The following is a 71,841-nucleotide window of genomic DNA, read 5'->3' on the forward strand; positions in this document are numbered from 1 at the left end:
TACATGTGTAGAAGCACAGCGCTAGCAGAAACAACCGTTTCTCGACGTTTTCTAACTCAGGGAACAAGTTGCACACTTCTGAGATGCATTTGGGCAACTTTCTCAGAAATGAGTTTTTTGCCTAAAGAGACATGCCTATTTGCGCAGTAGTACAGATTCTGAGTATGTAACTGGGCTTGCTGAAATCAGCATTTCTCTTGCTTCCCTGTGCGTAGGGAAGCTCAGTTTTAGTCACAGTAGCTCCCACAAGTGTCTCCTCAGTGTGTTCCCAGTTCGTTAGAAACAGTGTATTTGCTGGGAGAAAAGTGCATTACTGTGCACTTTCACCGTTCAGCAAATACATGTGTAGAAGCACAGCGCTAGCTGAAACGACCGTTTCTTGACGTTCTCTAACTCAGGGAACAAGTGGCACACTTCTGAGATGCATTTGGGCAACTTTGTCAGAAATGAGTTTTTTGCCTACAGAGACATGCCTATTTGCGCAGTAGTACAGATTCTGAGTATGTAACTGGGCTTGATGAAATCAGCATTTCTCTTGCTTCCCTGTGCGTAGGGAAGCTCAGTTTTAGTCACAGTAGCTCCCACAAGTGTCTCCTCAGTGTGTTCCCATTTCCTTAGAAACAGTGCATTTGCTGGGAGAAAAGTGCATTACTGTGCGCTTTCACCGTTCAGCAAATACATGTGTAGAAGCACAGCGCTAGCTGAAACGACCGTTTCTCGACGTTTCCTAACTCAGGGAACAAGTGGCACACTTCTGAGATGCATTTGGGCAACTTTGTCAGAAATGAGTTTTTTGCCTACAGAGACATGCCTATTTGCGCAGTAGTATAGATTCTGAGTATGTAATTGGGCTTGATGAAATCAGCATTTCTCTTGCTTCCCTGTGCGTAGGGAAGCTCAGTTTTAGTCACAGTAGCTCCCACAAGTGTCTCCTCAGTGTGTTCCCATTTCCTTAGAAACAGTGTATTTGCTGGGAGAAAAGTGCATTACTGTGCGATTTCACCGTTCAGCAAATACATGTGTAGAAGCACAGCGCAAGCTGAAACGACCGTTTCTCGACGTTTTCTAACTCAGGGACCAAATTGCACACTTCTGAGATGCATTTGGGCAACTTTGTCAGAAATGAGTTTTTTGCCTACAGAGACATGCCTATTTGCGCAGTAGTACAGATTCTGAGTATGTAACTGGGCTTGATGAAATCAGCATTTCAGTTGCTTCCCTGTGCGTAGGGAAGCTCAATTTTAGTCACAGTAGCTCCCACAAGTGTCTCCTCAGTGTGTTCCCATTTCCTTAGAAACAGTGTATTTGCTGGGAGAAAAGTGCATTACAGTGCGCTTTCACCGTTCAGCAAATACATGTGTAGAAGCACAGCGCTAGCAGAAACGACCGTTTCTCGACGTTTTCTAACTCAGGGAACAAGTTGCACACTTCTGAGATGCATTTGGGCAACTTTCTCAGAAATGAGTTTTTTGCCTAAAGAGACATGCCTATTTGCGCAGTAGTACAGATTCTGAGTATGTAACTGGGCTTGCTGAAATCAGCATTTCTCTTGCTTCCCTGTGCGTAGGGAAGCTCAGTTTTAGTCACAGTAGCTCCCACAAGTGTCTCCTCAGTGTGTTCCCAGTTCGTTAGAAACAGTGTATTTGCTGGGAGAAAAGTGCATTACTGTGCGCTTTCACCGTTCAGCAAATACATGTGTAGAAGCACAGCGCTAGCAGTAACGAACGTTTCTCGACATTTTCTAACTCAGGGAACAAGTTGCACACTTCTGAGATGCATTTCGGTAACTTTCTCAAAAATGAGTTTTTTGCCTACAGAGACATGCCTATTTGCGCAGTAGTACAGATACTGAGTATGTAACTGGGCTTGATGAAATCAGCATTTCTCTTGCTTCCCTGTGCGTAGGGAAGCTCAGTTTTAGTCACAGTAGCTCCCACAAGTGTCTCCTCAGTGTGTTCCCATTTCCTTAGAAACATTGTATTTGCTGGGAGAAAAGTGCATTACTGTGCGCTTTCACCATTCAGCAAATACATGTGTAGAAGCACAGCGCTAACTGAAACGACCGTTTCTCGACGTTTTCTAACTCAGGGAACAAGTGGCACACTTCTGAGATGCATTTGGGCAACTTTGTCAGAAATGAGTTTTTTGCCTACAGAGACATGCCTATTTGCGCAGTAGTACAGATTCTGAGTATGTAACTGGGCTTGATGAAATCAGCATTTCTCTTGCTTCCCTGTGCGTAGGGAAGCTCAGTTTTAGTCACAGTAGCTCCCACAAGTGTCTCCTCAGTGTGTTCCCATTTCCTTAGAAAAAGTGCATTTGCTGGGAGAAAAGTGCATTACTGTGCGCTTTCACCGTTCAGCAAATACATGTGTAGAAGCACAGCGCTAGCTGAAACGACCGTTTCTCGACGTTTCCTAACTCAGGGAACAAGTGGCACACTTCTGAGATGCATTTGGGCAACTTTGTCAGAAATGAGTTTTTAGCCTACAGAGACATGCCTATTTGCGCAGTAGTATAGATTCTGAGTATGTAATTGGGCTTGATGAAATCAGCATTTCTCTTGCTTCCCTGTGCGTAGGGAAGCTCAGTTTTAGTCACAGTAGCTCCCACAAGTGTCTCCTCAGTGTGTTCCCATTTCCTTAGAAACATTGTATTTGCTGGGAGAAAAGTGCATTACTGTGCGCTTTCACCGTTCAGCAAATACATGTGTAGAAGCACAGCGCTAGCTGAAACGACCGTTTCTCGACGTTTTCTAACTCAGGGAACAAGTGGCACACTTCTGAGATGCATTTGGGCAACTTTGTCAGAAATGAGTTTTTTGCCTACAGAGACATGCCTATTTGCGCAGTAGTACAGATTCTGAGTATGTAACTGGGCTTGATGAAATCAGCATTTCTCTTGCTTCCCTGTGCGTAGGGAAGCTCAGTTTTAGTCACAGTAGCTCCTACAAGTGTCTCCTCAGTGTGTTCCCAGTTCCTTAGAAACAGTGTATTTGCTGGGAGAAAAGTGCATTACTGTGCACTTTCACCGTTCAGCAAATACATGTGTAGAAGCACAGCGCTAGCTGAAACGACCGTTTCTTGACGTTCTCTAACTCAGGGAACAAGTGGCACACTTCTGAGATGCATTTGGGCAACTTTGTCAGAAATGAGTTTTTTGCCTACAGAGATATGCCTATTTGCGCAGTAGTACAGATTCTGAGTATGTAACTGGGCTTGATGAAATCAGCATTTCTCTTGCTTCCCTGTGCGTAGGGAAGCTCAGTTTTAGTCACAGTAGCTCCCACAAGTGTCTCCTCAGTGTGTTCCCATTTCCTTAGAAACAGTGCATTTGCTGGGAGAAAAGTGCATTACTGTGCGCTTTCACCGTTCAGCAAATACATGTGTAGAAGCACAGCGCTAGCTGAAACGACCGTTTCTCGACGTTTCCTAACTCAGGGAACAAGTGGCACACTTCTGAGATGCATTTGGGCAACTTTGTCAGAAATGAGTTTTTTGCCTACAGAGACATGCCTATTTGCGCAGTAGTATAGATTACGAGTATGTAATTGGGCTTCATGAAATCAGCATTTCTCTTGCTTCCCTGTGCGTAGGGAAGCTCAGTTTTAGTCACAGTAGCTCCCACAAGTGTCTCCTCAGTGTGTTCCCATTTCCTTAGAAAAAGTGCATTTGCTGGGAGAAAAGTGCATTACTGTGCGCTTTCACCGTTCAGCAAATACATGTGTAGAAGCACAGCGCTAGCTGAAACGACCGTTTCTCGACGTTTCCTAACTCAGGGAACAAGTGGCACACTTCTGAGATGCATTTGGGCAACTTTGTCAGAAATGAGTTTTTAGCCTACAGAGACATGCCTATTTGCGCAGTAGTATAGATTCTGAGTATGTAATTGGGCTTGATGAAATCAGCATTTCTCTTGCTTCCCTGTGCGTAGGGAAGCTCAGTTTTAGTCACAGTAGCTCCCACAAGTGTCTCCTCAGTGTGTTCCCATTTCCTTAGAAACATTGTATTTGCTGGGAGAAAAGTGCATTACTGTGCGCTTTCACCGTTCAGCAAATACATGTGTAGAAGCACAGCGCTAGCTGAAACGACCGTTTCTCGACGTTTTCTAACTCAGGGAACAAGTGGCACACTTCTGAGATGCATTTGGGCAACTTTGTCAGAAATGAGTTTTTTGCCTACAGAGACATGCCTATTTGCGCAGTAGTACAGATTCTGAGTATGTAACTGGGCTTGATGAAATCAGCATTTCTCTTGCTTCCCTGTGCGTAGGTAAGCTCAGTTTTAGTCACAGTAGCTCCTACAAGTGTCTCCTCAGTGTGTTCCCAGTTCCTTAGAAACAGTGTATTTGCTGGGAGAAAAGTGCATTACTGTGCACTTTCACCGTTCAGCAAATACATGTGTAGAAGCACAGCGCTAGCTGAAACGACCGTTTCTTGACGTTCTCTAACTCAGGGAACAAGTGGCACACTTCTGAGATGCATTTGGGCAACTTTGTCAGAAATGAGTTTTTTGCCTACAGAGATATGCCTATTTGCGCAGTAGTACAGATTCTGAGTATGTAACTGGGCTTGATGAAATCAGCATTTCTCTTGCTTCCCTGTGCGTAGGGAAGCTCAGTTTTAGTCACAGTAGCTCCCACAAGTGTCTCCTCAGTGTGTTCCCATTTCCTTAGAAACAGTGCATTTGCTGGGAGAAAAGTGCATTACTGTGCGCTTTCACCGTTCAGCAAATACATGTGTAGAAGCACAGCGCTAGCTGAAACGACCATTTCTCGACGTTTCCTAACTCAGGGAACAAGTGGCACACTTCTGAGATGCATTTGGGCAACTTTGTCAGAAATGAGTTTTTTGCCTACAGAGACATGCCTATTTGCGCAGTAGTATAGATTCCGAGTATGTAATTGGGCTTCATGAAATCAGCATTTCTCTTGCTTCCCTGTGCGTAGGGAAGCTCAGTTTTAGTCACAGTAGTTCCCACAAGTGTCTCCTCAGTGTGTTCCCATTTCCTTAGAAACAGTGTATTTGCTGGGAGAAAAGTGCATTACTGTGCGCTTTCACCGTTCAGCAAATACATGTGTAGAAGCACAGCGCAAGCTGAAACGACCGTTTCTCGACGTTTTCTAACTCAGGGAACAAATTGCACACTTCTGAGATGCATTTGGGCAACTTTGTCAGAAATGAGTTTTTTGCCTACAGAGACATGCCTATTTGCGCAGTAGTACAGATTCTGAGTATGTAACTGGGCTTGATGAAATCAGCATTTCTCTTGCTTCCCTGTGCGTAGGGAAGCTCAATTTTAGTCACAGTAGCTCCCACAAGTGTCTCCTCAGTGTGTTCCCATTTCCTTAGAAACAGTGTATTTGCTGGGAGAAAAGTGCATTACAGTGCGCTTTCACCGTTCAGCAAATACATGTGTAGAAGCACAGCGCTAGCTGAAACGACCGTTTCTCGACGTTTTCTAACTCAGGGAACAAGTTGCACACTTCTGAGATGCATTTGGGCAACTTTCTCAGAAATGAGTTTTTAGCCTACAGAGACATGCCTATTTGCGCAGTAGTACAGATTCTGAGTATGTAACTGGGCTTGATGAAATCAGCATTTCTCTTGCTTCCCTGTGCGTAGGGAAGCTCAGTTTTAGTCACAGTAGCTCCCACAAGTGTCTCCTCAGTGTGTTCCCATTTCCTTAGAAACAGTGTATTTGCTGGGAGAAAAGTGCATTACTGTGCGCTTTCACCGTTCAGCAAATACATGTGTAGAAGCACAGCGCTAGCAGTAACGAACGTTTCTCGACATTTTCTAACTCAGGGAACAAGTTGCACACTTCTGAGATGCATTTCGGTAACTTTCTCAAAAATGAGTTTTTTGCCTACAGAGACATGCCTATTTGCGCAGTAGTACAGATACTGAGTATGTAACTGGGCTTGATGAAATCAGCATTTCTCTTGCTTCCCTGTGCGTAGGGAAGCTCAGTTTTAGTCACAGTAGCTCCCACAAGTGTCTCCTCAGTGTGTTCCCATTTCCTTAGAAACATTGTATTTGCTGGGAGAAAAGTGCATTACTGTGCGCTTTCACCGTTCAGCAAATACATGTGTAGAAGCACAGCGCTAGCAGAAACGACCGTTTCTCGACGTTTTCTAACTCAGGGAACAAGTTGCACACTTCTGAGATGCATTTCGGTAACTTTCTCAAAAATGAGTTTTTTGCCTACAGAGACATGCCTATTTGCGCAGTAGTACAGATACTGAGTATGTAACTGGGCTTGATGAAATCAGCATTTCTCTTGCTTGCCTGTGCGTAGGGAAGCTCAGTTTTAGTCACAGTAGCTCCCACAAGTGTCTCCTCAGTGTGTTCCCAGTTCCTTAGAAACAGTGTATTTGCTGGGAGAAATGGGCATTACTGTGCGCTTTCACCGTTCAGCAAATATATGTGTAGAAGCACAGCGCTAGCTGAAACGACCGTTTCTCGACGTTTTCTAACTCAGGGAACAAGTGGCACACTTCTGAGATGCATTTGGGCAACATAGTCAGAAATGAGTTTTTTGCCTAAAGAGACATGCCTATTTGCGCAGTAGTACAGATACTGAGTATGTAACTGGGCTTGATGAAATCAGCATTTCTCTTGCTTCCCTTTGCGTAGGTAAGCTTAGTTTTAGTCACAGTAGCTCCTACAAGTGTCTCCTCAGTGTGTTCCCAGTTCCTTAGAAACAGTGTATTTGCTGGGAGAAAAGTGCATGACTGTGCGCTTTCACCGTTCAGCAAATACATGTGTAGAAGCACAGCGCTAGCTGAAACGACCGTTTCTCGACGTTTTCTAACTCAGGGAAAAAGTGGCGCACTTCTGAGATGCATTTGGGCAACTTTGTCAGAAATGAGTTTTTTGCCTACAGAGACATGCCTATTTGCGCAGTAGTACAGATTCTGAGTATGTAACTGCGCTTGATGAAATCAGCATTCCTCTTGCTTCCCTGTGCGTAGGGAAGCTCAGTTTTAGTCCCAGTAGCTCCCACAAGTGTCTCCTCAGTGTGTTCCCATTTCCTTAGAAACAGTGTATTTGCTGGGAGAAAAGTGCATTACTGTGCGCTTTCACCGTTCAGCAAATACATGTGTAGAAGCACAGCGCTAGCAGAAACGAACGTTTCTCGACGTTTTCTAACTCAAGGAACAAGTTGCACACTTCTGAGATGCATTTGGGAAACTTTGTCAGAAATGAGTTTTTTGCCTACAGAGACATGCCTATTTGCGCAGTAGTACAGATTCTGAATATGTAACAGGGCTTGATGACATCAGCATTTCCCCTGCTTCCCTGTGCGTAGGGAATCTCAGTTTTAGTCACAGTAGCTCCCACAAGTGTCTCCTCAGTGTGTTCCCAGTTCCTTAGAAACAGTGTATTTGCTGGGAGAAAAGTGCATTACTGTGTGCTTTCACCGTTCAGCAAAGACATGTGTAGAAGCACAGCGCTAGCAGAAACGAACGTTTCTCGACGTTTTCTAACTCAGGGAACAAGTTGCACACTTCTGAGATGCATTTGGGCAACTTTGTCAGAAATGAGTTTTTTGCCTACAGAGACATGCCTATTTGCGCAGTAGTACAGATTATGAGTAGCTAACTGGGCTTGATGTAATCAGCATTCTCTTGCTTCCCTGTGCGTAGGGAAGCTCAGTTTTAGTCACAGTAGCTCCCACAAGTGTCTCCTCAGTGTGTTCCCAGTTCCTTAGAAACAGTGTATTTGCTGGGAGAAAAGTGCATTACTGTGCGCTTTCACCGTTCAGCAAATACATGTGTAGAAGCACAGCGCTAGCAGAAACGAACGTTTCTCGACGTTTTCTAACTCAGGGAACAAGTTGCACACTTCTGAGATGCATTTGGGTAACTTTCTCAAAAATGAGTTTTTTGCCTACAGAGACATGTCTATTTGCGCATTAGTACAGATTCTGAGTATGTAACTGGGCTTGATGAAATCAGCATTTCTCTTTCTTCCCTGTGCGTAGGGAAGCTCAGTTTTAGTCACAGTAGCTCCCACAAGTGTCTCCTCAGTGTGTTCCCAGTTCCTTAGAAACAGTGTATTTGGTGGGAGAAAAGTGCATCACTGTGCGCTTTCACCGTTCAGCAAATACATGTGTAGAAGCACAGCGCTAGCAGAAACGACCGTTTCTCGACGTTTTCTAACTCAGGGAACAAGTGGCACACTTCTTAGATGCATTTGGGCAACTTTGTCAGAAATGAGTTTTTTGCCTAAAGAGACATGCCTATTTGCGCAGTAGTACAGATTCTGAGTATGTAACTGGGCTTGATGAAATCAGCATTTCTCTTGCTTCCCTGTGCGTAGGAAAGCTCAGTTTTAGTCACAGTAGCTCCCACAAGTGTCTCCTCTGTGTGTTCCCATTTCCTTAGAAACAGTGTATTTGCTGGGAGAAAAGTGCATTACTGTGCGCTTTCACCGTTCAGCAAATACATGTGTAGAAGCACAGCGCTAGCAGAAACGACCGTTTCTCGACGTTTTCTAACTCAGGGAACAAGTTGCACACTTCTGAGATGCATTTGGGTAACTTTCTCAAAAATGAGTTTTTTGCCTACAGAGACATGCCTATTTGCGCAGTAGTACAGATTCTGAGTATGTACCTGGGCTTGATGAAATCAGCATTTCTCTTGCTTCCCTGTGCGTAGGGAAGCTCAGTTTTAGTCACAGTAGCTCCCACAAGTGTCTCCTCAGTGTGTTCCCAGTTCCTTAGAAACAGTGTATTTGCTGGGAGAAAAGTGCATTACTGTGCGCTTTCACCGTTCAGCAAATACATGTGTAGAAACACAGCGCTAGCTGAAACGACCGTTTCTCGACGTTTTCTATCTCAGGGAACAAGTGGCACACTTCTGAAATGCATTTGGGCAACTTTGTCAGAAATGAGTTTTTTGCCTACAGAGACATGCCTATTTGCGCAGTAGTACAGATTCTGAGTATGTAACTGGGCTTGATGAAATCAGCATTTCTCTTGCTTCCCTGTGCGTAGGGAAGCTCAGTTTTAGTCCCAGTAGCTCCCACAAGTGTCTCCTCAGTGTGTTCCCATTTCCTTAGAAACAGTGTATTTGCTGGGAGAAAAGTGCATTACTGTGCGCTTTCACCGTTCGGAAAATACATGTGTAGAAGCACAGCGCTAGCAGAAACGAACGTTTCTCGACGTTTTCTAACTCAGGGAACAAGTTGCACACTTCTGAGATGCATTTGGGCAACTTTGTCAGAAATGAGTTTTTTGCCTACAGAGACATGCCTATTTGCGCAGTAGTACAGATTCTGAATATGTAACAGGGCTTGATGACATCAGCATTTCCCCTGCTTCCCTGTGTGTAGTGAAGCTCAGTTTTAGTCACAGTAGCTCCCACAAGTGTCTCCTCAGTGTGTTCCCAGTTCCTTAGAAACAGTGTATTTGCTGGGAGAAAAGTGCATTACTGTGCGCTTTCACCGTTCAGCAAATACATGTGTAGAAGCACAGCGTTAGCAGATATGACCGTTTCTCGACGTTTTCTAACTCAGGGAACAAGTTGCACACTTCTGAGATGCATTTGGGCAGCTTTGTCAGAAATGAGTTTTTTGCCTACAGAGACATGCCTATTTGCGCAGTAGTACAGATTATGAGTAGCTAACTGGGCTTGATGTAATCAGCATTCTCTTTCTTCCCTGTGCGTAGGGAAGCTCAGTTTTAGTCACAGTAGCTCCCACAAGTGTCTCCTCAGTGTGTTCCCAGTTCCTTAGAAACAGTGTATTTGCTGGGAGAAAAGTGCATTACTGTGCGCTTTCACCGTTCAGCAAATACATGTGTAGAAACACAGCGCTAGCTGAAACGACCGTTTCTCGACGTTTTCTATCTCAGGGAACAAGTGGCACACTTCTGAAATGCATTTGGGCAACTTTGTCAGAAATGAGTTTTTTGCCTACAGAGACATGCCTATTTGCGCAGTAGTACAGATTCTGAGTATGTAACTGGGCTTGATGAAATCAGCATTTCTCTTGCTTCCCTGTGCGTAGGGAAGCTCAGTTTTAGTCCCAGTAGCTCCCACAAGTGTCTCCTCAGTGTGTTCCCATTTCCTAAGAAACAGTGTATTTGATGGGAGAAAAGTGCATTACTGTGCGCTTTCACCGTTCGGAAAATACATGTGTAGAAGCACAGCGCTAGCAGAAACGAACGTTTCTCGACGTTTTCTAACTCAGGGAACAAGTTGCACACTTCTGAGATGCATTTGGGCAACTTTGTCAGAAATGAGTTTTTTGCCTACAGAGACATGCCTATTTGCGCAGTAGTACAGATTCTGAATATGTAACAGGGCTTGATGACATCAGCATTTCCCCTGCTTCCCTGTGCGTAGGGAAGCTCAGTTTTAGTCACAGTAGCTCCCACAAGTGTCTCCTCAGTGTGTTCCCAGTTCCTTAGAAACAGTGTATTTGCTGGGAGAAAAGTGCATTACTGTGCGCTTTCACCGTTCAGCAAATACATGTGTAGAAGCACAGCGCTAGCAGAAAAGACCGTTTCTCGACGTTTTCTAACTCAGAGAACAAGTTGCACACTTCTGAGATGCATTTGGGCAACGTTGTCAGAAAGAGTTTTTTGCCTACAGAGACATGCCTATTCGCGCAGTAGTACAGATTCTGAGTATGTAACTGGGCTTGATGAAATCAGCATTTCTCTTGCTTCCCTGTGCGTAGGGAAGCTCAGTTTTAGTCACAGTAGCTCCCACAAGTGTCTCCTCAGTGTGTTCCCATTTCCTTAGAAACAGTGTATTTGCTGGGAGAAAAGTGCATTACTGTGCGCTTTCACAGTTCAGCAAATACATGTGTAGAAGCACAGCGCTAGCAGAAACGAACGTTTCTCGACGTTTTCTAACTCAGGGAACAAGTTGCACACTTCTGAGATGCATTTGGGCAACTTTGTCAGAAATGAGTTTTTTGCCTACAGAGACATGCCTATTTGCGCAGTAGTACAGATTCTGAGTATGTAACTGGGCTTGATGAAATCAGCATTTCTCTTGCTTCCCTGTGCGTAGGGAAGCTCAGTTTTAGTCACAGTAGCTCCCACAAGTGTCTCCTCAGTGTGTTCCCATTTCCTTATAAACAGTGTATTTGCTGGGAGAAAAGTGCATCACTGTGCGCTTTCACCGTTCAGCAAATACATGTGTAGAAGCACAGCGCTAGCTGAAATGACCATTTCTCGACGTTTTCTACCTCAGGGAACAAGTGGCACACTTCTGAGATGCATTTGGGCAACTTTGTCAGAAATGAGTTTTTTGCCTAAAGAGACATGCCTATTTGCGCAGTAGTACAGATTCTGAGTATGTAACTGGGCTTGATGAAATCAGCATTTCTCTTGCTTCCCTGTGCGTAGGGAAGCTAACTTTTAGTCACAGTAGCTCCCACAAGTGTCTCCTCTGTGTGTTCCCATTTCCTTAGAAACAGTGTATTAGCTGGGAGAAAAGTGCATTACTGTGCGCTTTCACCGTTCAGCAAATACATGTGTAGAAGCACAGCGCTAGCAGAAACGAACGTTTCTCGACGTTTTCTAACTCAGGGAAGAAGTTGTACACTTCTGAGATGCATTTGGGCAACTTTGTCAGAAATGAGTTTTTTGCCTACAGAGACATGCCTATTTGCGCAGTAGTACAGATTCTGAGTATGTAACTGGGCTTGATGAAATCAGCATTTCTCTTTCTTCCCTGTGCGTAGGGAAGCTCAGTTTTAGTCACAGTAGCTCCCACAAGTGTCTCCTCAGTGTGTTCCCATTTCCTTAGAAACAGTGTATTTGCTGGGAGAAAAGTGCATCACTGTGCGTTTTCACTGTTCAGCAAATACATGTGTAGAAGCACAGCGCTAGCAGAAACGAACGTTTCTCGACGTTTTCTAACTCAGGGAACAAGTTGCACACTTCTGAGATGCATTTGGGCAACTTTGTCAGAAATGAGTTTTTTGCCTAAAGAGACATGCCTATTTGCGAGGTAGTACAGATTCTGAGTATGTAATTGGGCTTGATGAAATCAGCATTTCTCTTGCTTCCCTGTGCGTAGGGAAGCTCAGTTTTAGTCACAGTAGCTCCCACAAGTGTCTCCTCAGTGTGTTCCCATTTCCTTAGAAATAGTGTATTTTCTGGGAGAAAAGTGCATTACTGTGCGCTTTCACCGTTCAGCAAATACATGTGTAGAAGCACAGCGCTAGCAGAAACGAACGTTTCTCGACGTTTTCTAACTCAGGGAACAAGTTGCACACTTCTGAGATGCATTTGGGCAACTTTGTCAGAAATGAGTTTTTTGCCTACAGAGACATGCCTATTTGCGCAGTAGTACAGATTCTGAGTATGTAACTGGGCTTGATGAAATCAGCATTTCTATTGCTTCCCTGTGCGTAGGGAAGCTCAGTTTTAGTCACAGTGGCTCCCACAAGTGTCTCCTCAGTGTGTTCCCATTTCCTTAGAAACAGTGTATTTGCTGGGAGAAAAGTGCATTACTGTGCGCTTTCACCGTTCTGCAAATACATGTGTAGAAGCACAGCGCTAGCAGAAACGAACGTTTCTCGACGTTTTCTAACTCAGGGAACAAGTTGCACACTTCTGAGATGCATTTGGGTAACTTTCTCAAAAATGAGTTTTTTGCCTACAGAGACATGCCTATTTGCACAGTAGTACAGATTCTGAGTATGTAACTGGGCTTGATGAAATCAGCATTTCTCTTGCTTCCCTGTGCGTAGGGAAGCTCAGTTTTAGTCACAGTAGCTCCCACAAGTGTCTCCTCAGTGTGTTCCCAGTTCCTTAGAAACAGTGTATTTGCTGGGAGAAAAGTGCATCACTGTTCGCTTTCACCGTTCAGCAAATACATGTGAAGAAGCACAGCGCTAGCTGAAACGACCGTTTCTCGACGTTTCCTAACTCTGGGAACAAGTGGCACACTTCTGAGATGCATTTGGGCAACTTTGTCAGAAATGAGTTTTTTGCCTACAGAGACATGCCTATTTGCGCAGTAGTACAGATTCTGAGTATGTAACTGGGCTTGATGAAATCAGCATTTCTCTTGCTTCCCTGTGCGTAGGGAAGCTCAGTTTTAGTCACAGTAGCTCCCACAAGTGTCTGCTCAGTGTGTTCTCATTTCCTTAGAAACAGTGTATTTGCTGGGAGAAAAGTGCATCACTGTGCGCTTTCACCGTTCAGCAAATAAATGTGTAGAAGCACAGCGATAGCTGAAATGACCGTTTCTCGACGTTTTCTAACACAGGGAACAAGTTGCACACTTCTGAGATGCATTTGGGCAACTTTGTCAGAAGTGAGTTTGTTTCCTACAGAGACATGCCTATTTGCGCAGTAGTACAGATTCTGAGTATGTAACTGGGCTTGATGAAATCAGCATTTCTCTTGCTTCCCTGTGCGTAGGGAAGCTCAGTTTTAGTCACAGTAGCTCCCACAAGTGTCTCCTCAGTGTGTTCCCATTTCCTTAGAAACAGTGTATTTGCTGGGAGAAAAGTGCATCACTGTGCGCTTTCACCGTTCAGCAAATACATGTGTAGAAGCACAGCGTTAGCTGAAACGACCGTTTCTCGACGTTTTCTAACTCAGGGAAAAAGTGGCACACTTCTGAGATGAATTTGGGCAACTTTGTCAGAAATGAGTTTTTTGCCTACAGAGACATGCCTATTTGCGCAGTAGTACAGATTCTGAGTATGTAACTGGGCTTGATGAAATCAGCATTTCTCTTGCTTCCCTGTGCATAGGGAAGCTCACTTTTAGTCACAGTAGCTCCCACAGGTGTCTCCTCAGTGTGTTCCCATTTCCTTAGAAACAGTGTATTTGCTGGGAGAAAAGTGCATTACTGTGCGCTTTCACCGTTCGGCAAATACATGTGTAGAAGCACAGCGCTAGCAGAAACGAATGTTTCTTGAAGTTTTCTAACTCAGGGAACAAGTTGCACACTTCTGAGATGCATTTGGGCAACTTTGTCAGAAATGAGTTTTTTGCCTAAAGAGACATGCCTATTTGCGAGGTAGTACAGATTCTGAGTATGTAACTGGGCTTGATGAAATCAGCATTTCTCTTGCTTCCCTGTGCGTAGGGAAGCTCAGTTTTAGTCACAGTAGCTCCCACAAGTGTCTCCTCAGTGTGTTCCCATTTCCTTAGAAATAGTGTATTTTCTGGGAGAAAAGTGCATTACTGTGCGCTTTCACCGTTCAGCAAATACATGTGTAGAAGCACAGCGCTAGCAGAAACGAACGTTTCTCGACGTTTTCTAACTCAGGGAACAAGTTGCACACTTCTGAGATGCATTTGGGCAACTTTGTCAGAAATGAGTTTTTTGCCTACAGAGACATGCCTATTTGCGCAGTAGTACAGATTCTGAGTATGTAACTGGGCTTGATGAAATCAGCATTTCTCTTGCTTCCCTGTGCGTAGGGAAGCTCAGTTTTAGTCACAGTGGCTCCCACAAGTGTCTCCTCAGTGTGTTCCCATTTCCTTAGAAACAGTGTATTTGCTGGGAGAAAAGTGCATTACTGTGCGCTTTCACCGTTCTGCAAATACATGTGTAGAAGCACAGCGCTAGCAGAAACGAACGTTTCTCGACGTTTTCTAACTCAGGGAACAAGTTGCACACTTCTGAGATGCATTTGGGTAACTTTCTCAAAAATGAGTTTTTTGCCTACAGAGACATGCCTATTTGCACAGTAGTACAGATTCTGAGTATGTAACTGGGCTTGATGAAATCAGCATTTCTCTTGCTTCCCTGTGCGTAGGGAAGCTCAGTTTTAGTCACAGTAGCTCCCACAAGTGTCTCCTCAGTGTGTTCCCAGTTCCTTAGAAACAGTGTATTTGCTGGGAGAAAAGTGCATCACTGTTCGCTTTCACCGTTCAGCAAATACATGTGAAGAAGCACAGCGCTAGCTGAAACGACCGTTTCTCGACGTTTCCTAACTCTGGGAACAAGTGGCACACTTCTGAGATGCATTTGGGCAACTTTGTCAGAAATGAGTTTTTTGCCTACAGAGACATGCCTATTTGCGCAGTAGTACAGATTCTGAGTATGTAACTGGGCTTGATGAAATCAGCATTTCTCTTGCTTCCCTGTGCGTAGGGAAGCTCAGTTTTAGTCACAGTAGCTCCCACAAGTGTCTGCTCAGTGTGTTCTCATTTCCTTAGAAACAGTGTATTTGCTGGGAGAAAAGTGCATCACTGTGCGCTTTCACCGTTCAGCAAATAAATGTGTAGAAGCACAGCGATAGCTGAAATGACCGTTTCTCGACGTTTTCTAACACAGGGAACAAGTTGCACACTTCTGAGATGCATTTGGGCAACTTTGTCAGAAGTGAGTTTGTTTCCTACAGAGACATGCCTATTTGCGCAGTAGTACAGATTCTGAGTATGTAACTGGGCTTGATGAAATCAGCATTTCTCTTGCTTCCCTGTGCGTAGGGAAGCTCAGTTTTAGTCACAGTAGCTCCCACAAGTGTCTCCTCAGTGTGTTCCCATTTCCTTAGAAACAGTGTATTTGCTGGGAGAAAAGTGCATCACTGTGCGCTTTCACCGTTCAGCAAATACATGTGTAGAAGCACAGCGTTAGCTGAAACGACCGTTTCTCGACGTTTTCTAACTCAGGGAAAAAGTGGCACACTTCTGAGATGAATTTGGGCAACTTTGTCAGAAATGAGTTTTTTGCCTACAGAGACATGCCTATTTGCGCAGTAGTACAGATTCTGAGTATGTAACTGGGCTTGATGAAATCAGCATTTCTCTTGCTTCCCTGTGCGTAGGGAAGCTCAGTTTTAGTCACAGTAGCTCCCACAAGTGTCTCCTCAGTGTGTTACCATTTCCTTAGAAACAGTGTATTTGCTGGGAGAAAAGTGCATCACTGTGCGCCTTCACCGTTCAGCAAATACATGTGTAGAAGCACAGCGCTAGCTGAAACGACCGTTTCTCGATGTTTTCTAACTCAGGGAACAAGTGGCACACTTCTGAGATGCATTTGGGCAACTTTGTCAGAAATGAGTTTTTTGCCTACAAAGACATGCCTATTTGCGCAGTAGTACAGATTCTGAGTATGTTACTGGGCTTTAAGAAATCAGCATTTCTCTTGCTTCCCTGTGCGTAGGGAAGCTCACTTTTAGTCACAGTAGCTCCCACAGGTGTCTCCTCAGTGTGTTCCCATTTCCTTAGAAACAGTGTATTTGCTGGGAGAAAAGTGCATTACTGTGCGCTTTCACCGTTCGGCAAATACATGTGTAGAAGCACAGCGCTAGCAGAAACGAATGTTTCTTGAAGTTTTCTAACTCAGGGAACAAGTTGCACACTTCTGAGATGCATTTGGGTAACTTTGTCAGAAATGAGTTTTTTGCCTACAGATTCATGCCTATTTGCGCAGTAGTACAGATTCTGAGTATGTAACTGGGCTTGATGAAATCAGCATTTCTCTTGCTTCCCTGTGCGTAGGGAAGCTCAGTTTTAGTCCCAGTAGTTCCCACAAGTGTCTCCTCAGTGTGTTCCCATTTCCTTAGAAACAGTGTATTTGCTGGGAGAAAAGTGCATTACTGTGCGCTTTCACCGTTCAGCAAATACATGTGTAGAAGCACAGCGCTAGCAGAAACGACCGTTTCTCGACGTTTTCTAACTCAGGGAAAATGTTGCACACTTCTGAGATGCATTTGGGCAACTTTGTCAGAAATGAGTTTTTTGCCTACAGAGACATGCCTATTTGCGCAGTAGTACAGATTCTGAGTATGTAACTGGGCTTGATGAAATAAGCATTTCTCTTGCTTCCCTGTGCGTAGGGAAGCTCAGTTTTAGTCACAGTAGCTCCCACAAGTGTCTCCTCAGTGTGTTCCCATTTCCTTAGAAACAGTGTATTTGCTGGGAGAAAAGTGCATTACTGTGCGCTTTCACCGTTCAGCAAATACATGTGTAGAAGCACAGCGCTAGCAGAAACGAACGTTTCTCCACGTTTTCTAACTCACGGAACAAGTTGCACACTTCTGAGATGCATTTGGGTAACTTTCTCAAAAATGAGTTTTTTGCCTACAGAGACATGCCTATTTGCGCAGTAGTACAGATTCTGAGTATGTAACTGGGCTTGATGAAATCAGCATTTCTCTTGCTTCCCTGTGCGTAGGGAAGCTCAGTTTTAGTCACAGTAGCTCCCACAAGTGTCTCCTCAGTGTGTTCCCATTTCCTTAGAAACAGTGTATTTGCTGGGAGAAAAGTGCATTACTGTGCGCTTTCACCGTTCAGTTAATACATGTGTAGAAGCACAGCGCTAGCAGAAACGAACGTGTCTCGACGTTTTCTAACTCAGGGAACAAGTTGCACACTTCTGAGATGCATTTGGGCAACTTTGTCAGAAATGAGTTTTTTGCCTACAGAGACATGCCTATTTGCGCAGTAGTACAGATTCTGAGTATGTCCCTGGGCTTGATGATATCAGCATTTGTCTTGCTTCCCTGTGCGTAGGGAAGCTCAATTTTAGTCACAGTAGCTCCCACAAGTGTCTCCTCAGTGTGTTCCCATTTCCTTATAAACAGTGTATTTGCTGGGAGAAAGTGCATCACTGTGTTCTTTCACCGTTCAGCAAATACATGTGTAGAAGCACAGCGCTAGCTGAAACGAACGTTTCTCAACGTTTTCTAACTCATGGAACAAGTTGCACACTTCTGAGATGCATTTGGGCAACTTTGTCAGAAATGAGTTTTTTGCCTACAGAGACATGCCTATTTGCGCAGTAGTACAGATTCTGAGTATGTAACTGGGCTTGATGAAATCAGCATTTCTCTTGCTTCCCTGTGCGTAGGGAAGCTCAGTTTTAGTCACAGTAGCTCCCACAAGTGTCTCCTCAGTGTATACCCAGTTCCTTAGAAACAGTGTATTTGCTGGGAGAAAAGTGCATTACTGTGCGCTTTCACCGTTCAGCAAATACATGTGTAGAAGCACAGCGCTAGCAGAAACGAACGTTTCTCGACGTTTTCTAACACAGGGAACAAGTTGCACACTTCTGAAATGCATTTGGGCAACTTTGTCAGAGATGAGTTTTTTGCCTACAGAGACATGCCTATTTGCCCAGTAGTACAGATTCTGAGTATGTAACTGGGCTTGATGAAATCAGCATTTCTCTTGCTTCCCTGTGCGTAGGGAAGCTCAGTTTTAGTCACAGTAGCTCCCACAAGTGTCTCCTCAGTGTGTTCCCATTTCCTTAGAAACAGTGTATTTGCTGGGAGAAAAGTGCATTACTGTGTGCTTTCACCGTTCAGCAAATACATGTGAAGAAGCACAGCGCTAGCAGAAACGAACGTTTCTTGACGTTTTCTAACTCAGGGAACAAGTTGCACACTTCTGAGATGCATTTGGGCAACTTTGTCAGAAATGAGTTTTTTGCCTACAGAGACATGCCTATTTGCGCAGTAGTACAGATTCTGAGTATGTAACTGGGCTTGATGAAATCAGCATTTCTCTTGCTTCCCTGTGCGTAGGGAAGCTCAGTTTTAGTCACAGTAGCTCCCACAAGTGTCTCCTCAGTTTGTTCCCAGTTCCTTAGAAACAGTGTATTTGCTGGGAGAAAAGTGCATTACTGTGCGCTTTCACCGTTCAGCAAATACATGTGTAGAAGCACAGCGCTAGCAGAAACGAACGTTTCTCGATGTTTTCTAACTCAGGGAACAAGTTGCACACTTCTGAAATGCATTTGGGCAACTTTGTCAGAAATGAGTTTTTTGCCTACAGAGACATGCCTATTTGCCCAGTAGTACAGATTCTGAGTATGCAACTGGGCTTGATGAAATCAGCATTTCTCTTGCTTCCCTGTGCGTAGGGAAGCTCAGTTTTAGTCACAGTAGCTCCCACAAGTGTCTCCTCAGTGTGTTACCATTTCCTTAGAAACAGTGTATTTGCTGGGAGAAAAGTGCATTACTGTGCGCTTTTACCGTTCAGAAAATACATGTGTAGAAGCACAGCGCTAGCAGAAATGACCGTTTCTCGACGTTTTCTAACTCAGGGAACAAGTGGCACACTTCTGAGATGCATTTGGGCAACTTTGTCAGAAATGAGTTTTTTGCCTAAAGAGACATGCCTATTTGCGCAGTAGTACAGATTCTGAGTATGTAACTGGGCTTGAAGAAATCAGCATTTCTCTTGCTTCCCTGTGCGTAGGGAAGCTCAGTTTTAGTCACAGTAGCTCCCACAAGTGTCTCCTCAGTGTGTGCCCATTTCCTTAGAAACAGTGTATTTGCTGGGAGAAAAGTGCATTACTGTGCGCTTTCACCGTTCAGCAAATACATGTGTAGAAGCACAGCGCTAGCAGAAACGAACGTTTCTCGACGTTTTCTAACTCAGGGAACAAGTTGCACACTTCTGAGATGCATTTGGGCAACTTTGTCAGAAATGAGTTTTTTGCCTACAGAGACATGCCTATTTGCGCAGTAGTACAGATTCTGAGTATGTAACTGGGCTTGATGAAATCAGCATTTCTCTTGCTTCCCTGTGCGTAGGGAAGCTCAGTTTTAGTCACAGGAGCTCCCACAAGTGTCTCCTCAGTGTGTTCCCATTTCCTTAGAAACAGTGTATTTGCTGGGAGAAAAGTGCATTACTGTGTGCTTTCACCGTTCAGCAAATACATGTGTAGAAGCACAGCACTAGCAGAAACGACCGTTTCTCGACGTTTTCTAACTCAGGGAACAAGTTGCACACTTCTGAGATGCATTTGGGCAACTTTGTCAGAAATGAGTTTTTTGCCTACAGAGACATGCCTATTTGCGCAGTAGTACAGATTCTGAGTATGTAACTGGGCTTGATGAAATCAGCATTTCTCTTGCTTCCCTGTGCGTAGGGAAGCTCAGTTTTAGTCACAGTAGCTCCCACAAGTGTCTCCTCAGTGTGTTCCCATTTCCTTAGAAACAGTGTATTTGCTGGGAGAAAAGTGCATTACTGTGCGCTTTCACCGTTCAGGTAATACATGTGTAGAAGCACAGCGCTAGCAGAAACGAACGTTTCTCGACGTTTTCTAACTCAGGGAACAAGTTGCACACTTCTGAGATGCATTTGGGCAACTTTGTCAGAAATGAGTTTTTTGCCTACAGAGACATGCCTATTTGCGCAGTAGTACAGATTCTGAGTATGTCCCTGGGCTTGATGATATCAGCATTTGTCTTGCTTCCCTGTGCGTAGGGAAGCTCAATTTTAGTCACAGTAGCTCCCACAAGTGTCTCCTCAGTGTGTTCCCATTTCCTTATAAACAGTGTATTTGCTGGGAGAAAGTGCATCACTGTGTTCTTTCACCGTTCAGCAAATACATGTGTAGAAGCACAGCGCTAGCTGAAACGAACGGTTCTCAACGTTTTCTAACTCATGGAACAAGTTGCACACTTCTGAGATGCATTTGGGCAACTTTGTCAGAAATGAGTTTTTTGCCTACAGAGACATGCCTATTTGCGCAGTAGTACAGATTCTGAGTATGTAACTGGGCTTGATGAAATCAGCATTTCTCTTGCTTCCCTGTGCGTAGGGAAGCTCAGTTTTAGTCACAGTAGCTCCCACAAGTGTCTCCTCAGTGTATACCCAGTTCCTTAGAAACAGTGTATTTGCTGGGAGAAAAGTGCATTACTGTGCGCTTTCACCGTTCAGCAAATACATGTGTAGAAGCACAGCGCTAGCAGAAACGAACGTTTCTCGACGTTTTCTAACACAGGGAACAAGTTGCACACTTCTGAAATGCATTTGGGCAACTTTGTCAGAGATGAGTTTTTTGCCTACAGAGACATGCCTATTTGCCCAGTAGTACAGATTCTGAGTATGTAACTGGGCTTGATGAAATCAGCATTTCTCTTGCTTCCCTGTGCGTAGGGAAGCTCAGTTTTAGTCACAGTAGCTCCCACAAGTGTCTCCTCAGTGTGTTCCCATTTCCTTAGAAACAGTGTATTTGCTGGGAGAAAAGTGCATTACTGTGTGCTTTCACCGTTCAGCAAATACATGTGAAGAAGCACAGCGCTAGCAGAAACGAACGTTTCTTGACGTTTTCTAACTCAGGGAACAAGTTGCACACTTCTGAGATGCATTTGGGCAACTTTGTCAGAAATGAGTTTTTTGCCTACAGAGACATGCCTATTTGCGCAGTAGTACAGATTCTGAGTATGTAACTGGGCTTGATGAAATCAGCATTTCTCTTGCTTCCCTGTGCGTAGGGAAGCTCAGTTTTAGTCACAGTAGCTCCCACAAGTGTCTCCTCAGTTTGTTCCCAGTTCCTTAGAAACAGTGTATTTGCTGGGAGAAAAGTGCATTACTGTGCGCTTTCACCGTTCAGCAAATACATGTGTAGAAGCACAGCGCTAGCAGAAACGAACGTTTCTCGATGTTTTCTAACTCAGGGAACAAGTTGCACACTTCTGAAATGCATTTGGGCAACTTTGTCAGAAATGAGTTTTTTGCCTACAGAGACATGCCTATTTGCCCAGTAGTACAGATTCTGAGTATGTAACTGGGCTTGATGAAATCAGCATTTCTCTTGCTTCCCTGTGCGTAGGGAAGCTCAGTTTTAGTCACAGTAGCTCCCACAAGTGTCTCCTCAGTGTGTTCCCATTTCCTTAGAAACAGTGTATTTGCTGGGAGAAAAGTGCATTACTGTGCGCTTTTACAGTTCAGAAAATACATGTGTAGAAGCACAGCGCTAGCAGAAATGACCGTTTCTCGACGTTTTCTAACTCAGGGAACAAGTGGCACACTTCTGAGATGCATTTGGGCAACTTTGTCAGAAATGAGTTTTTTGCCTACAGAGACATGCCTATTTGCGCAGTAGTACAGATTCTGAGTATGTAACTGGGCTTGATGAAATCAGCATTTCTCTTGCTTCCCTGTGCGTAGAGAAGCTCATTTTTAGTCACAGTAGCTCCCACAAGTGTCTCCTCAGTGTGTTCCCATTTCCTTAGAAACAGTGTATTTGCTGGGAGAAAAGTGCATTACTGTGTGCTTTCACCGTTCAGCAAATACATGTGTAGAAGCACAGCACTAGCAGAAACGACCGTTTCTCGACGTTTTCTAACTCAGGGAACAAGTTGCACACTTCTGAAATGCATTTGGGCAACTTTGTCAGAAATGAGTTTTTTGCCTACAGAGACATGCCTATTTGCGCAGTAGTACAGATTCTGAGTATGTAACTGGGCTTGATGAAATCAGCATTTCTCTTGCTTCCCTGTGCGTAGGGAAGCTCAGTTTTAGTCACAGTAGCTCCCACAAGTGTCTCCTCAGTGTGTTACCATTTCCTTAGAAACAGTGTATTTGCTGGGAGAAAAGTGCATTACTGTGCGCTTTTACCGTTCAGAAAATACATGTGTAGAAGCACAGCGCTAGCAGAAATGACCGTTTCTCGACGTTTTCTAACTCAGGGAACAAGTGGCACACTTCTGAGATGCATTTGGGCAACTTTGTCAGAAATGAGTTTTTTGCCTAAAGAGACATGCCTATTTGCGCAGTAGTACAGATTCTGAGTATGTAACTGGGCTTGATGAAATCAGCATTTCTCTTGCTTCCCTGTGCGTAGGGAAGCTCAGTTTTAGTCACAGTAGCTCCCACAAGTGTCTCCTCAGTGTGTGCCCATTTCCTTAGAAACAGTGTATTTGCTGGGAGAAAAGTGCATTACTGTGCGCTTTCACCGTTCAGCAAATACATGTGTAGAAGCACAGCGCTAGCAGAAACGAACGTTTCTCGACGTTTTCTAACTCAGGGAACAAGTTGCACACTTCTGAGATGCATTTGGGCAACTTTGTCAGAAATGAGTTTTTTGCCTACAGAGACATGCCTATTTGCGCAGTAGTACAGATTCTGAGTATGTAACTGGGCTTGATGAAATCAGCATTTCTCTTGCTTCCCTGTGCGTAGGGAAGCTCAGTTTTAGTCACAGGAGCTCCCACAAGTGTCTCCTCAGTGTGTTCCCATTTCCTTAGAAACAGTGTATTTGCTGGGAGAAAAGTGCATTACTGTGTGCTTTCACCGTTCAGCAAATACATGTGTAGAAGCACAGCACTAGCAGAAACGACCGTTTCTCGACGTTTTCTAACTCAGGGAACAAGTTGCACACTTCTGAGATGCATTTGGGCAACTTTGTCAGAAATGAGTTTTTTGCCTACAGAGACATGCCTATTTGCGCAGTAGTACAGATTCTGAGTATGTAACTGGGCTTGATGAAATCAGCATTTCTCTTGCTTCCCTGTGCGTAGGTAAGCTCAGTTTTAGTCACAGTAGCTCCCACAAGTGTCTCCTCAGTGTGTTCCCATTTCCTTAGAAACAGTGTATTTGCTGGGAGAAAAGTGCATTACTGTGCGCTTTCACCGTTCAGCAAATACATGTGTAGAAGCACAGCGCTAGCAGAAACGAACGTTTCTCGACGTTTTCTAACTCAGGGAACAAGTTGCACACTTCTGAGATGCATTTGGGCAACTTTGTCAGAAATGAGTTTTTTGCCTACAGAGACATGCCTATTTGCGCAGTAGTACAGATTCTGAGTATGTCCCTGGGCTTGATGATATCAGCATTTGTCTTGCTTCCCTGTGCGTAGGGAAGCTCAATTTTAGTCACAGTAGCTCCCACAAGTGTCTCCTCAGTGTGTTCCCATTTCCTTATAAACAGTGTATTTGCTGGGAGAAAGTGCATCACTGTGTTCTTTCACCGTTCAGCAAATACATGTGTAGAAGCACAGCGCTAGCTGAAACGAACGGTTCTCAACGTTTTCTAACTCATGGAACAAGTTGCACACTTCTGAGATGCATTTGGGCAACTTTGTCAGAAATGAGTTTTTTGCCTACAGAGACATGCCTATTTGCGCAGTAGTACAGATTCTGAGTATGTAACTGGGCTTGATGAAATCAGCATTTCTCTTGCTTCCCTGTGCGTAGGGAAGCTCAGTTTTAGTCACAGTAGCTCCCACAAGTGTCTCCTCAGTGTATACCCAGTTCCTTAGAAACAGTGTATTTGCTGGGAGAAAAGTGCATTACTGTGCGCTTTCACCGTTCAGCAAATACATGTGTAGAAGCACAGCGCTAGCAGAAACGAACGTTTCTCGACGTTTTCTAACACAGGGAACAAGTTGCACACTTCTGAAATGCATTTGGGCAACTTTGTCAGAGATGAGTTTTTTGCCTACAGAGACATGCCTATTTGCCCAGTAGTACAGATTCTGAGTATGTAACTGGGCTTGATGAAATCAGCATTTCTCTTGCTTCCCTGTGCGTAGGGAAGCTCAGTTTTAGTCACAGTAGCTCCCACAAGTGTCTCCTCAGTGTGTTCCCATTTCCTTAGAAACAGTGTATTTGCTGGGAGAAAAGTGCATTACTGTGTGCTTTCACCGTTCAGCAAATACATGTGAAGAAGCACAGCGCTAGCAGAAACGAACGTTTCTTGACGTTTTCTAACTCAGGGAACAAGTTGCACACTTCTGAGATGCATTTGGGCAACTTTGTCAGAAATGAGTTTTTTGCCTACAGAGACATGCCTATTTGCGCAGTAGTACAGATTCTGAGTATGTAACTGGGCTTGATGAAATCAGCATTTCTCTTGCTTCCCTGTGCGTAGGGAAGCTCAGTTTTAGTCACAGTAGCTCCCACAAGTGTCTCCTCAGTTTGTTCCCAGTTCCTTAGAAACAGTGTATTTGCTGGGAGAAAAGTGCATTACTGTGCGCTTTCACCGTTCAGCAAATACATGTGTAGAAGCACAGCGCTAGCAGAAACGAACGTTTCTCGATGTTTTCTAACTCAGGGAACAAGTTGCACACTTCTGAAATGCATTTGGGCAACTTTGTCAGAAATGAGTTTTTTGCCTACAGAGACATGCCTATTTGCCCAGTAGTACAGATTCTGAGTATGTAACTGGGCTTGATGAAATCAGCATTTCTCTTGCTTCCCTGTGCGTAGGGAAGCTCAGTTTTAGTCACAGTAGCTCCCACAAGTGTCTCCTCAGTGTGTTCCCATTTCCTTAGAAACAGTGTATTTGCTGGGAGAAAAGTGCATTACTGTGCGCTTTTACAGTTCAGAAAATACATGTGTAGAAGCACAGCGCTAGCAGAAATGACCGTTTCTCGACGTTTTCTAACTCAGGGAACAAGTGGCACACTTCTGAGATGCATTTGGGCAACTTTGTCAGAAATGAGTTTTTTGCCTACAGAGACATGCCTATTTGCGCAGTAGTACAGATTCTGAGTATGTAACTGGGCTTAATGAAATCAGCATTTCTCTTGCTTCCCTGTGCGTAGAGAAGCTCATTTTTAGTCACAGTAGCTCCCACAAGTGTCTCCTCAGTGTGTTCCCATTTCCTTAGAAACAGTGTATTTGCTGGGAGAAAAGTGCATTACTGTGTGCTTTCACCGTTCAGCAAATACATGTGTAGAAGCACAGCACTAGCAGAAACGACCGTTTCTCGACGTTTTCTAACTCAGGGAACAAGTTGCACACTTCTGAGATGCATTTGGGCAACTTTGTCAGAAATGAGTTTTTAGCCTACAGAGACATGCCTATTTGCGCAGTAGTACAGATTCTGAGTATGTAACTGGGCTTGATGAAATCAGCATTTCTCTTGCTTCCCTGTGCGTAGGGAAGCTCAGTTTTAGTCACAGTAGCTCCCACAAGTGTCTCCTCAGTGTGTTCCCATTTCCTTAGAAACAGTGTATTTGCTGGGAGAAAAGTGCATTACTGTGCGCTTTCACCGTTCAGCAAATACATGTGTAGAAGCATAGCTCTAGCAGAAACGAACGTTTCTCGATGTTTTCTAACTCAGGGAACAGGTTGCACACTTCTGAGATGCATTTGTGCAACTTTGTCTGAAATGAGTTTTTTGCCTACTGAGACATGTCTATTTGCGCAGTAGTACAGATTCTGAGTATGTAACTGGGCTTGATGAAATCAGCATTTCTCTTGCTTCCCTGTGCGTAGGGAAGCTCAGTTTTAGTCACAGTAGCTCCTACAAGTGTCTCCTCAGTGTGTTCCCATTTCCTTAGATACAGTGTATTTGCTGGGAGAAAAGTGCATTACTGTGCGCTTTCACCGTTCAGCAAATACATGTGTAGAAGCACAGCGCTAGCAGAAACGAACGTTTCTCGACATTTTCTAACTCAGGGAACAAGTTGCACACTTCTGAGATGCATTTGGGCAACTTTGTCAGAAATGAGTTTCTTGCCAACAGAGACATGCCTATTTGCGCAGTAGTACAGATTCTGAGTATGTAACTGGGCTTGATGAAATCAGCATTTCTCTTGCTTCCCTGTGCGTAGGGAAGCTCAGTTTTAGTCACAGGAGCTCCCACAAGTGTCTCCTCAGTGTGTTCCCATTTCCTTAGATACAGTGTATTTGCTGGGAGAAAAGTGCATTACTGTGCGCTTTCACCGTTCAGCAAATACATGTGTAGAAGCACAGCGCTAGCAGAAACGAACGTTTCTCGACATTTTCTAACTCAGGGAACAAGTTGCACACTTCTGAGATGCATTTGGGCAACTTTGTCAGAAATGAGTTTCTTGCCTACAGAGACATGCCTATTTGCGCAGTAGTACAGATTCTGAGTATGTAACTGGGCTTGATGAAATCAGCATTTCTCTTGCTTCCCTGTGCGTAGGGAAGCTCAGTTTTAGTCACAGGAGCTCCCACAAGTGTCTCCTCAGTGTGTTCCCATTTCCTTAGAAACAGTGTATTTGCTGGGAGAAAAGTGCATTACTGTGTGCTTTCACCGTTCAGCAAATACATGTGTAGAAGCACAGCGCTAGCAGAAACGAACGTTTCTCGACGTTTTCTAACTCAGGGAACAAGTGGCACACTTCTGAGATGCATTTGGGCAACTTTGTCAGAAATGAGTTTTTTGCCTACAGAGACATGCCTATTTGCGCAGTAGTACAGATTCTGAGTATGTAACTGGGCTTGATGAAATCAGCATTTCTCTTGCTTCCCTGTGCGTAGCGAAGCTCAGTTTTAGTCACAGTAGCTCTCACAAGTGTCTCCTCAGTGTGTTCCCATTTCCTTAGAAACAGTGTATTTGCTGGGAGAAAAGTGCATTACTGTGCGCTTTCACCGTTCAGCAAATACATGTGTAGAAGCACAGCGCTAGCAGAAACGAACGTTTCTCGACGTTTTCTAACTCAGGGAACAAGTTGCACACTTCTGAGATGCATTTGGGCAACTTTGTCAGAAATGAGTTTTTTGCCTACAGAGACATGCCTATTTGCGCAGTAGTACAGATTCTGAGTATGTAACTGGGCTTGATGAAATCAGCATTTCTCTTGCTTCCCTGTGTGTAGTGAAGCTCAGTTTTAGTCACAGTAGCTCCCACAAGTGTCTCCTCAGTGTGTTCCCATTTCCTTAGACACAGTGTATTTGCTGGGAGAAAAGTGCATTACTGTGCGCCTTCACCGTTCAGCAAATACATGTGTAGAAGCACAGCGCTAGCAGAAACGACCGTTTCTCGACGTTTTCTAACTCAGGGAACAAGTTGCACACTTCTGAGATGCATTTTGGCAACTTTGTCAGAAATGAGTTTTTTGCCTACAGAGACATGCCTATTTGCGCAGTAGTACAGATTCTGAGTATGTAACTGGGCTTGATGAAATCAGCATTTCTCTTGCTTCCCTGTGCGTAGGAAAGCTCAGTTTTAGTCACAGTAGCTCCCACAAGTGTCTCCTCAGTGTTTTCCCATTTCCTTAGAAACAGTGTTTTTGCTGGGAGAAATGTGCATTACTATGCGCTTTTACCGTTCAGAAAATACATGTGTAGAAGCACAGCGCTAGCAGAAATGACCGTTTCTCGACGTTTTCTAACTCAGGGAACAAGTGGCACACTTCTGAGATGCATTTGGGCAACTTTGTCAGAAATGAGTTTTTTGCCTAAAGAGACATGCCTATTTGCGCAGTAGTACAGATTCTGAGTATGTAACTGGGCTTGATGAAATCAGCATTTCTCTTGCTTCCCTGTGCGTAGGGAAGCTCAGTTTTAGTCACAGTAGCTCCCACAAGTGTCTCCTCAGTGTGTGCCCATTTCCTTAGAAACAGTGTATTTGCTGGGAGAAAAGTGCATTACTGTGCGCTTTCACCGTTCAGCAAATACATGTGTAGAAGCACAGCGCTAGCAGAAACGAACGTTTCTCGACGTTTTCTAACTCAGGGAACAAGTTGCACACTTCTGAGATGCATTTGGGCAACTTTGTCAGAAATGAGTTTTTTGCCTACAGAGACATGCCTATTTGCGCAGTAGTACAGATTCTGAGTATGTAACTGGGCTTGATGAAATCAGCATTTCTCTTGCTTCCCTGTGCGTAGGGAAGCTCAGTTTTAGTCACAGGAGCTCCCACAAGTGTCTCCTCAGTGTGTTCCCATTTCCTTAGAAACAGTGTATTTGCTGGGAGAAAAGTGCATTACTGTGTGCTTTCACCGTTCAGCAAATACATGTGTAGAAGCACAGCACTAGCAGAAACGACCGTTTCTCGACGTTTTCTAACTCAGGGAACAAGTTGCACACTTCTGAGATGCATTTGGGCAACTTTGTCAGAAATGAGTTTTTTGCCTACAGAGACATGCCTATTTGCGCAGTAGTACAGATTCTGAGTATGTAACTGGGCTTGATGAAATCAGCATTTCTCTTGCTTCCCTGTGCGTAGGTAAGCTCAGTTTTAGTCACAGTAGCTCCCACAAGTGTCTCCTCAGTGTGTTCCCATTTCCTTAGAAACAGTGTATTTGCTGGGAGAAAAGTGCATTACTGTGCGCTTTCACCGTTCAGCAAATACATGTGTAGAAGCACAGCGCTAGCAGAAACGAACGTTTCTCGACGTTTTCTAACTCAGGGAACAAGTTGCACACTTCTGAGATGCATTTGGGCAACTTTGTCAGAAATGAGTTTTTTGCCTACAGAGACATGCCTATTTGCGCAGTAGTACAGATTCTGAGTATGTCCCTGGGCTTGATGATATCAGCATTTGTCTTGCTTCCCTGTGCGTAGGGAAGCTCAATTTTAGTCACAGTAGCTCCCACAAGTGTCTCCTCAGTGTGTTCCCATTTCCTTATAAACAGTGTATTTGCTGGGAGAAAGTGCATCACTGTGTTCTTTCACCGTTCAGCAAATACATGTGTAGAAGCACAGCGCTAGCTGAAACGAACGGTTCTCAACGTTTTCTAACTCATGGAACAAGTTGCACACTTCTGAGATGCATTTGGGCAACTTTGTCAGAAATGAGTTTTTTGCCTACAGAGACATGCCTATTTGCGCAGTAGTACAGATTCTGAGTATGTAACTGGGCTTGATGAAATCAGCATTTCTCTTGCTTCCCTGTGCGTAGGGAAGCTCAGTTTTAGTCACAGTAGCTCCCACAAGTGTCTCCTCAGTGTATACCCAGTTCCTTAGAAACAGTGTATTTGCTGGGAGAAAAGTGCATTACTGTGCGCTTTCACCGTTCAGCAAATACATGTGTAGAAGCACAGCGCTAGCAGAAACGAACGTTTCTCGACGTTTTCTAACACAGGGAACAAGTTGCACACTTCTGAAATGCATTTGGGCAACTTTGTCAGAGATGAGTTTTTTGCCTACAGAGACATGCCTATTTGCCCAGTAGTACAGATTCTGAGTATGTAACTGGGCTTGATGAAATCAGCATTTCTCTTGCTTCCCTGTGCGTAGGGAAGCTCAGTTTTAGTCACAGTAGCTCCCACAAGTGTCTCCTCAGTGTGTTCCCATTTCCTTAGAAACAGTGTATTTGCTGGGAGAAAAGTGCATTACTGTGTGCTTTCACCGTTCAGCAAATACATGTGAAGAAGCACAGCGCTAGCAGAAACGAACGTTTCTTGACGTTTTCTAACTCAGGGAACAAGTTGCACACTTCTGAGATGCATTTGGGCAACTTTGTCAGAAATGAGTTTTTTGCCTACAGAGACATGCCTATTTGCGCAGTAGTACAGATTCTGAGTATGTAACTGGGCTTGATGAAATCAGCATTTCTCTTGCTTCCCTGTGCGTAGGGAAGCTCAGTTTTAGTCACAGTAGCTCCCACAAGTGTCTCCTCAGTTTGTTCCCAGTTCCTTAGAAACAGTGTATTTGCTGGGAGAAAAGTGCATTACTGTGCGCTTTCACCGTTCAGCAAATACATGTGTAGAAGCACAGCGCTAGCAGAAACGAACGTTTCTCGATGTTTTCTAACTCAGGGAACAAGTTGCACACTTCTGAAATGCATTTGGGCAACTTTGTCAGAAATGAGTTTTTTGCCTACAGAGACATGCCTATTTGCCCAGTAGTACAGATTCTGAGTATGTAACTGGGCTTGATGAAATCAGCATTTCTCTTGCTTCCCTGTGCGTAGGGAAGCTCAGTTTTAGTCACAGTAGCTCCCACAAGTGTCTCCTCAGTGTGTTCCCATTTCCTTAGAAACAGTGTATTTGCTGGGAGAAAAGTGCATTACTGTGCGCTTTTACAGTTCAGAAAATACATGTGTAGAAGCACAGCGCTAGCAGAAATGACCGTTTCTCGACGTTTTCTAACTCAGGGAACAAGTGGCACACTTCTGAGATGCATTTGGGCAACTTTGTCAGAAATGAGTTTTTTGCCTACAGAGACATGCCTATTTGCGCAGTAGTACAGATTCTGAGTATGTAACTGGGCTTAATGAAATCAGCATTTCTCTTGCTTCCCTGTGCGTAGAGAAGCTCATTTTTAGTCACAGTAGCTCCCACAAGTGTCTCCTCAGTGTGTTCCCATTTCCTTAGAAACAGTGTATTTGCTGGGAGAAAAGTGCATTACTGTGTGCTTTCACCGTTCAGCAAATACATGTGTAGAAGCACAGCACTAGCAGAAACGACCGTTTCTCGACGTTTTCTAACTCAGGGAACAAGTTGCACACTTCTGAGATGCATTTGGGCAACTTTGTCAGAAATGAGTTTTTAGCCTACAGAGACATGCCTATTTGCGCAGTAGTACAGATTCTGAGTATGTAACTGGGCTTGATGAAATCAGCATTTCTCTTGCTTCCCTGTGCGTAGGGAAGCTCAGTTTTAGTCACAGTAGCTCCCACAAGTGTCTCCTCAGTGTGTTCCCATTTCCTTAGAAACAGTGTATTTGCTGGGAGAAAAGTGCATTACTGTGCGCTTTCACCGTTCAGCAAATACATGTGTAGAAGCATAGCTCTAGCAGAAACGAACGTTTCTCGATGTTTTCTAACTCAGGGAACAGGTTGCACACTTCTGAGATGCATTTGTGCAACTTTGTCTGAAATGAGTTTTTTGCCTACTGAGACATGTCTATTTGCGCAGTAGTACAGATTCTGAGTATGTAACTGGGCTTGATGAAATCAGCATTTCTCTTGCTTCCCTGTGCGTAGGGAAGCTCAGTTTTAGTCACAGTAGCTCCTACAAGTGTCTCCTCAGTGTGTTCCCATTTCCTTAGATACAGTGTATTTGCTGGGAGAAAAGTGCATTACTGTGCGCTTTCACCGTTCAGCAAATACATGTGTAGAAGCACAGCGCTAGCAGAAACGAACGTTTCTCGACATTTTCTAACTCAGGGAACAAGTTGCACACTTCTGAGATGCATTTGGGCAACTTTGTCAGAAATGAGTTTCTTGCCAACAGAGACATGCCTATTTGCGCAGTAGTACAGATTCTGAGTATGTAACTGGGCTTGATGAAATCAGCATTTCTCTTGCTTCCCTGTGCGTAGGGAAGCTCAGTTTTAGTCACAGGAGCTCCCACAAGTGTCTCCTCAGTGTGTTCCCATTTCCTTAGATACAGTGTATTTGCTGGGAGAAAAGTGCATTACTGTGCGCTTTCACCGTTCAGCAAATACATGTGTAGAAGCACAGCGCTAGCAGAAACGAACGTTTCTCGACATTTTCTAACTCAGGGAACAAGTTGCACACTTCTGAGATGCATTTGGGCAACTTTGTCAGAAATGAGTTTCTTGCCTACAGAGACATGCCTATTTGCGCAGTAGTACAGATTCTGAGTATGTAACTGGGCTTGATGAAATCAGCATTTCTCTTGCTTCCCTGTGCGTAGGGAAGCTCAGTTTTAGTCACAGGAGCTCCCACAAGTGTCTCCTCAGTGTGTTCCCATTTCCTTAGAAACAGTGTATTTGCTGGGAGAAAAGTGCATTACTGTGTGCTTTCACCGTTCAGCAAATACATGTGTAGAAGCACAGCGCTAGCAGAAACGAACGTTTCTCGACGTTTTCTAACTCAGGGAACAAGTGGCACACTTCTGAGATGCATTTGGGCAACTTTGTCAGAAATGAGTTTTTTGCCTACAGAGACATGCCTATTTGCGCAGTAGTACAGATTCTGAGTATGTAACTGGGCTTGATGAAATCAGCATTTCTCTTGCTTCCCTGTGCGTAGCGAAGCTCAGTTTTAGTCACAGTAGCTCTCACAAGTGTCTCCTCAGTGTGTTCCCATTTCCTTAGAAACAGTGTATTTGCTGGGAGAAAAGTGCATTACTGTGCGCTTTCACCGTTCAGCAAATACATGTGTAGAAGCACAGCGCTAGCAGAAACGAACGTTTCTCGACGTTTTCTAACTCAGGGAACAAGTTGCACACTTCTGAGATGCATTTGGGCAACTTTGTCAGAAATGAGTTTTTTGCCTACAGAGACATGCCTATTTGCGCAGTAGTACAGATTCTGAGTATGTAACTGGGCTTGATGAAATCAGCATTTCTCTTGCTTCCCTGTGTGTAGTGAAGCTCAGTTTTAGTCACAGTAGCTCCCACAAGTGTCTCCTCAGTGTGTTCCCATTTCCTTAGACACAGTGTATTTGCTGGGAGAAAAGTGCATTACTGTGCGCCTTCACCGTTCAGCAAATACATGTGTAGAAGCACAGCGCTAGCAGAAACGACCGTTTCTCGACGTTTTCTAACTCAGGGAACAAGTTGCACACTTCTGAGATGCATTTTGGCAACTTTGTCAGAAATGAGTTTTTTGCCTACAGAGACATGCCTATTTGCGCAGTAGTACAGATTCTGAGTATGTAACTGGGCTTGATGAAATCAGCATTTCTCTTGCTTCCCTGTGCGTAGGAAAGCTCAGTTTTAGTCACAGTAGCTCCCACAAGTGTCTCCTCAGTGTTTTCCCATTTCCTTAGAAACAGTGTTTTTGCTGGGAGAAATGTGCATTACTATGCGCTTTCACCGTTCAGCAAATACATGTGTAGAAGCACAGCGCTAGCAGAAACGACCGTTTCTCGACGTTTTCTAACTCAGGGAACAAGTTGCACACTTCTGAGATGCATTTGGGCAACTTTGTCAGAAATGAGTTTCTTGCCTACAGAGACATGCCTATTTGCGCAGTAGTACAGATTCTGAGTATGTAACTGGGCTTGATGAAATCAGCATTTCTCTTGCTTCCCTGTGCGTAGGGAAGCTCAGTTTTAGTCACAGTAGCTCCCACAAGTGTCTCCTCAGTGTGTTCCCATTTCCTTTGAAACAGTGTATTTGCTGGGAGAAAAGTGCATTACTGTGCGCTTTCACCGTTCAGCAAATACATGTGTAGAAGCACAGCGCTAGCAGAAACGACCGTTTCTCGATGTTTTCTAACTCAGGGAAAAAGTTGCACACTTCTGAGATGCATTTGGGCAACTTTGTCAGAAATGAGTTTTTTGCCTACAGAGACATGCCTATTTGCGCAGTAGTACAGATTCTGAGTATGTAACTGGGCTTGATGAAATCAGCATTTCTCTTGCTTCCCTGTGCGTAGGGAAGCTCAGTTTTCATCACAGTAGCTCCCACAAGTGTCTCCTCAGTGTGTTCCCATTTCCTTAGAAACAGTGTATTTGCTGGGAGAAAAGTGCGTTACTGTGGGCTTTCACCGTTCAGCAAATACATGTGTAGAAGCACAGCGCTAGCAGAAACGACCGTTTCTCGATGTTTTCTCACTCACGGAAAAAGTTGCACACTTCTGAGATGCATTTGGGCAACTTTGTCAGAAATGAGTTTTTTGCCTACAGAGACATGCCTATTTGCGCAGTAGTACAGATTCTGAGTATGTAACTGGGCTTGATGAAATCAGCATTTCTCTTGCTTCCCTGTGCGTAGCGAAGCTCAGTTTTAGTCACAGTAGCTCTCACAAGTGTCTCCTCAGTGTGTTCCCATTTCCTTAGAAACAGTGTATTTGCTGGGAGAAAAGTGCATTACTGTGCGCTTTCACCGTTCAGCAAATACATGTGTAGAAGCACAGCGCTAGCAGAAACGAACGTTTCTCGACGTTTTCTAACTCAGGGAACAAGTTGCACACTTCTGAGATGCATTTGGGCAACTTTGTCAGAAATGAGTTTTTTGCCTACAGAGACATGCCTATTTGCGCAGTAGTACAGATTCTGAGTATGTAACTGGGCTTGATGAAATCAGCATTTCTCTTGCTTCCCTGTGTGTAGGGAAGCTCAGTTTTAGTCACAGTAGCTCCCACAAGTGTCTCCTCAGTGTGTTCCCATTTCCTTAGACACAGTGTATTTGCTGGGAGAAAAGTGCATTACTGTGCGCCTTCACCGTTCAGCAAATACATGTGTAGAAGCACAGCGCTAGCAGAAACGACCGTTTCTCGACGTTTTCTAACTCAGGGAACAAGTTGCACACTTCTGAGATGCATTTTGGCAACTTTGTCAGAAATGAGTTTTTTGCCTACAGAGACATGCCTATTTGCGCAGTAGTACAGATTCTGAGTATGTAACTGGGCTTGATGAAATCAGCATTTCTCTTGCTTCCCTGTGCGTAGGAAAGCTCAGTTTTAGTCACAGTAGCTCCCACAAGTGTCTCCTCAGTGTTTTCCCATTTCCTTAGAAACAGTGTTTTTGCTGGGAGAAATGTGCATTACTATGCGCTTTCACCGTTCAGCAAATACATGTGTAGAAGCACAGCGCTAGCAGAAACGACCGTTTCTCGACGTTTTCTAACTCAGGGAACAAGTTGCACACTTCTGAGATGCATTTGGGCAACTTTGTCAGAAATGAGTTTCTTGCCTACAGAGACATGCCTATTTGCGCAGTAGTACAGATTCTGAGTATGTAACTGGGCTTGATGAAATCAGCATTTCTCTTGCTTCCCTGTGCGTAGGGAAGCTCAGTTTTAGTCACAGTAGCTCCCACAAGTGTCTCCTCAGTGTGTTCCCATTTCCTTTGAAACAGTGTATTTGCTGGGAGAAAAGTGCATTACTGTGCGCTTTCACCGTTCAGCAAATACATGTGTAGAAGCACAGCGCTAGCAGAAACGACCGTTTCTCGATGTTTTCTAACTCAGGGAAAAAGTTGCACACTTCTGAGATGCATTTGGGCAACTTTGTCAGAAATGAGTTTTTTGCCTACAGAGACATGCCTATTTGCGCAGTAGTACAGATTCTGAGTATGTAACTGGGCTTGATGAAATCAGCATTTCTCTTGCTTCCCTGTGCGTAGGGAAGCTCAGTTTTCATCACAGTAGCTCCCACAAGTGTCTCCTCAGTGTGTTCCCATTTCCTTAGAAACAGTGTATTTGCTGGGAGAAAAGTGCGTTACTGTGGGCTTTCACCGTTCAGCAAATACATGTGTAAAAGCACAGCGCTAGCAGAAACGACCGTTTCTCGATGTTTTCTCACTCACGGAAAAAGTTGCACACTTCTGAGATGCATTTGGGCAACTTTGTCAGAAATGAGTTTTTTGCCTACAGAGACATGCCTATTTGCGCAGTAGTACAGATTCTGAGTATGTAACTGGGCTTGATGAAATCAGCATTTCTCTTGCTTCCCTGTGTGTAGGGAAGCTCAGTTTTAGTCACAGTAGTTCCCACAAGTGTCTCTTCAGTGTGTTCCCATTTCCTTAGAAACAGTGTATTTGCTGGGAGAAAAGTGCATTACTGTGCGCTTTCACCGTTCAGCAAATACATGTGTAGAAGCACAGCGCTAGCAGAAATGACTGTTTCTCGACGTTTTCTAACTCAGGGAACAAGTTGCACACTTCTGAAATGCATTTGGGCAACTTTGTCAGAAATGAGTTTTTTGCCTACAGAGACATGCCTATTTGCGCAGTAGTACAGATTCTGAGTATGTAACTGGGCTTGATGAAATCAGCATTTCTCTTGCTTCCCTGTGCGTAGGGAAGCTCAGTTTTAGTCACAGTAGCTCCCACAAGTGTCTCCTCTGTGTGTTCCCATTTCCTTAGAAACAGTGTATTTTCTGGGAGAAAAGTGCATTACTGTGTGCTTTCACCGTTCAGCAAATACATGTGTAGAAGCACAGCGCTAGCAGAAATGACCGTTACTAGACGTTTTCTAACTCAGGGAACAAGTTGCACACTTCTGAGATGCATTTGGGCAACTTTGTCAGAAATGAGTTTTTTGCCTACAGAGACATGCCTATTTGCGCAGTAGTACAGATTCTGAGTATGTAACTGGGCTTGATGAAATCAGCATTTCTCTTGCTTCCCTGTGCGTAGGGAAGCTCAGTTTTAGTCACAGTAGCTCCCACAAGTGTCTCCTCAGTGTGTTCCCATTTCCTTAGAAACAGTGTATTTGCTGGGAGAAAAGTGCATTACTGTGCGCTTTCACCGTTCAGCAAATACATGTGTAGAAGCATAGCTCTAGCAGAAACGAACGTTTCTCGATGTTTTGTAACTCAGGGAACAGGTTGCACACTTCTGAGATGCATTTGGGCAACTTTGTCTGAAATGAGTTTTTTGCCTACTGAGACATGTCTATTTGCGCGGTAGTACAGATTCTGAGTATGTAACTGGGCTTGATGAAATCAGCATTTCTCTTGCTTCCCTGTGCGTAGGGAAGCTCAGTTTTAGTCACAGTAGCTCCTACAAGTGTCTCCTCAGTGTGTTCCCATTTCCTTAGATACAGTGTATTTGCTGGGAGAAAAGTGCATTACTGTGCGCCTTCACCGTTCAGCAAATACATGTGTAGAAGCACAGCGCTAGCAGAAACGACCGTTTCTCGACGTTTTCTAACTCAGGGAACAAGTTGCACACTTCTGAGATGCATTTTGGCAACTTTGTCAGAAATGAGTTTTTTGCCTACAGAGACATGCCTATTTGCGCAGTAGTACAGATTCTGAGTATGTAACTGGGCTTGATGAAATCAGCATTTCTCTTGCTTCCCTGTGCGTAGGAAAGCTCAGTTTTAGTCACAGTAGCTCCCACAAGTGTCTCCGCAGTGTTTTCCCATTTCCTTAGAAACAGTGTTTTTGCTGGGAGAAATGTGCATTACTATGCGCTTTCACCGTTCAGCAAATACATGTGTAGAAGCACAGCGCTAGCAGAAACGACCGTTTCTCGACGTTTTCTAACTCAGGGAACAAGTTGCACACTTCTGAGATGCATTTGGGCAACTTTGTCAGAAATGAGTTTCTTGCCTACAGAGACATGCCTATTTGCGCAGTAGTACAGATTCTGAGTATGTAACTGGGCTTGATGAAATCAGCATTTCTCTTGCTTCCCTGTGCGTAGGGAAGCTCAGTTTTAGTCACAGTAGCTCCCACAAGTGTCTCCTCAGTGTGTTCCCATTTCCTTTGAAACAGTGTATTTGCTGGGAGAAAAGTGCACTACTGTGCGCTTTCACCGTTCAGCAAATACATGTGTAGAAGCACAGCGCTAGCAGAAACGACCGTTTCTCGATGTTTTCTAACTCAGGGAAAAAGTTGCACACTTCTGAGATGCATTTGGGCAACTTTGTCAGAAATGAGTTTTTTGCCTACAGAGACATGCCTATTTGCGCAGTAGTACAGATTCTGAGTATGTAACTGGGCTTGATGAAATCAGCATTTCTCTTGCTTCCCTGTGCGTAGGGAAGCTCAGTTTTCATCACAGTAGCTCCCACAAGTGTCTCCTCAGTGTGTTCCCATTTCCTTAGAAACAGTGTATTTGCTGGGAGAAAAGTGCGTTACTGTGGGCTTTCACCGTTCAGCAAATACATGTGTAAAAGCACAGCGCTAGCAGAAACGACCGTTTCTCGATGTTTTCTCACTCACGGAAAAAGTTGCACACTTCTGAGATGCATTTGGGCAACTTTGTCAGAAATGAGTTTTTTGCCTACAGAGACATGCCTATTTGCGCAGTAGTACAGATTCTGAGTATGTAACTGGGCTTGATGAAATCAGCATTTCTCTTGCTTCCCTGTGTGTAGGGAAGCTCAGTTTTAGTCACAGTAGTTCCCACAAGTGTCTCTTCAGTGTGTTCCCATTTCCTTAGAAACAGTGTATTTGCTGGGAGAAAAGTGCATTACTGTGCGCTTTCACCGTTCAGCAAATACATGTGTAGAAGCACAGCGCTAGCAGAAATGACTGTTTCTCGACGTTTTCTAACTCAGGGAACAAGTTGCACACTTCTGAAATGCATTTGGGCAACTTTGTCAGAAATGAGTTTTTTGCCTACAGAGACATGCCTATTTGCGCAGTAGTACAGATTCTGAGTATGTAACTGGGCTTGATGAAATCAGCATTTCTCTTGCTTCCCTGTGCGTAGGGAAGCTCAGTTTTAGTCACAGTAGCTCCCACAAGTGTCTCCTCTGTGTGTTCCCATTTCCTTAGAAACAGTGTATTTTCTGGGAGAAAAGTGCATTACTGTGTGCTTTCACCGTTCAGCAAATACATGTGTAGAAGCACAGCGCTAGCAGAAATGACCGTTACTAGACGTTTTCTAACTCAGGGAACAAGTTGCACACTTCTGAGATGCATTTGGGCAACTTTGTCAGAAATGAGTTTTTTGCCTACAGAGACATGCCTATTTGCGCAGTAGTACAGATTCTGAGTATGTAACTGGGCTTGATGAAATCAGCATTTCTCTTGCTTCCCTGTGCGTAGGGAAGCTCAGTTTTAGTCACAGTAGCTCCCACAAGTGTCTCCTCAGTGTGTTCCCATTTCCTTAGAAACAGTGTATTTGCTGGGAGAAAAGTGCATTACTGTGCGCTTTCACCGTTCAGCAAATACATGTGTAGAAGCATAGCTCTAGCAGAAACGAACGTTTCTCGATGTTTTGTAACTCAGGGAACAGGTTGCACACTTCTGAGATGCATTTGTGCAACTTTGTCTGAAATGAGTTTTTTGCCTACTGAGACATGTCTATTTGCGCGGTAGTACAGATTCTGAGTATGTAACTGGGCTTGATGAAATCAGCATTTCTCTTGCTTCCCTGTGCGTAGGGAAGCTCAGTTTTAGTCACAGTAGCTCCTACAAGTGTCTCCTCAGTGTGTTCCCATTTCCTTAGATACAGTGTATTTGCTGGGAGAAAAGTGCATTACTGTGCGCTTTCACCGTTCAGCAAATACATGTGTAGAAGCACAGCGCTAGCAGAAACGAACGTTTCTCGACGTTTTCTAACTCAGGGAACAAGTTGCACACTTCTGAGATGCATTTGGGCAACTTTGTCAGAAATGAGTTTCTTGCCTACAGAGACATGCCTATTTGCGCAGTAGTACAGATTCTGAGTATGTAACTGGGCTTGATGAAATCAGCATTTCTCTTGCTTCCCTGTGCGTAGGGAAGCTCAGTTTTAGTCACAGGAGCTCCCACAAGTGTCTCCTCAGTGTGTTCCCATTTCATTAGAAACAGTGTATTTGCTGGGAGAAAAGTGCATTACTGTGTGCTTTCACCGTTCAGCAAATACATGTGTAGAAGCACAGCGCTAGCAGAAACGAACGTTTCTCGACGTTTTCTAACTCAGGGAACAAGTTGCACACTTCTGAGATGCATTTGGGCAACTTTGTCAGAAATGAGTTTTTTGCCTACAGAGACATGCCTATTTGCCCAGTAGTACAGATTCTGAGTATGTAACTGGGCTTGATGAAATTAGCATTTCTCTTGCTTCCCTGTGCGTAGGGAAGCTCAGTTTTAGTCACAGTAGCTCCCACAAGTGTCTCCTCAGTGTGTTCCCATTTCCTTAGAAACAGTGTATTTGCTGGGAGAAAAGTGCATTACTGTGCGCTTTCACCGTTCAGCAAATACATGTGTAGAAGCACAGCGCTAGCAGAAACGAACGTTTCTCGACGTTTTCTAACTCAGGGAACAAGTTGCACACTTCTGAGATGCATTTGGGCAACTTTGTCAGAAATGAGTTTTTTGCCTACAGAGACATGCCTATTTGCGCAGTACTACAGATTCTGAGTATGTAACTGGGCTTGATGAAATCAGCATTTCTCTTGCTTCCCTGTGTGTAGGAAAGCTCAGTTTTAGTCACAGTAGCTCCCACAAGTGTCTCCTCAGTGTTTTCCCATTTCCTTAGAAACAGTGTTTTTGCTGGGAGAAATGTGCATTACTATGCGCTTTCACCGTTCAGCAAATACATGTGTAGAAGCACAGCGCTAGCAGAAACGACCGTTTCTCGACGTTTTCTAACTCAGGGAACAAGTTGCACACTTCTGAGATGCATTTGGGCAACTTTGTCAGAAATGAGTTTCTTGCCTACAGAGACATGCCTATTTGCGCAGTAGTACAGATTCTGAGTATGTAACTGGGCTTGATGAAATCAGCATTTCTCTTGCTTCCCTGTGCGTAGGGAAGCTCAGTTTTAGTCACAGTAGCTCCCACAAGTGTCTCCTCAGTGTGTTCCCATTTCCTTAGAAACAGTGTATTTGCTGGGAGACAAGTGCATTACTGTGCGCTTTCACCGTTCAGCAAATACATGTGTAGAAGCACAGCGCTAGCAGAAACAACCATGTCTCGACGTTTTCTAACTCAGGGAACAAGTTGCACACTTCTGAAATGCATTTGGGCAACTTTGTCAGAAATGAGTTTTTTCCCTACAGAGACATGCCTATTTGAGCAGTAGTACAGATTCTGAGTATGTAACTGGGCTTGATGAAATCAGCATTTCTCTTGCTTCCCTGTGCGTAGGGAAGCTCAGTTTTAGTCACAGTAGCTTCCACAAGTGTCTCCTCAGTGTGTTCCCATTTCCTTAGAAACAGTGTATTTGCTGGGAGAAAAGTGCATTACTGTGCGCTTTCACCGTTCAGCAAATACATGTGTAGGAGCACAGCACTAGCAGAAACGACCGTTTCTCGACGTTTTCTAACTCAGGGAACAAGTTGCACACTTCTGAAATGCATTTGGGCAACTTTGTCAGAAATGAGTTTTTTGCCTACAGAGACATGGCTATTTGCGCATAGTACAGATTCTGAGTATGTAACTGGGCTTGATGAAATCAGCATTTCTCTTGCTTCCCTGTGCGTAGGGAAGCTCAGTTTTAGTCACAGTAGCTCCCACAAGTGTCTCCTCAGTGTGTTCCCATTTCCTTAGAAACAGTGTTTTTGCTGGGAGAAAAGTGCATTTCTGTGCGCTTTCACCGTTCTGCAAATACATGTGTAGAAGCACAGCGCTAGCAGAAACGCCCGTTTCTCAACGTTTTCTAACTCAGGGAACAAGTTGCACACTTCTGAGATGCATTTGGGCAACTTTGTCAGAAATGAGTTTTTTGCCTACAGAGACATGCCTATTTGCGCAGTAGTACAGATTCTGAGTATGTAACTGGGCTTGATGAAATCAGCATTTCTCTTGCTTCCCTGTGCGTAGGGAAGCTCAGTTTTAGTCACAGTAGCTCCCACAAGTGTCTCCTCAGTGTGTTCCCATTTCCTTAGAAACAGTGTTTTTGCTGGGAGAAAAGTGCATTACTGTGCGCTTTCACCGTTCTGCAAATACATGTGTAGAAGCACAGCGCCAGCAGAAATGACCGTTTGTCGACGTTTTCTAACTCAGGGAACAAGTTGAACACTTCTGAGATGCATTTGGGCAACTTTGTCAGAAATGAGTTTTTTGCCTACAGAGACATGCCTATTTGCACAGTAGTACAGATTCTGAGTATGTAACTGGGCTTGATGAATTCAGCATTTCTCTTGCTTCCCTGTGCGTAGGGAAGCTCAGTTTTAGTCACAGGAGCTCCCACAAGTGTCTCCTCAGTGTGTTCCCATTTCCTTAGAAACAGTGTATTTGCTGGGAGAAAATTGCGTTACTGTGGGCTTTCACCGTTCAGCAAATACATGTGTAGAAGCACAGCGCTAGCAGAAACGACCGTTTCTCGACGTTTTCTAACTCAGGGAACAAGTTGCACACTTCTGAGGTGCATTTGGGCAACTTTGTCAGAAATGAGTTTTTTGCCTACAGAGACATGCCTATTTGCGCAGTAGAACAGATTCTGAGTATGTAACTGGGCTTGATGAAATCAGCATTTCTCTAGCTTCCCTGTGCGTAGGGAAGCTCAGTTTTAGTCACAGTAGCTCCCACAAGTGTCTCCTCAGTGTGTTCCAATTTCCTTAGAAACAGTGTATTTGCTGCGAGAAAAGTGCATTACTGTGCGCTTTCACCGTTCAGCAAATACATGTGTAGAAGCACAGCGCTAGCAGAAACGACCTTGTCTCGACGTTTTCTAACTCAGGGAACAAGTTGCACACTTCTGAGATGCATTTGGGCAACTTTGTCAGAAATGAGATTTTTGCCTACAGAGACATGCCTATTTGCGCAGTAGTACAGATTCTGAGTATGTAACTGGGCTTGATGAAATCAGCATTTCTCTTGCTTCCCTGTGCGTAGGGAAGCTCAGTTTTAGTCCCAGTAGCTCCCACAAGTGTCTCCTCAGTGTGTTCCCATTTCCTTAGAAACAGTGTACTTTCTGGGAGAAAAGAGCATTACTGTGCGCTTTCACCGTTCAGCAAATACATGTGTAGAAGCACCGCACTAGGAGAAACGAACGTTTCTCGACGTTTTCTAACTCAGGGAAAGAGTTGCACACTTCTGAGATGCATTTGGGCAACTTTGTCAGAAATGAGTTTTTTGCCTACAGAGACATGCCTATTTTCACAGTAGTACAGATTCTGAGTATGTAACTGGGCTTGATGAAATCAGCATTTCTCTTGCTTCCCTGTGCGTAGGGAAGCTCACTTTTAGTCACAGTAGCTCCCACAAGTGTCTCCTCAGTGTGTTCCCATTTCCTTAGAAACAGTGTGTTTGCTGGGAGAAAAGTGCATTACTGTGCGCTTTCACCGTTCAGCAAATACATGTGTAGAAGCACAGCGCTAGCAGAAACGCCCGTTTCTCGACGTTTTCTAACTCAGGGAACAAGTTGCACACTTCTGAGATGCATTTGGGCAACTTTGTCAGAAATGAGTTTTTTGCCTACAGAGACATGCCTATTTGCGCAGTAGTACAGATTCTGAGTATGTAACTGGGCATGGTGAAATCAGCATTTCTCTTGCTTCCCTGTGCGTAGGGAAGCTCAGTTTTAGTCACGGTAGTTCCACAAGTGTCTCCTCAGTGTCTTCCCATTTCCTTAGAAACAGTGTATTTGCTGGGAGAAAAGTGTGTTACTGTGGGCTTTCACCGTTCAGCAAATACATGTGTAGAAGCACAGCGCTAGCAGAAACGACCGTTTCTCGACGTTTTCTAACTCAGGGAACAAGTTGCACACTTCTGAGGTGCATTTGGGCAACTTTGTCAGAAATGAGTTTTTTGCCTACAGAGACATGCCTATTTGCGCAGTAGTACAGATTCTGAGTATGTAACTGGGCTTGATGCAATCAGCATTTCTCTAGCTTCCCTGTGCGTAGGGAAGCTCAGTTTTAGTCACAGAGGTCCCACAAGTGTCTCCTCAGTGTGTTCCCATTTCCTTAGAAACAGAGTATTTGCTGCGAGAAAAGTGCGTTACTGTGGGCTTTCACCGTTCAGCAAATACATGTGTAGAAGCACAGCGCTAGCAGAAACGACCGTTTCTCGACGTTTTCTAACTCAGGGAAAAAGTTGCACACTTCTGAGGTGCATTTGGGCAACTTTGTCAGAAATGAGTTTTTTGCCTACAGAGACATGCCTATTTGCGCAGTAGTACAGATTCTGAGTATGTAACTGGGCTTGATGCAATCAGCATTTCTCTAGCTTCCCTGTGCGTAGGGAAGCTCAGTTTTAGTCACATAGGTCCCACAAGTGTCTCCTCAGTGTGTTCCCATTTCCTTAGAAACAGAGTATTTGCTGCGAGAAAAGTGCGTTACTGTGGGCTTTCACCGTTCAGCAAATACATGTGTAGAAGCACAGCGCTAGCAGATACGACCGTTTCTCGACGTTTTCTAACTCAGGGAACAAGTTGCACACTTCTTGGGTGCATTTGGGCAACTTTGTCAGCAATGAGTTTTTTGCCTACAGAGACATGCCTATTTGCGCAGTAGTACAGATTCTGAGTATGTAACTCGGCTTGATGAAATCAGTATTTCTCTTGCTTCCCTGTGCGTAGGGAAGCTCAGTTTTAGTCACAGTAGCTCCCACAAGTGTCTCCTCAGTGTGTTCCCATTTCCTTAGAAACAGTGTATTTGCTGGGAGAAAAGTGCATTACTGTTCGCTTTCACCGTTCAGCAAATACATGTGTAGAAGCACAGTGCTAGCAAAAACGAACGTTTCTCGACATTTTCTAACTCAGAGAACAAGTTGCACACTTCTGAGATGCATTTGCGCAACTTTGTCAGAAATGAGTTTTTTGCCTACAGAGACATGCCTATTTGCGCAGTAGTACAGATTCTGAGTATGCAACTGGGCTTGATGAAATCAGCATTTCTCTTGCTTCCCTGTGCGTAGGGAAGCTCAGTTTTAGTCACAGTAGCTCCCACAAGTGTCTCCTCAGTGTGTTCCCATTTCCTTAGAAACAATGTATTTGCTGGGAGAAAAGTGCATTATTGTGCGCTTTCACCGTTCAGCAAATACATGTGTAGAAGCACAGTCCTAGCAGAAACGACCGTTTCTCGACGTTTTCTAACTCAGGGAACAAGTTGCACACTTCTGAGATGCATTTGTGCAACTTTGTCAGAAATGAGTTTTTTGCCTACAGAGACATGCCTATTTGCGCAGTAGTACAGATTCTGAGTATGTAACTGGGCTTGATGAAATCAGCATTTCTCTTGCTTCCCTGTGCGTAGAGAAGCTCATTTTTAGTCACAGTAGCTCCCACAAGTGTCTCCTCAGTGTGTTCCCATTTCCTTAGAAACAGTGTATTTGCTGGGAGAAAAGTGCATTACTGTGCGCTTTCACCGTTCAGCAAATACATGTGTAGAAGCACAGCGCTAGCAGAAACGACCGTTTCTCGACGTTTTCTAACTCAGGGAACAAGTTGCACACTTCTGAGATGCATTTGGGTAACTTTGTCAGAAATGAGTCTTTTGCCACAGAGACATGCCTATTTGCGCAGTAGTACAGATTCTGTGTATGTAACTGTGCTTGATGAAATCAGCATTTCTCTTGCTTCCCTGTGCTTAGGGAAGCTCAGTTTTAGTCACAGTAGCTCCCACAAGTGTCTCCTCAGTGTGTTCCCATTTCCTTAGAAACAGTGGATATGCTGGGAGAAAAGTGCATTACTGTGCGCTTTCACCGTTCAGCAAATACATGTGTAGAAGCACAGCCCTAGCAGAAACGACCGTTTCTCGACGTTTTCTAACTCAGGGAACAAGTTGCACACTTCTGAGATGCATTTGGGCAACTTTGTCAGAAATGAGTTTTTTGCCTACAGAGACATGCCTATTTGCGCAGTAGTACAGATTCTGAGTATGTAACTGGGCTTGATGAAATCAGCATTTCTCTTGCTTCCCTGTGCGTAGGGAAGCTCAGTTTTAGTCACAGTAGCTCCCACAAGTGTCTCCTCAGTGTGTTCCCATTTCCTTAGAAACAGTGTATTTGCTGGGAGAAAAGTGCATTACTGTGCGCTTTCACCATTCAGCAAATACACGTGTAGTAGCACAGCGCTAGCAGAAACGACCGTTTCTCGACGATTTCTAACTCAGGGAACAAGTTGCACACTTCTGAGATGCATGTGGGCAACTTTGTCAGAAATGAGTTTTTTGCCTACAGAGACATGCCTATTTGCGCAGTAGTACAGATTCTGAGTATGTAACTGGGCTTGATGAAATCAGCATATCTCTTGCTTCCCTGTGCGTAGGGAAGCTCAGTTTTAGTCACAGTAGCTCCCACAAGTGTCTCCTCAGTGTGTTCCCAGTTCCTTAGAAACAGTGTATTTGCTGGGAGAAAAGTGCATTACTGTGCGCTTTCACCGTTCAGCAAATACATGTGTAGAAGCACAGCGCTAGCAGAAACGAACGTTTCTTGACGTTTTCTAACTCAGGGAACAGGTTGCACACTTCTGAGATGCATTTGGGCAACTTTGTCAGAAATGAGTTTTTTGCCTACAGAGACATGTCTATTTGCGCAGTAGTACAGATTCTGAGTATGTAACTGGGCTTTATGAAATCAGCATTTCTCTTGCTTCCCTGTTCGTAGGGAAGCTCAGTTTTAGTCACAGTAGCTCCCACAAGTGTCTCCTCAGTGTGTTCCCATTTCCTTAGAAACAGTGTATTTGCTGGGAGAAAAGTGCATTATTGTGCGCTTTCACCGTTCAGCAAATACATGTGTAGAAGCACAGTCCTAGCAGAAACGACCGTTTCTCGACGTTTTCTAACTCAGGGAACAAGTTGCACACTTCTGAGATGCATTTGTGCAACTTTGTCAGAAATGAGTTTTTTGCCTACAGAGACATGCCTATTTGCGCAGTAGTACAGATTCTGAGTATGTAACTGGGCTTGATAAAATCAGCATTTCTCTTGCTTCCCTGTGCGTAGAGAAGCTCATTTTTAGTCACAGTAGCTCCCACAAGTGTCTCCTCAGTGTGTTCCCATTTCCTTAGAAACAGTGTATTTGCTGGGAGAAAAGTGCATTACTGTGCGCTTTCACCGTTCAGCAAATACATGTGTAGAAGCACAGCGCTAGCAGAAACGACCGTTTCTCGACGTTTTCTAACTCAGGGAACAAGTTGCACACTTCTGAGATGCATTTGGGTAACTTTGTCAGAAATGAGTCTTTTGCCACAGAGACATGCCTATTTGCGCCGTAGTACAGATTCTGAGTATGTAACTGTGCTTGATGAAATCAGCATTTCTCTTGCTTCCCTGTGCTTAGGGAAGCTCAGTTTTAGTCACAGTAGCTCCCACAAGTGTCTCCTCAGTGTGTTCCCATTTCCTTAGAAACAGTGGATATGCTGGGAGAAAAGTGCATTACTGTGCGCTTTCACCGTTCAGCAAATACATGTGTAGAAGCACAGCGCTAGCAGAAACGACCGTTTCTCGACGTTTTCTAACTCAGGGAACAAGTTGCACACTTCTGAGATGCATTTGGGCAACTTTGTCAGAAATGAGTTTTTTGCCTACAGAGACATGCCTATTTGCGCAGTAGTACAGATTCTGAGTATGTAACTGGGCTTGATGAAATCAGCATTTCTCTTGCTTCCCTGTGCGTAGGGAAGCTCAGTTTTAGTCACAGTAGCTCCCACAAGTGTCTCCTCAGTGTGTTCCCATTTCCTTAGAAACAGTGTATTTGCTGGGAGAAAAGTGCATTACTGTGCGCTTTCACCATTCAGCAAATACACGTGTAGTAGCACAGCGCTAGCAGAAACGACCGTTTCTCGACGATTTCTAACTCAGGGAACAAGTTGCACACTTCTGAGATGCATGTGGGCAACTTTGTCAGAAATGAGTTTTTTGCCTACAGAGACATGCCTATTTGCGCAGTAGTACAGATTCTGAGTATGTAACTGGGCTTGATGAAATCAGCATATCTCTTGCTTCCCTGTGCGTAGGGAAGCTCAGTTTTAGTCACAGTAGCTCCCACAAGTGTCTCCTCAGTGTGTTCCCATTTCCTTAGAAACAGTGTATTTGCTGGGAGAAAAGTGCATTACTGTGCGCTTTCACCGTTCAGCAAATACATGTGTAGAAGCACAGCGCTAGCAGAAACGACCGTTTCTCGACGTTTTCTAACTCAGGGAACAAGTTGCACACTTCTGAGATGCATTTGGGCAACTTTGTCAGAAATGAGTTTTTTGCCTACAGAGACATGCCTATTTGCGCAGTAGTACAGATTCTGAGTATGTAACTGGGCTTGATGAAATCAGCATTTCTCTTGCTTCCCTGTGTGTAGGGAAGCTCAGTTTTAGTCACAGTAGCTCCCACAAGTGTCTCCTCAGTGTGTTCCCATTTCCTTAGACACAGTGTATTTGCTGGGAGAAAAGTGCATTACTGTGCGCCTTCACCGTTCAGCAAATACATGTGTAGAAGCACAGCGCTAGCAGAAACGATCGTTTCTCGACGTTTTCTAACTCAGGGAACAAGTTGCACACTTCTGAGATGCATTTTGGCAACTTTGTCAGAAATGAGTTTTTTGCCTACAGAGACATGCCTATTTGCGCAGTAGTGCAGATTCTGAGTATGTAACTGGGCTTGATGAAATCAGCATTTCTCTTGCTTCCCTGTACGTAGGGAAGCTCAGTTTTAGTCACAGTAGCTCCCACAAGTGTCTCCTCAGTGTGTTCCCAGTTCCTTAGAAACAGTGTATTTGCTGGGAGAAAAGTGCATTACTGTGCGCTTTCACCGTTCAGCAAATACATGTGTAGAAGCACAGCGCTAGCAGAAACGAATGTTTCTTGACGTTTTCTAACTCAGGGAACAGGTTGCACACTTCTGAGATGCATTTGGGCAACTTTGTCAGAAATGAGTTTTTTGCCTACAAAGACATGCCTATTTGCGCAGTAGTACAGATTCTGAGTATGTAACTGGGCTTGATGAAATCAGCATTTCTCTTGCTTCCCTGTGCGTAGGGAAGCTCAGTTTTAGTCACAGTAGCTCCCACAAGTGTCTCCTCAGTGTGTTCCCATTTCCTTAGAAACAGTGTATTTGCTGGGAGAAAAGTGCATTACTGTGTGCTTTCACCGTTCAGCAAATACATGTGTAGAAGCACAGTCCTAGCAGAAACGACCGTTTCTCGACGTTTTCTAACTCAGGGAACAAGTTGCACACTTCTGAGATGCATTTGTGCAACTTTGTCAGAAATGAGTTTTTTGCCTACAGAGACATGCCTATTTGCGCAGTAGTACAGATTCTGAGTATGTAACTGGGCTTGATGAAATCAGCATTTCTCTTGCTTCCCTGTGCGTAGAGAAGCTCATTTTTAGTCACAGTAGCTCCCACAAGTGTCTCCTAAGTGTGTTCCCATTTCCTTAGAAACAGTGTATTTGCTGGGAGAAAAGTGCATTACTGTGCGCTTTCACCGTTCAGCAAATACATGTGTAGAAGCCCAGCGCTAGCAGAAACGACCGTTTCTCGACGTTTTGTAACTCAGGGAACAAGTTGCACACTTCTGAGATGCATTTGGGTAACTTTGTCAGAAATGAGTCTTTTGCCACAGAGACATGCCTATTTGCGCAGTAGTACAGATTCTGAGTATGTAACTCTGCTTGATGAAATCAGCATTTCTCTTGCTTCCCTGTGCTTAGGGAAGCTCAGTTTTAGTCACAGTAGCTCCCACAAGTGTCTCCTCAGTGTGTACCCATTTCCTTAGAAACAGTGTATTTGCTGGGAGAAAAGTGCATTACTGTGCGCTTTCACCGTTCAGCAAATACATGTGTAGAAGCACAGCGCTAGCAGAAACGACCGTTTCTCGACGTTTTCTAACTCAGGGAACAAGTTGCACACTTCTGAGATGCATTTGGGCAACTTTGTCAGAAATGAGTTTTTTGCCTACAGAGACATGCCTATTTGCGCAGTAGTACAGATTCTGAGTATGTAACTGGGCTTGATGAAATCAGCATTTCTCTTGCTTCCCTGTGCGTAGGGAAGCTCAGTTTTAGTCACAGTAGCTCCCACAAGTGTCTCCTCAGTGTGTTCCCATTTCCTTAGAAACAGTGTATTTGCTGGGAGAAAAGTGCATTACTGTGCGCTTTCACCATTCAGCAAATACATGTGTAGAAGCACAGCGCTAGCAGAAACGACCGTTTCTCGACGTTTTCTAACTCAGGGAACAAGTTGCACACTTCTGAGATGCATTTGGGCAACTTTGTCAGAAATGAGTTTTTTGCCTACAGAGACATGCCTATTTGCGCAGTAGTGCAGATTCTGAGTATGTAACTGGGCTTGATGAAATCAGCATTTCTCTTGCTTCCCTGTGCGTAGGGAAGCTCAGTTTTAGTCACAGTAGCTCCCACAAGTGTCTCCTCAGTGTGTTCCCAGTTCCTTAGAAACAGTGTATTTGCTGGGAGAAAAGTGCATTACTGTGCGCTTTCACCGTTCAGCAAATACATGTGTAGAAGCACAGCGCTAGCAGAAACGAACGTTTCTTGACGTTTTCTAACTCAGGGAACAGGTTGCACACTTCTGAGATGCATTTGGGCAACTTTGTCAGAAATGAGTTTTTTGCCTACAGAGACATGTCTATTTGCGCAGTAGTACAGATTCTGAGTATGTAACTGGGCTTTATGAAATCAGCATTTCTCTTGCTTCCCTGTTCATAGGGAAGCTCAGTTTTAGTCACAGTAGCTCCCACAAGTGTTTCCTCAGTGTGTTCCCATTTCCTTAGAAACAGTGTATTTGCTGAGAGAAAAGTGCATTACTGTGCGCTTTCACCATTCAGCAAATACATGTGTAGAAACACAGCGCTAGCAGAAACGAACGTTTCTCAACGTTTTCTAACTCAGGGAACAAGTTGCACACTTCTGAGATGCATTTGGGCAACTTTGTCAGAAATGAGTTTTTTGCCTACAGATTCATGCCTATTTGCCCAGTAGTACAGATTCTGAGTATGTAACTGGGCTTGATGAAATCAGCATTTCTCTTGCTTCCCTGTGCGTAGGGAAGCTCAGTTTTAGTCACAGTAGCTTTCACAAGTGTCTCCTCAGTGTGTTCCCATTTCCTTAGAAACAGTGTTTTTGCTGGGAGAAATGTGCATTACTGTGCGCTTTCACCGTTCAGCAAATACATGTGTAGAAGCACAGCGCTAGCAGAAACGAACGTTTCTCGACGTTTTCTAACTCAAGGAACAAGTGGCACACTTCTGAGATGCATTTGGGCAACTTTGTCAGAAATGAGTTTTTTGCCTACAAAGACATGCCTATTTTCGCAGTAGTACAGATTCTGAGTATGTAACTGGGCTTGATGAAATCAGCATTTCTCTTGCTTCCCTGTGCGTAGGGAAGCTCAGTTTTAGTCACAGTAGCTCCCACAAGTGTCATCTCAGTGTGTTCCCATTTCCTTAGAAACAGTGTATTTGCTGGGAGAAAAGTGCATTACTGTGCGCTTGCAACGTTCAGCAAATACATGTGTAGAAGCACAGCGCTAGCAGAAACGACCGTTTCTCGACGTTTTCTAACTCAGGGAACAAGTTGCACACTTCTGAGATGCATTTGGGCAACTTTGTCAGAAATGAGTTTTTTGCCTACAGAGACATGCCTATTTGCGCAGTAGTACAGATTCTGAGTATGTAACTGGGCTTGATGAAATCAGCATTTCTCTTGCTTCCCTGTGCGTAGGGAAGCTCAGTTTTAGTCACAGTAGCTCCCACAAGTGTCTCCTCAGTGTGTTCCCAGTTCCTTAGAAACAGTGTATTTGCTGGGAGAAAAGTGCATTACTGTGCGCTTTCACCGTTCAGCAAATACATGTGTAGAAGCACAGCGCTAGCAGAAACGAACGTTTCTTGACGTTTTCTAACTCAGGGAACAGGTTGCACACTTCTGAGATGCATTTGGGCAACTTTGTCAGAAATGAGTTTTTTGCCTACAGAGACATGTCTATTTGCGCAGTAGTACAGATTCTGAGTATGTAACTGGGCTTGATGAAATCAGCATATCTCTTGCTTCCCTGTGCGTAGGGAAGCTCAGTTTTAGTCACAGTAGCTCCCACAAGTGTCTCCTCAGTGTGTTCCCAGTTCCTTAGAAACAGTGTATTTGCTGGGAGAAAAGTGCATTACTGTGCGCTTTCACCGTTCAGCAAATACATGTGTAGAAGCACAGCGCTAGCAGAAACGAACGTTTCTTGACGTTTTCTAACTCAGGGAACAGGTTGCACACTTCTGAGATGCATTTGGGCAACTTTGTCAGAAATGAGTTTTTTGCCTACAGAGACATGTCTATTTGCGCAGTAGTACAGATTCTGAGTATGTAACTGGGCTTTATGAAATCAGCATTTCTCTTGCTTCCCTGTTCGTAGGGAAGCTCAGTTTTAGTCACAGTAGCTCCCACAAGTGTCTCCTCAGTGTGTTCCCATTTCCTTAGAAACAGTGTATTTGCTGGGAGAAAAGTGCATTACTGTGCGCTTTCACCATTCAGCAAATACATGTGTAGAAGCACAGCGCTAGCAGAAACGAACGTTTCTCAACGTTTTCTAACTCAGGGAACAAGTTGCACACTTCTGAGATGCATTTGGGCAACTTTGTCAGAAATGAGTTTTTTGCCTACAGATTCATGCCTATTTGCCCAGTAGTACAGATTCTGAGTATGTAACTGGGCTTGATGAAATCAGCATTTCTCTTGCTTCCCTGTGCGTAGGGAAGCTCAGTTTTAGTCACAGTAGCTTTCACAAGTGTCTCCTCAGTGTGTTCCCATTTCCTTAGAAACAGTGTTTTTGCTGGGAGAAATGTGCATTACTGTGCGCTTTCACCGTTCAGCAAATACATGTGTAGAAGCACAGCGCTAGCAGAAACGAACGTTTCTCGACGTTTTCTAACTCAAGGAACAAGTGGCACACTTCTGAGATGCATTTGGGCAACTTTGTCAGAAATGAGTTTTTTGCCTACAAAGACATGCCTATTTGCGCAGTAGTACAGATTCTGAGTATGTAACTGGGCTTGATGAAATCAGCATTTCTCTTGCTTCCCTGTGCGTAGGGAAGCTCAGTTTTAGTCACAGTAGCTCCCACAAGTGTCTCCTCAGTGTGTTCCCATTTCCTTAGAAACAGTGTATTTCCTGGGAGAAAAGTGCATTACTGTGCGCTTTCAACGTTCAGCAAATACATGTGTAGAAGCACAGCGCTAGCAGAAACGACCGTTTCTCGACGTTTTCTAACTCAGGGAACAAGTTGCACACTTCTGAGATGCATTTGGGCAACTTTGTCAGAAATGAGTTTTTTGCCTACAGAGACGTGCCTATTTGCGCAGTAGTACAGATTCTGAGTATGTCCCTGGGCTTGATGATATCAGCATTTGTCTTGCTTCCCTGTGCGTAGGGAAGCTCAGTTTTAGTCACAGTAGCTCCCACAAGTGTCTCCTCAGTGTGTTCCCATTTCCTTAGAAACAGTGTATTTGCTGGGAGAAAAGTGCATTACTGTGCGCTTTCACCGTTCAGCAAATACATGTGTAGAAGCACAGTCCTAGCAGAAACGACCGTTTCTCGACGTTTTCTAACTCAGGGAACAAGTTGCACACTTCTGAGATGCATTTGGGTAACTTTGTCAGAAATGAGTTTTTTGCCTACAGAGACATGCCTATTTGCGCAGTAGTACAGATTCTGAGTATGTAACTGGGCTTGATGAAATCAGCATTTCTCTTGCTTCCCTGTGCGTAGAGAAGCTCATTTTTAGTCACAGTAGCTCCCACAAGTGTCTCCTCATTGTGTTCCCATTTCCTTAGAAACAGTGTATTTGCTGGGAGAAAAGTGCATTACTGTGCGCTTTCACCGTTCAGCAAATACATGTGTAGAAGCACAGCGCTAGCAGAAACGACCGTTTCTCGCCGTTTTCTAACTCAGGGAACAAGTTGCACACTTCTGAGATGCATTTGGGTAACTTTGTCAGAAATGAGTCTTTTGCCACAGAGACATGCCTATTTGCGCAGTAGTACAGATTCTGAGTATGTAACTCTGCTTGATGAAATCAGCATTTCTCTTGCTTCCCTGTGCTTAGGGAAGCTCAGTTTTAGTCACAGTAGCTCCCACAAGTGTCTCCTCAGTGTGTTCCCATTTCCTTAGAAACAGTGTATTTGCTGGGAGAAAAGTGCATTACTGTGCGCTTTCACCATTCAGCAAATACATGTGTAGAAGCACAGCGCTAGCAGAAACGACCGTTTCTCGACGTTTTCTAACTCAGGGAACAAGTTGCACACTTCTGAGATGCATTTGGGCAACTTTGTCAGAAATGAGTTTTTTGCCTACAGAGACATGCCTATTTGCGCAGTAGTGCAGATTCTGAGTATGTAACTGGGCTTGATGAAATCAGCATTTCTCTTGCTTCCCTGTGCGTAGGGAAGCTCAGTTTTAGTCACAGTAGCTCCCACAAGTGTCTCCTCAGTGTGTTCCCAGTTCCTTAGAAACAGTGTATTTGCTGGGAGAAAAGTGCATTACTGTGCGCTTTCACCGTTCAGCAAATAAATGTGTAGAAGCACAGCGCTAGCAGAAACGAACGTTTCTTGACGTTTTCTAACTCAGGGAACAGGTTGCACACTTCTGAGATGCATTTGGGCAACTTTGTCAGAAATGAGTTTTTTGCCTACAAAGACATGCCTATTTGCGCAGTAGTACAGATTCTGAGTATGTAACTGGGCTTGATGAAATCAGCATTTCTCTTGCTTCCCTGTGCGTAGGGAAGCTCAGTTTTAGTCACAGTAGCTCCCACAAGTGTCTCCTCAGTGTGTTCCCATTTCCTTAGAAACAGTGTATTTGCTGGGAGAAAAGTGCATTACTGTGTGCTTTCACCGTTCAGCAAATACATGTGTAGAAGCACAGTCCTAGCAGAAACGACCGTTTCTCGACGTTTTCTAACTCAGGGAACAAGTTGCACACTTCTGAGATGCATTTGGGCAACTTTGTCAGAAATGAGTTTTTTGCCTACAGAGACATGCCTATTTGCGCAGTAGTACAGATTCTGAGTATGTAACTGGGCTTGATGAAATCAGCATTTCTCTTGCTTCCCTGTGCGTAGAGAAGCTCATTTTTAGTCACAGTAGCTCCCACAAGTGTCTCCTAAGTGTGTTCCCATTTCCTTAGAAACAGTGTATTTGCTGGGAGAAAAGTGCATTACTGTGCGCTTTCACCGTTCAGCAAATACATGTGTAGAAGCCCAGCGCTAGCAGAAACGACCGTTTCTCGACGTTTTGTAACTCAGGGAACAAGTTGCACACTTCTGAGATGCATTTGGGTAACTTTGTCAGAAATGAGTCTTTTGCCACAGAGACATGCCTATTTGCGCAGTAGTACAGATTCTGAGTATGTAACTCTGCTTGATGAAATCAGCATTTCTCTTGCTTCCCTGTGCTTAGGGAAGCTCAGTTTTAGTCACAGTAGCTCCCACAAGTGTCTCCTCAGTGTGTACCCATTTCCTTAGAAACAGTGTATTTGCTGGGAGAAAAGTGCATTACTGTGCGCTTTCACCGTTCAGCAAATACATGTGTAGAAGCACAGCGCTAGCAGAAACGACCGTTTCTCGACGTTTTCTAACTCAGGGAACAAGTTGCACACTTCTGAGATGCATTTGGGCAACTTTGTCAGAAATGAGTTTTTTGCCTACAGAGACATGCCTATTTGCGCAGTAGTACAGATTCTGAGTATGTAACTGGGCTTGATGAAATCAGCATTTCTCTTGCTTCCCTGTGCGTAGGGAAGCTCAGTTTTAGTCACAGTAGCTCCCACAAGTGTCTCCTCAGTGTGTTCCCATTTCCTTAGAAACAGTGTATTTGCTGGGAGAAAAGTGCATTACTGTGCGCTTTCACCATTCAGCAAATACATGTGTAGAAGCACAGCGCTAGCAGAAACGACCGTTTCTCGACGTTTTCTAACTCAGGGAACAAGTTGCACACTTCTGAGATGCATTTGGGCAACTTTGTCAGAAATGAGTTTTTTGCCTACAGAGACATGCCTATTTGCGCAGTAGTGCAGATTCTGAGTATGTAACTGGGCTTGATGAAATCAGCATTTCTCTTGCTTCCCTGTGCGTAGGGAAGCTCAGTTTTAGTCACAGTAGCTCCCACAAGTATCTCCTCAGTGTGTTCCCAGTTCCTTAGAAACAGTGTATTTGCTGGGAGAAAAGTGCATTACTGTGCGCTTTCACCGTTCAGCAAATACATGTGTAGAAGCACAGCGCTAGCAGAAACGAACGTTTCTTGACGTTTTCTAACTCAGGGAACAGGTTGCACACTTCTGAGATGCATTTGGGCAACTTTGTCAGAAATGAGTTTTTTGCCTACAGAGACATGTCTATTTGCGCAGTAGTACAGATTCTGAGTATGTAACTGGGCTTTATGAAATCAGCATTTCTCTTGCTTCCCTGTTCATAGGGAAGCTCAGTTTTAGTCACAGTAGCTCCCACAAGTGTTTCCTCAGTGTGTTCCCATTTCCTTAGAAACAGTGTATTTGCTGAGAGAAAAGTGCATTACTGTGCGCTTTCACCATTCAGCAAATACATGTGTAGAAACACAGCGCTAGCAGAAACGAACGTTTCTCAACGTTTTCTAACTCAGGGAACAAGTTGCACACTTCTGAGATGCATTTGGGCAACTTTGTCAGAAATGAGTTTTTTGCCTACAGATTCATGCCTATTTGCCCAGTAGTACAGATTCTGAGTATGTAACTGGGCTTGATGAAATCAGCATTTCTCTTGCTTCCCTGTGCGTAGGGAAGCTCAGTTTTAGTCACAGTAGCTTTCACAAGTGTCTCCTCAGTGTGTTCCCATTTCCTTAGAAACAGTGTTTTTGCTGGGAGAAATGTGCATTACTGTGCGCTTTCACCGTTCAGCAAATACATGTGTAGAAGCACAGCGCTAGCAGAAACGAACGTTTCTCGACGTTTTCTAACTCAAGGAACAAGTGGCACACTTCTGAGATGCATTTGGGCAACTTTGTCAGAAATGAGTTTTTTGCCTACAAAGACATGCCTATTTTCGCAGTAGTACAGATTCTGAGTATGTAACTGGGCTTGATGAAATCAGCATTTCTCTTGCTTCCCTGTGCGTAGGGAAGCTCAGTTTTAGTCACAGTAGCTCCCACAAGTGTCTCCTCAGTGTGTTCCCATTTCCTTAGAAACAGTGTATTTGCTGGGAGAAAAGTGCATTACTGTGCGCTTTCAACGTTCAGCAAATACATGTGTAGAAGCACAGCGCTAGCAGAAACGACCGTTTCTCGACGTTTTCTAACTCAGGGAACAAGTTGCACACTTCTGAGATGCATTTGGGCAACTTTGTCAGAAATGAGTTTTTTGCCTACAGAGACATGCCTATTTGCGCAGTAGTACAGATTCTGAGTATGTAACTGGGCTTGATGAAATCAGCATTTCTCTTGCTTCCCTGTGCGTAGGGAAGCTCAGTTTTAGTCACAGTAGCTCCCACAAGTGTCTCCTCAGTGTGTTCCCAGTTCCTTAGAAACAGTGTATTTGCTGGGAGAAAAGTGCATTACTGTGCGCTTTCACCGTTCAGCAAATACATGTGTAGAAGCACAGCGCTAGCAGAAACGGACGTTTCTTGACGTTTTCTAACTCAGGGAACAGGTTGCACACTTCTGAGATGCATTTGGGCAACTTTGTCAGAAATGAGTTTTTTCCCTACAGAGACATGTCTATTTGCGCAGTAGTACAGATTCTGAGTATGTAACAGGGCTTTATGAAATCAGCATTTCTCTTGCTTCCCTGTGCGTAGGGAAGCTCAGTTTTAGTCACAGTAGCTCCCACAAGTGTCTCCTCAGTGTGTTCCAATTTCCTTAGAAACAGTGTATTTGCTGGGAGAAAAGTGCATTACTGTGCGCTTTCACCATTCAGCAACTACATGTGTAGAAACACAGCGCTAGCAGAAACGAACGTTTCTCAACGTTTTCTAACGCAGGGAACAAGTTGCACACTTCTGAGATGCATTTGGGCAACTTTGTCAGAAATGAGTTTTTTGCCTACAGATTCATGCCTATTTGCCCAGTAGTACAGATTCTGAGTATGTAACTGGGCTTGATGAAATCAGCATTTCTCTTGCTTCCCTGTGCGTAGGGAAGCTCAGTTTTAGTCACAGTAGCTTTCACAAGTGTCTCCTCAGTGTGTTCCCATTTCCTTAGAAACAGTGTTTTTGCTGGGAGAAATGTGCATTACTGTGCGCTTTCACCGTTCAGCAAATACATGTGTAGAAGCACAGCGCTAGCAGAAACGAACGTTTCTCGACGTTTTCTAACTCAAGGAACAAGTGGCACACTTCTGAGATGCATTTGGGCAACTCTGTCAGAAATGAGTTTTTTGCCTACAAAGACATGCCTATTTGCGCAGTAGTACAGATTCTGAGTATGTAACTGGGCTTGATGAAATCAGCATTTCTCTTGCTTCCCTGTGCGTAGGGAAGCTCAGTTTTAGTCACAGTAGCTCCCACAAGTGTCTCCTCAGTGTGTTCCCATTTCCTTAGAAACAGTGTATTTCCTGGGAGAAAAGTGCATTACTGTGCGCTTTCAACGTTCAGCAAATACATGTGTAGAAGCACAGCGCTAGCAGAAACGACCGTTTCTCGACGTTTTCTAACTCAGGGAACAAGTTGCACACTTCTGAGATGCATTTGGGCAACTTTGTCAGAAATGAGTTTTTTGCCTACAGAGACATGCCTATTTGCGCAGTAGTACAGATTCTGAGTATGTAACTGGGCTTGATGAAATCAGCATTTCTCTTGCTTCCCTGTGCGTAGGGAAGCTCAGTTTTAGTCACAGTAGCTCCCACAAGTGTCTCCTCAGTGTGTTCCCAGTTCCTTAGAAACAGTGTATTTGCTGGGAGAAAAGTGCATTACTGTGCGCTTTCACCGTTCAGCAAATACATGTGTAGAAGCACAGCGCTAGCAGAAACGAACGTTTCTTGACGTTTTCTAACTCAGGGAACAGGTTGCACACTTCTGAGATGCATTTGGGCAACTTTGTCAGAAATGAGTTTTTTGCCTACAGAGACATGTCTATTTGCGCAGTAGTACAGATTCTGAGTATGTAACAGGGCTTTATGAAATCAGCATTTCTCTTGCTTCCCTGTGCGTAGGGAAGCTCAGTTTTAGTCACAGTAGCTCCCACAAGTGTCTCCTCAGTGTGTTCCCATTTCCTTAGAAACAGTGTATTTGCTGGGAGAAAAGTGCATTACTGTGCGCTTTAACCATTCAGCAAATACATGTGTAGAAACACAGCGCTAGCAGAAACGAACGTTTCTCAACGTTTTCTAACTCAGGGAACAAGTTGCACACTTCTGAGATGCATTTGGGCAACTTTGTCAGAAATGAGTTTTTAGCCTACAGATTCATGCCTATTTGCCCAGTAGTACAGATTCTGAGTATGTAACTGGGCTTGATGAAATCAGCATTTCTCTTGCTTCCCTATGCGTAGGGAAGCTCAGTTTTAGTCACAGTAGCTTTCACAAGTGTCTCCTCAGTGTGTTCCCATTTCCTTAGAAACAGTGTTTTTGCTGGGAGAAATGTGCATTACTGTGCGCTTTCACCGTTCAGCAAATACATGTGTAGAAGCACAGCGCTAGCAGAAACGAACGTTTCTCGACGTTTTCTAACTCAAGGAACAAGTGGCACACTTCTGAGATGCATTTGGGCAACTTTGTCAGAAATGAGTTTTTTGCCTACAAAGACATGCCTATTTTCGCAGTAGTACAGATTCTGAGTATGTAACTGGGCTTGATGAAATCAGCATTTCTCTTGCTTCCCTGTGCGTAGGGAAGCTCAGTTTTAGTCACAGTAGCTCCCACAAGTGTCTCCTCAGTGTGTTCCCAGTTCCTTAGAAACAGTGTATTTCCTGGGAGAAAAGTGCATTACTGTGCGCTTTCAACGTTCAGCAAATACATGTGTAGAAGCACAGCGCTAGCAGAAACGACCGTTTCTCGACGTTTTCTAACTCAGGGAACAAGTTGCACACTTCTGAGATGCATTTGGGCAACTTTGTCAGAAATGAGTTTTTTGCCTACAGAGACGTGCCTATTTGCGCAGTAGTACAGATTCTGAGTATGTAACTGGGCTTGATGAAATCAGCATTTCTCTTGCTTCCCTGTGCGTAGGGAAGCTCAGTTTTAGTCACAGTAGCTCCCACAAGTGTCTCCTCAGTGTGTTCCCATTTCCTTAGAAACAGTGTATTTGCTGGGAGAAAAGTGCATTACTGTGCGCTTTCACCGTTCAGCAAATACATGTGTAGAAGCACAGTGCTAGCAGAAACGACCGTTTCTCGACGTTTTCTAACTCAGGGAACAAGTTGCATACTTCTGAGATGCATTTGTGCAACTTTGTCAGAAATGAGTTTTTTGCCTACAGAGACATGCCTATTTGCGCAGTAGTACAGATTCTGAGTATGTAACTGGGCTTGATGAAATCAGCATTTCTCTTGATTCCCTGTGCGTAGGGAAGCTCAGTTTTAGTCACAGTAGCTCCCACAAGTGTCTCCTCAGTGTGTTCCCATTACCTTAGAAACAGTGTATATCCTGGGAGAAAAGTGCATTACTGTGCGCTTTCAACGTTCAGCAAATACATGTGTAGAAGCACAGCGCTAGCAGAAACGACCGTTTCTCGACGTTTTCTAACTCAGGGAACAAGTTGCACACTTCTGAGATGCATTTGGGTAACTTTGTCAGAAATGAGTCTTTTGCCACAGAGACATGCCTATTTGCGCAGTAGTACAGATTCTGAGTATGTAACTCTGCTTGATGAAATCAGCATTTCTCTTGCTTCCCTGTGCTTAGGGAAGCTCAGTTTTAGTCACAGTAGCTCCCACAAGTGTCTCCTCAGTGTGTTCCCATTTCCTTAGAAACAGTGTATTTGCTGGGAGAAAAGTGCATTACTGTGCGCTTTCACCGTTCAGCAAATACATGTGTAGAAGCACAGCGCTAGCAGAAATGACCGTTTCTCGACGTTTTCTAACTCAGGGAACAAGTTGCACACTTCTGAGATGCATTTGGGCAACTTTGTCAGAAATGAGTTTTTTGCCTACAGATTCATGCCTATTTGCGCAGTAGTACAGATTCTGAGTATGTAACTGGGCTTGATGAAATCAGCATTTCTCTTGCTTCCCTGTGCGTAGGGAAGCTCAGTTTTAGTCACAGTAGCTCCCACAAGTGTCTCCTCAGTGTGTTCCCATTTCCTTAGAAACAGTGTGTTTATGGGAGAAAAGTGCATTACTGTGCGCTTTCACCATTCAGCAAATACATGTGTAGAAGCACAGCGCTAGCAGAAACGACCGTTTCTCGACGTTTTCTAACTCAGGGAACAAGTTGCACACTTCTGAGATGCATTTGGGCAACTTTGTCAGAAATGAGTTTTTTGCCTACAGAGACATGCCTATTTGCGCAGTAGTACAGATTCTGAGTATGTAACTGGGCTTGATGAAATCAGCATTTCTCTTGCTTCCCTGTGCGTAGGGAAGCTCAGTTTTAGTCACAGTAGCTCCCACAAGTGTCTCCTCAGTGTGTTCCCATTTCCTTAGAAACAGTGTATTTGCTGGGAGAAAAGTGCATTACTGTGCGCTTTCACCGTTCAGCAAATACATGTGTAGAAGCACAGCGCTAGCAGAAACGAACGTTTCTTGACGTTTTCTAACTCAGGGAACAGGTTGCACACTTCTGAGATGCATTTGGGCAACTTTGTCAGAAATGAGTTTTTTGCCTACAGAGACATGTCTATTTGCGCAGTAGTACAGATTCTGAGTATGTAACTGGGCTTTATGAAATCAGCATTTCTCTTGCTTCCCTGTTCGTAGGGAAGCTCAGTTTTAGTCACAGTAGCTCCCACAAGTGTCTCCTCAGTGTGTTCCCATTTCCTTAGAAACAGTGTATTTCCTGGGAGAAAAGTGCATTACTGTGCGCTTTCACCATTCAGCAAATACATGTGTAGAAACACAGCGCTAGCAGAAACGAACGTTTCTCAACGTTTTCTAACTCAGGGAACAAGTTGCACACTTCTGAGATGCATTTGGGCAACTTTGTCAGAAATGAGTTTTTTGCCTACAGATTCATGTCTATTCGCGCAGTAGTACAGATTCTGAGTATGTAACTGGGCTTGATGAAATCAGCATTTCTCTTGCTTCCCTGTGCGTAGGGAAGCTCAGTTTTAGTCACAGTAGCTCCCACAAGTGTCTCCTCAGTGTGTTCCCATTACCTTAGAAACAGTGTATATCCTGGGAGAAAAGTGCATTACTGTGCGCTTTCAACGTTCAGCAAATACATGTGTAGAAGCACAGCGCTAGCAGAAACGACCGTTTCTCGACGTTTTCTAACTCAGGGAACAAGTTGCACACTTCTGAGATGCATTTGGGCAACTTTGTCAGAAATGAGTCTTTTGCCACAGAGACATGCCTATTTGCGCAGTAGTACAGATTCTGAGTATGTAACTCTGCTTGATGAAATCAGCATTTCTCTTGCTTCCCTGTGCTTAGGGAAGCTCAGTTTTAGTCACAGTAGCTCCCACAAGTGTCTCCTCAGTGTGTTCCCATTTCCTTAGAAACAGTGTATTTGCTGGGAGAAAAGTGCATTACTGTGCGCTTTCACCGTTCAGCAAATACATGTGTAGAAGCACAGCGCTAGCAGAAACGACCGTTTCTCGACGTTTTCTAACTCAGGGAACAAGTTGCACACTTCTGAGATGCATTTGGGCAACTTTGTCAGAAATGAGTTTTTTGCCTACAGATTCATGCCTATTTGCGCAGTAGTACAGATTCTGAGTATGTAACTGGGCTTGATGAAATCAGCATTTCTCTTGCTTCCCTGTGCGTAGGGAAGCTCAGTTTTAGTCACAGTAGCTCCCACAAGTGTCTCCTCAGTGTGTTCCCATTTCCTTAGAAACAGTGTATTTGCTGGGAGAAAAGTGCATTACTGTGCGCTTTCACCGTTCAGCAAATACATGTGTAGAAACACAGCGCTAGCAGAAACGAACGTTTCTCAACGTTTTCTAACTCAGGGAACAAGTTGCACACTTCTGAGATGCATTTGGGCAACTTTGTCAGAAATGAGTTTTTTGCCTACAGATTCATGCCTATTTGCGCAGTAGTACAGATTCTGAGTATGTAACTGGGCTTGATGAAATCAGCATTTCTCTTGCTTCCCTGTTCGTAGGGAAGCTCAGTTTTAGTCACAGTAGCTCCCACAAGTGTCTCCTCAGTGTGTTCCCATTTCCTTAGAAACAGTGTATTTCCTGGGAGAAAAGTGCATTACTGTGCGCTTTCAACGTTCAGCAAATACATGTGTAGAAGCACAGCGCTAGCAGAAACGACCGTTTCTCGACGTTTTCTAACTCAGGGAACAAGTTGCACACTTCTGAGATGCATTTGGGCAACTTTGTCAGAAATGAGTTTTTTGCCTACAGAGACGTGCCTATTTGCGCAGTAGTACAGATTCTGAGTATGTAACTGGGCTTGATGAAATCAGCATTTCTCTTGCTTCCCTGTGCGTAGGGAAGCTCAGTTTTAGTCACAGTAGCTCCCACAAGTGTCTCCTCAGTGTGTTCCCATTTCCTTAGAAACAGTGTATTTGCTGGGAGAAAAGTGCATTACTGTGCGCTTTCACCGTTCAGCAAATACATGTGTAGAAGCACAGTGCTAGCAGAAACGACCGTTTCTCGACGTTTTCTAACTCAGGGAACAAGTTGCACACTTCTGAGATGCATTTGTGCAACTTTGTCAGAAATGAGTTTTTTGCCTACAGAGACATGCCTATTTGCGCAGTAGTACAGATTCTGAGTATGTAACTGGGCTTGATGAAATCAGCATTTCTCTTGCTTCCCTGTGCGTAGAGAAGCTCATTTTTAGTCACAGTAGCTCCCACAAGTGTCTCCTCAGTGTGTTCCCATTTCCTTAGAAACAGTGTATTTGCTGGGAGAAAAGTGCATTACTGTGCGCTTTCACCGTTCAGCAAATACATGTGTAGAAGCACAGCGCTAGCAGAAACGACCGTTTCTCGACGTTTTCTAAATCAGGGAACAAGTTGCACACTTCTGAGATGCATTTGGGTAACTTTGTCAGAAATGAGTCTTTTGCCACAGAGACATGCCTATTTGCGCAGTAGTACAGATTCTGAGTATGTAACTCTGCTTGATGAAATCAGCATTTCTCTTGCTTCCCTGTGCTTAGGGAAGCTCAGTTTTAGTCACAGTAGCTCCCACAAGTGTCTCCTCAGTGTGTTCCCATTTCCTTAGAAACAGTGTATTTGCTGGGAGAAAAGTGCATTACTGTGCGCTTTCACCGTTCAGCAAATACATGTGTAGAAGCACAGCGCTAGCAGAAACGACCGTTTCTCGACGTTTTCTAACTCAGGGAACAAGTTGCACACTTCTGAGATGCATTTGGGCAACTTTGTCAGAAATGAGTTTTTTGCCTACAGATTCATGCCTATTTGCGCAGTAGTACAGATTCTGAGTATGTAACTGGGCTTGATGAAATCAGCATTTCTCTTGCTTCCCTGTGCGTAGGGAAGCTCAGTTTTAGTCACAGTAGCTCCCACAAATGTCTCCTCAGTGTGTTCCCATTTCCTTAGAAACAGTGTGTTTGCTGGGAGAAAAGTGCATTACTGTGCGCTTTCACCATTCAGCAAATACATGTGTAGAAGCACAGCGCTAGCAGAAACGACCGTTTCTCGACGTTTTCTAACTCAGGGAACAAGTTGCACACTTCTGAGATGCATTTGGGCAACTTTGTCAGAAATGAGTTTTTTGCCTACAGAGACATGCCTATTTGCGCAGTAGTACAGATTCTGAGTATGTAACTGGGCTTGATGAAATCAGCATTTCTCTTGCTTCCCTGTGCGTAGGGAAGCTCAGTTTTAGTCACAGTAGCTCCCACAAGTGTCTCCTCAGTGTGTTCCCATTTCCTTAGAAACAGTGTATTTGCTGGGAGAAAAGTGCATTACTGTGCGCTTTCACCGTTCAGCAAATACATGTGTAGAAGCACAGCGCTAGCAGAAACGAACGTTTCTTGACGTTTTCTAACTCAGGGAACAGGTTGCACACTTCTGAGATGCATTTGGGCAACTTTGTCAGAAATGAGTTTTTTGCCTACAGAGACATGTCTATTTGCGCAGTAGTACAGATTCTGAGTATGTAACTGGGCTTTATGAAATCAGCATTTCTCTTGCTTCCCTGTTCGTAGGGAAGCTCAGTTTTAGTCACAGTAGCTCCCACAAGTGTCTCCTCAGTGTGTTCCCATTTCCTTAGAAACAGTGTATTTCCTGGGAGAAAAGTGCATTACTGTGCGCTTTCACCATTCAGCAAATACATGTGTAGAAACACAGCGCTAGCAGAAACGACCGTTTCTCAACGTTTTCTAACTCAGGGAACAAGTTGCACACTTCTGAGATGCATTTGGGCAACTTTGTCAGAAATGAGTTTTTTGCCTACAGATTCATGTCTATTCGCGCAGTAGTACAGATTCTGAGTATGTAACTGGGCTTGATGAAATCAGCATTTCTCTTGCTTCCCTGTGCGTAGGGAAGCTCAGTTTTAGTCACAGTAGCTCCCACAAGTGTCTCCTCAGTGTGTTCCCATTACCTTAGAAACAGTGTATATCCTGGGAGAAAAGTGCATTACTGTGCGCTTTCAACGTTCAGCAAATACATGTGTAGAAGCACAGCGCTAGCAGAAACGACCGTTTCTCGACGTTTTCTAACTCAGGGAACAAGTTGCACACTTCTGAGATGCATTTGGGTAACTTTGTCAGAAATGAGTCTTTTGCCACAGAGACATGCCTATTTGCGCAGTAGTACAGATTCTGAGTATGTAACTCTGCTTGATGAAATCAGCATTTCTCTTGCTTCCCTGTGCTTAGGGAAGCTCAGTTTTAGTCACAGTAGCTCCCACAAGTGTCTCCTCAGTGTGTTCTCATTTCCTTAGAAACAGTGTATTTGCTGGGAGAAAAGTGCATTACTGTGCGCTTTCACCGTTCAGCAAATACATGTGTAGAAGCACAGCGCTAGCAGAAACGACCGTTTCTCGACGTTTTCTAACTCAGGGAACAAGTTGCACACTTCTGAGATGCATTTGGGCAACTTTGTCAGAAATGAGTTTTTTGCCTACAGATTCATGCCTATTTGCGCAGTAGTACAGATTCTGAGTATGTAACTGGGCTTGATGAAATCAGCATTTCTCTTGCTTCCCTGTGCGTAGGGAAGCTCAGTTTTAGTCACAGTAGCTCCCACAAGTGTCTCCTCAGTGTGTTCCCATTTCCTTAGAAACAGTGTGTTTGCTGGGAGAAAAGTGCATTACTGTGCGCTTTCACCATTCAGCAAATACATGTGTAGAAGCACAGCGCTAGCAGAAACGACCGTTTCTCGACGTTTTCTAACTCAGAGAACAAGTTGCACACTTCTGAGATGCATTTGGGCAACTTTGTCAGAAATGAGTTTTTTGCCTACAGAGACATGCCTATTTGCGCAGTAGTACAGATTCTGAGTATGTAACTGGGCTTGATGAAATCAGCATTTCTCTTGCTTCCCTGTGCGTAGGGAAGCTCAGTTTTAGTCACAGTAGCTCCCACAAGTGTCTCCTCAGTGTGTTCCCATTTCCTTAGAAACAGTGTATTTGCTGGGAGAAAAGTGCATTACTGTGCGCTTTCACCGTTCAGCAAATACATGTGTAGAAGCACAGCGCTAGCAGAAACGAACGTTTCTTGACGTTTTCTAACTCAGGGAACAGGTTGCACACTTCTGAGATGCATTTGGGCAACTTTGTCAGAAATGAGTTTTTTGCCTACAGAGACATGTCTATTTGCGCAGTAGTACAGATTCTGAGTATGTAACTGGGCTTTATGAAATCAGCATTTCTCTTGCTTCCCTGTTCGTAGGGAAGCTCAGTTTTAGTCACAGTAGCTCCCACAAGTGTCTCCTCAGTGTGTTCCCATTTCCTTAGAAACAGTGTATTTCCTGGGAGAAAAGTGCATTACTGTGCGCTTTCACCATTCAGCAAATACATGTGTAGAAACACAGCGCTAGCAGAAACGAACGTTTCTCAACGTTTTCTAACTCAGGGAACAAGTTGCACACTTCCGAGATGCATTTGGGCAACTTTGTCAGAAATGAGTTTTTTGCCTACAGATTCATGTCTATTCGCGCAGTAGTACAGATTCTGAGTATGTAACTGGGCTTGATGAAATCAGCATTTCTCTTGCTTCCCTGTGCGTAGGGAAGCTCAGTTTTAGTCACAGTAGCTCGCACAAGTGTCTCCTCAGTGTGTTCCCATTACCTTAGAAACAGTGTATATCCTGGGAGAAAAGTGCATTACTGTGCGCTTTCAACGTTCAGCAAATACATGTGTAGAAGCACAGCGCTAGCAGAAACGACCGTTTCTCAACGTTTTCTAACTCAGGGAACAAGTTGCACACTTCTGAGATGCATTTGGGCAACTTTGTCAGAAATGAGTTTTTTGCCTACAGAGACGTGCCTATTTGCGCAGTAGTACAGATTCTGAGTATGTAACTGGGCTTGATGAAATCAGCATTTCTCTTGCTTCCCTGTGCGTAGGGAAGCTCAGTTTTAGTCACAGTAGCTCCCACAAGTGTCTCCTCAGTGTGTTCCCATTTCCTTAGAAACAGTGTATTTGCTATGAGAAAAGTGCGTTACTGTGGGCTTTCACCGTTCAGCAAATACATGTGTAGAAGCACAGCTCTAGCAGAAACGACAGTTTCTCGACGTTTTCTAACTCAGGGAACAAGTTGCACACTTCTGAGGTGCATTTGGGCAACTTTGTCAGAAATGAGTTTTTTGCCTATAGATTCATGCCTATTTGTGCAGTAGTACAGATTCTGAGTATGTAACTGGGCTTGATGAAATCAGCATTTCTCTTGCTTCCCTGTGCGTAGGGAAGCTCAGTTTTAGTCACAGTAGCTCCCACAAGTGTCTCCTCAGTGTGTTCCCATTTCCTTAGAAACAGTGTATTTGCTGGGAGAAAAGTGCATTACTGTGCGCTTTCACCGTTCTGCAAATACATGTGTAGAAGCACAGCGCTAGCAGAAACCAACGTTTCTCGACGTTTTCTAAATCAGGGAACAAGTTGCACACTTCTGAGATGCATTTGGGCAACTTCGTCAGAAATGAGTTTTTTGCCTACAGTGAAGTACAGATTCTGAGTATGTAACTGGGCTTGATGAAATCAGCATTTCTCTTGCTTCCCTGTGCGTAGGGAAGCTGAGTTTTAGTCACAGTAGCTCCCACAAGTGTCTCCTCAGTGTGTTCCCATTTCCTTAGAAACAGTGTATTTGCTGGGAGAAAAGTGCATTACTGTGCGCTTTCACCGTTCAGCAAATACATGTGTAGAAGCACAGCGCTAGCAGAAACGACCGTTTCTCAACGTTTTCTAACTCAGGGAACAAGTTGCACACTTCTGAGATGCATTTGGGCAACTTTGTCAGAAATGAGTTTTTTGCCTACAGAGACGTGCCTATTTGCGCAGTAGTACAGATTCTGAGTATGTAACTGGGCTTGATGAAATCAGCATTTCTCTTGCTTCCCTGTGCGTAGGGAAGCTCAGTTTTAGTCACAGTAGCTCCCACAAGTGTCTCCTCAGTGTGTTCCCATTTCCTTAGAAACAGTGTATTTGCTATGAGAAAAGTGCGTTACTGTGGGCTTTCACCGTTCAGCAAATACATGTGTAGAAGCACAGCTCTAGCAGAAACGACAGTTTCTCGACGTTTTCTAACTCAGGGAACAAGTTGCACACTTCTGAGGTGCATTTGGGCAACTTTGTCAGAAATGAGTTTTTTGCCTACAGATTCATGCCTATTTGTGCAGTAGTACAGATTCTGAGTATGTAACTGGGCTTGATGAAATCAGCATTTCTCTTGCTTCCCTGTGCGTAGGGAAGCTCAGTTTTAGTCACAGTAGCTCCCACAAGTGTCTGCTCAGTGTGTTCCCATTTCCTTAGAAACAGTGTATTTGCTGGGAGAAAAGTGCATTACTGTGCGCTTTCACCGTTCAGCAAATACATGTGTAGAAGCACAGCGCTAGCAGAAACGAACGTTTCTCGACATTTTCTAACTCAGGGAACAAGTTGCACACTTCTGAGATGCATTTGGGCAACTTTGTCAAAATTAGTTTTTTGCCTACAGAGACATGCCTATTTGCGCAGTAGTGCAGATTCTGAGTATGTAAATGGGCTGGATGAAATCAGCATTTCTCTTGCTTCCCTGTGCGTAGGGAAGCTGAGTTTTAGTCACAGTAGCTCCCACAAGTGTCTCATCAGTGTGTTCCCATTTCCTTAGAAACAGTGTATTTGCTGGGAGAAAAGTGCATTACTGTGCGCTTTCACAGTTCAGCAAATACATGTGTAGAAGCACAGCGCTAGCAGAAATGACCGTTTCTCGACGTTTTCTAACTCAGGGAACAAGTTGCACACTTCTGAGATGCATTTGGGCAACTTTGTCAGAAATGAGTTTTTTGCCTACAGAGACATGCCTATTTGCGCAGTAGTACAGATTCTGAGTATGTAACTGGGCTTGATGAAATCAGCATTTCTCTTGTTTCCCTGTGCGTAGGGAAGCTCAGTTTTAGTCACAGTAGCTCCCACAAGTGTCTCCTCAGTGTGTTCCCATTTCCTTAGAAACAGTGTATTTGCTGGGAGAAAAGTGCATTACTGTGCGCTTTCACCGTTCTGCAAATACATGTGTAGAAGCACAGCGCTAGCAGAAACCAACGTTTCTCGACGTTTTCTAAATCAGGGAACAAGTTGCACACTTCTGAGATGCATTTGGGCAACTTCGTCAGAAATGAGTTTTTTGCCTACAGAGAAGTACAGATTCTGAGTATGTAACTGGGCTTGATGAAATCAGCATTTCTCTTGCTTCCCTGTGCGTAGGGAAGCTCAGTTTTAGTCACAGTAGCTCCCACAAGTGTCTCCTCAGTGTGTTCCCATTTCCTTAGAAACAGTGTATTTGCTGGGAGAAAATGCATTACTGTGCGCTTTCACCGTTCAGCAAATACATGTGTAGAAGCACAGCGCTAGCAGAAACGAACGTTTCTCGACGTTTTCTAACTCAGGGAACAAGTTGGACACTTCTGAGATGCATTTGGGCAACTTTGTCAGAAATGAGTTTTTTGCCTACAGAGACATGCCTATTTGCGCAGTAGTACAGATTCTGAGTATGTAACTGGGCTTGATGAAATCAGCATTTCTCTTGCTTCCCTGTGCGTAGGGAAGCTCAGTTTTAGTCACAGTAGCTCCCACAAGTGTCTCCTCAGTGTGTTCCCATTTCCTTAGAAACAGTGTATTTGCTGGGAGAAAAGTGCATTACTGTGCGCTTTCACAGTTCAGCAAATACATGTGTAGAAGCACAGCGCTAGCAGAAATGACCGTTTCTCGACGTTTTCTAACTCAGGGAACAAGTTGCACACTTCTGAGATGCATTTGGGCAACTTTGTCAGAAATGAGTTTTTTGCCTACAGAGACATGCCTATTTGCGCAGTAGTACAGATTCTGAGTATGTAACTGGGCTTGATGAAATCAGCATTTCTCTTGTTTCCCTGTGCGTAGGGAAGCTCAGTTTTAGTCACAGTACCTCCCACAAGTGTCTCCTCAGTGTGTTCCCATTTCCTTAGAAACAGTGTATTTGCTGGGAGAAAAGTGCATTACTGTGCGCTTTCACCGTTCTGCAAATACATGTGTAGAAGCACAGCGCTAGCAGAAACCAACGTTTCTCGACGTTTTCTAACTCAGGGAACAAGTTGCACACTTCTGAGATGCATTTGGGCAACTTCGTCAGAAATGAGTTTTTTGCCTACAGAGAAGTACAGATTCTGAGTTTGTAACTGGGCTTGATGAAATCAGCATTTCTATAGCTTCCCTGTGCGTAGGGAAGCTCAGTTTTAGTCACAGTAGCTCCCACAAGTGTCTCCTCAGTGTGTTCCCATTTCCTTAGAAACAGTGTATTTGCTGGGAGAAAATGCATTACTGTGCGCTTTCACCGTTCAGCAAATACATGTGTAGAAGCACAGCGCTAGCAGAAACGACCGTTTCTCGACGTTTTCTAACTCAGGGAACAAGTTGCACACTTCTGAGATGCATTTGGGCAACTTTGTCAGAAATGAGTTTTTTGCCTACAGAGACATGCCTATTTGCGCAGTAGTACAGATTCTGAGTATGTAACTGGCCTTGATGAAATCAGCATTTCTCTTGCTTCCCTGTGCGTAGGGAAGCTCAGTTTTAGTCACAGTAGCTCCCACAAGTGTCTCCTCAGTGTGTTCCCATTTCCTTAGAAACAGTGTATTTGCTGGGAGAAAAGTGCATTACTGTGCGCTTTCACCGTTCAGCAAATACATGTGTAGAAGCACAGTGCTAGCAGAAACGAACGTTTCTCGACGTTTTCTAACTCAGGGAACAAGTTGCACACTTCTGAGATGCATTTGGGCATCTTTGTCAGAAATGAGTTTTTTGCCTACAGAGACATGTCTATTTGCGCAGTAGTACAGATTCTGAGTATGTAACTGGGCTTGATGAAATCAGCATTTCTCTTGCTTCCCTGTGCGTAGGGAAGCTCAGTTTTAGTCACAGTAGCTCCCACAAGTGTCTCCTCAGTGTGTTCCCTTTTCCTTAGAAACAGTGTATTTGCTGGGAGAAAAGTGCATTACTGTGCGCTTTCACCGTTCAGCAAATACATGTGTAGAAGCACAGCGCTAGCAGATACGACCGTTTCTCGACGTTTTCTAACTCAGGGAACAAGTTGCACACTTCTGAGATGCATTTGGGCAACATTGTCAGAAATGAGTTTTTTGCCTACAGATTCATGCCTATTTGCGCAGTAGTACAGATTCTGAGTATGTAACTGGGCTTGTTGAAATCAGCATTTCTCTTGCTTCCCTGTGCGTAGGGAAGCTCAGTTTTAGTCACAGTAGCTCCCACAAGTGTCTCCTCAGTGTGTTCCCATTTCCTTAGAAACAGTGTATTTGCTGGGAGAAAAGTGCATTACTGTGCGCTTTCACCGTTCAGCAAATACATGTGTAGAAGCACAGCGTTAGCAGATATGACCGTTTCTCGACGTTTTCTAACTCAGGGAAGAAGTGGCACACTTCTGAGATGCATTTGGGCAACTTTGTCAGAAATGAGTTTTTTGCCTACAGAGACATGCCTATTTGCGCAGTAGTACAGATTCTGAGTATGTAACTGGGCTTGATGAAATCAGCATTTCTCTTGCTTCCCTGTGCGTAGCGAAGCTCAGTTTTAGTCACAGTAGCTCCCACAAGTGTCTCCTCAGTG

The sequence above is a fragment of the Acomys minous genome, assembly GCF_964271855.1.
Source record: "Acomys minous genome assembly, chromosome: 13".
Lineage (NCBI taxonomy): Eukaryota > Metazoa > Chordata > Mammalia > Rodentia > Muridae > Acomys > Acomys minous.